Source organism: Notolepis coatsorum (genome assembly GCF_963971535.1).
Source record: "Notolepis coatsorum genome assembly, chromosome: 4".
Classification (NCBI taxonomy): domain Eukaryota; kingdom Metazoa; phylum Chordata; class Actinopteri; order Aulopiformes; family Paralepididae; genus Notolepis; species Notolepis coatsorum.
The window spans coordinates 90,491,264-90,563,352 of NC_140168.1; the positions used below are offsets into that span (position 1 = coordinate 90,491,264).

The window sequence follows — 72,089 nt, forward strand, 5'->3', positions numbered from 1 at the left end:
GAATCTAGTTCGTTGGTTGACTTTTTTTATTACATTGGATGCCATTTTGTCACAGGAAAGATTTGCCTCTAGGATGGAACCCAGGTAGGTAATTCCGTCTTTCCTTGTGACAATATTGTCACCCACTGCAACTGAGAAGCCGTCGGTTTTGCTGAGTTTGTTATTTGAACCGAAGAGAATGGACTCTGTTTTGCCCATGTGTAATGATAGTTTGTTATCAACGAGCCATATGCAGATTTTGCCTAGTTCCAAGCTGAGGGTTTTTTCAACCTGCAACTTGTTCTTGTCAGAGACCAGCAGGGCTGAGTCGTCCGCAAACAGGAACAAGTTGCAGTCACAGGCTGACGACATGTCATTTGCATAAATTAGGAAGAGTAGCGGTCCTAGTATGCTTCCTTGTGGAACACCACAGCTCACTGTGAGGGGGGGGGGGTAGAGTACTGTTTACCTCTACCATCTGTTCTCTCCCCTCCAGGTAGGATTGCATCCAGCTCACTGATAAACTATCAAAACCAATTGCTTTTAGCTTGTCAATCAGAATAGAGTGATTGACAGTGTCGAAGGCCTTTTGTAGGTCCAGCATGACCATGCCGCAGTATTTGCCCGCGTCCACCTCTTGTTTGATGTGGTCGTTCAAATAGAGGAGGCATGTGTCAGTGGAGTGGGACGTTCTGAAGCCAGATTGGAATTCGTAGATTAGATTATTTTCCGCCAGGTACTTTTCGACCTGTTCGTAGACTATTTGTGAGGATTGGTTCTTTCCCCACCACAGGCTTCCTAAAGTACTGTGATGATTGGTCCGCTCCCCACCCACACGCTCCGTTCCTTTAAGGTATTCTGTTGATTAATTGCATTCCCCGCCACACGCTCCGTTCCTGTAAGGTGCCGTGTTGATTGGTGCTCTCCCCACCACACGCTTCTGGAGCAATGATCAATTTCATCCCGCAGCTGTCACAGCTTGTCATCAGCGCCCTGTGGCTTTATATACCCTGATCCCCCTAATATCGATGTTGGATCGTTTTGTGACGTTGTAAATATACTCCTGCATTTGCCTGTCTTCCCCGTCGCTGTTCCCTGTCTGTTGCTCCCCAGGACTTTCGTGAAGTAATCCCTGTGGAGAACCTGATTCCCCGTTCGAAGCTGCGCCTCGTTATCTGCCCGCTTTACGCGTTGCGCTCTGGTGAGTTTTTGGAAACAGTTCTTTTTGGATCACCAGTTTTTTGTGTGTTTGTAAAACACCGAAGAGATCCCGTTTTTGTTATACTGTTCTCACCTATTTTTTTTGTTGGATTTACACTTTGGATTACCGTATTGTTTTTTCTCTGGACTCTGCTAACTGTGTATATTACACCGAAGATCAAGTCACTTGGATATTTATTTGGATCAGTCACCTCTCTGTTTCTGTTGTGCGCTGGGCTAACTCAGATTTCTCTCTCTCTCCGTTTCCACCTGGAGAGAAAGCTGGGAGGATCTGCAGAGCGGCTTCAGACGTCACAAGCTAATTCCTCACCACCACCTACTGGGAGAATCTGCAGAGCCGCAACAATCTTCACTTGCCAGATTCCCCGTTTGTTCTGTTGCTCAACCTAATTCTATCTTGTGACCCTGAGAATAAATACGCCCTTGCTTTGGCTAACTCTGAAACAGCTCTCTCTGTGCCGTTGCGTTTGAGGTCGGTTACAAACCCTAACATTACGATCCAACCATGACGACCTCAGCCAACACAGAGAGGGTTAGGGCAGCGTTGGCGGTCCAGATCGAGTTGGTCAACGACCACACCCAACAGTTGGGTGCGGTTGCGGCCGCTTTACAGGACCTCCGGGCCGAGGTCCAGCTTATTCTGGATGCCATTGACAGCAGGCTGTTGCCCTGCACCAGCTTCAGGCTCTCCGTAATTCATTAAACACTCTGCTTTTGACCCCACCTGTCCCAGGAGTCTCGGCCAGCTCACCACCCGCGGCAGACCTCGCACCTCGGGAGCCCCGTCTCTCCGAACCACGTCTGTTCAATGGTAACTTCGAGGATTGTGCCACATTCATCATGCAATGTGAGTTGGTCTTCCATCATCAACCCAGCCGTTTTTCGTCAGAGGGATCCCGAGTAGCCTTCATGACTAACCTGCTCACGGGCCAAGCAGCACAGTGGGTTACTGCCTCCTGGGCAATGGGGGCTGTTTTCTGTTTTTCCTACCCAGACTTTGTGGCAGAGCTCCGCAGGGTTTTTCACCACCCAGCCCGTGGCCAGGACCCAGGAGCTCGGTTGGGCACCTTCCGGCAGGACAGTGGCAGTGTCAGAGACTACGCGCTGGAGTTCAGACTGGCCGCAACGGAGAGCGGTTGGAACGATCAAGCGCTTCGTCTCACCTTCCTGAGGGGGCTCAACGACGCAGTAAGGGACCAGCTCGCGACCCAAGAGGAGCCCGATTCTCTCGAGGGCCTGATCAGCCTCGCTATCCGCATCGACGGACGCCTCCGGGAGAGAAGGCGTGAGCAAGCACAACGGGGACCCCCAGACGTACCCCCCGAGTCCCACGACCTCGAGGAGGTCTTCAGTACCCCAGACGTACCCCCCGAGTGCCACGACCTCGAGGAGGTTTTCAGTACCCCAGACGTACCCCCCGAGTACCACGACCTCGAGGAGGTTTTCAGTACCCCAGACGTACCCCCCCGAGTACCACGACCTCGAGGAGGTTTTCAGTAAGTCCAGGGCTCAGGTCTTTCCGCCTCACCGGCCTGTCGAGTGTGCCATCGACCTCCGCTCAGGGGCTCCCTTTCCCGGCGGCCGCCTCTACAGTGCTGACCGTCCTGCCCCCTCCGTGACTGGTGGGTTTGTTCCCTCCCGAGCCGTGACCGAGGAGGAACCCATGCAGCTGGGACGCAACCGCCTTAGCCCGGCCGAACGGGAGTCCAGGCTCAGGTCCGGCCATTGCCTCTACTGTGGCCGGGATGGACACCGTGTCTCCAATTGCCCTACCCGGCCAAGAAGACCAGGCTCGCCGGGACCCCGGGAGATCCTGGTGAGCCGTTTTTTTCCTGTTCCCCCACCCGTGCACCACCTAACCGTCTGGCGGACGTCACCCTAGCCTGGGCGGACCAGCGGGCGACGGTGGGTGCACTCATGGACTCTGGTGCTGATGGGAGTTTCATGGACGTTGGGTTTGCCACCCGGGCCAACATTCCACTTGAGGACCTCGAGAGGCCCTTGGAGGTCTTCGCGCTGGATCATCGCCGCCTGGCTGACGTCACTCAACGCACCTGTCCAGTCCTTCTCACCGTTGCTGGTAACCACGTTGAGAGACTCCAGTTTTTCGTCACCAGCTCTCCTCTTGTCCCTGTGGTTCTGGGCAGGCCCTGGCTCGCGCTGCACGAGCCCCACATCGCCTGGTCCTCCGGTACCATCAAGGGGTGGAGCTCCTCCTGTCGTGCCCAGTGTCTTCAGGTGCCGTCCAGCCCCCTCACCGGGTCCCAGTCCCCGTCTCCGGCCTCCCTCGCCGGTCCTCTGTCCCCGTGCCCGGCCTCCGCTGTCGGGCCCCAGTCCCCGTCTCCGGCCTCCCTCGCCGGTCCTCTGTCCCCGTGCCCGGCCTCCGCTGTCGGGCCCCTGTCCCCGTCTCCGGCCTCCCTCGCCGGTCCTCTGTCCCCGTCTCCGGTCCCCCTCTCCGGGCCTCTGTCTTTGTCCCCCTCTCCAGTGCCCCTGATCGCCGGCTTCCTTCGGTCCCGTCCGGGCAGGCCGGGGCCGAGTGGGTCGCCGGGTGGCTCCCGTGGAGGGGGGGGGTACTGTGAGGATTGGTTCTTTCCCCACCACAGGCTTCCTAAAGTACTGTGATGATTGGTCCGCTCCCCACCCACACGCTCCGTTCCTTTAAGGTATTCTGTTGATTAATTGCATTCCCCGCCACACGCTCCGTTCCTGTAAGGTGCCGTGTTGATTGGTGCTCTCCCCACCACACGCTTCTGGAGCAATGATCAATTTCATCCCGCAGCTGTCACAGCTCGTCATCAGCGCCCTGTGGCTTTATATACCCTGATCCCCCTAATATCGATGTTGGATCGTTTTGAATATACTCCTGCATTTGCCTGTCTTCCCCGTCGCTGTTCCCTGTCTGTTGCTCCCCAGGACTTTCGTGAAGTAATCCCTGTGGAGAACCTGATTCCCCGTTCGAAGCTGCGCCTCGTTATCTGCCCGCTTTACGCATTGCGCTCTGGTGAGTTTTTGGAAACAGTTCTTTTTGGATCACCAGTTTTTTGTGTGTTTGTAAAACACCGAAGAGATCCCGTTTTTGTTATACTGTTCTCACCTATTTTTTGTGTTGGATTTACACTTTGGATTACCGTATTGTTTTTTCTCTGGACTCTGCTAACTGTGTATATTACACCGAAGATCAAGTCACTTGGATATTTATTTGGATCAGTCACCTCTCTGTTTCTGTTGTGCGCTGGGCTAACTCAGATTTCTCTCTCTCTCCGTTTCCACCTGGAGAGAAAGCTGGGAGGATCTGCAGAGCGGCTTCAGACGTCACAAGCTAATTCCTCACCACCACCTACTGGGAGAATCTGCAGAGCCGCAACAATCTTCACTTGCCAGATTCCCCGTTTGTTCTGTTGCTCAACCTAATTCTATCTTGTGACCCTGAGAATAAATACGCCCTTGCTTTGGCTAACTCTGAAACAGCTCTCTCTGTGCCGTTGCGTTTGAGGTCGGTTACAAACCCTAACACTATTTTCTCCATGACTTTCGAGATGGAGGTAAGAATAGAAACAGGGCGGTAGTTGCCTGGGTCTAATTTGCTGCCCTTTTTGTGCAGAGGGGTCACTCTCGCAATTTTGAAGTCCTTGGGGACGTGTCCCTGTTTTATAGAGAGGTTTATTATGTGTGTGATGACTGGGGTGATGGCGGCTACTGAGTCTCTGAGGAATTTGGAGGGGATGTTGTCATGGCCAGTGGCCTTGTTAGGTTGGAGGGCGCTACATTTTTTGAGTACCTCATCGGTTGTTACCATTTCAAGTTTGAAGTCGTCTTTGTGGACCCCTAGGTTTTTGTAGTATGCTACTATGTGTTCTACCCCATAATGCCCTGAGTGGGAGGGTAGTTTGTTTACCAGTGTTGTGGCTATGTTTGTGAAGAAGATGTTTAAGTAATTGGCTACATCCAGCTTGTCTGTGATGAGCGTGTTGTCCGTCTTTATGTTTACACATACAGTCGACTAATGTTAAAAGAAATGTAAAAACCGCAAACGCTTAAAAGCAACTCATGGTAAAAGAGATAAAAACCAAATTAAGAGGATTTAAATCCGAGAGGGGAGTTCAGGAGTATTAGGAATTAAGAGGATTTAAATCCGAGAGGGGAGTTCAAGAGTTTTAGGAATGTTAAATTCCTGTGTTTTTCCATGTTAGTATAGAAAAAAGAGTCTACGAACAGTTCGAAAAGTACCTTGTGGGAAAAAAAGCTAATCTACAAATTCCAATCTGGCTTCAGAACATCCCATTCCACTGACACATGTCTTCTCTATTTGAACGACCACATCAAACAAGAGGTGGACGCGGGCAAAAACTGTGGCATGTGTTCTGAGCCCCCTCCTCTACTCACTGTACAGACATGACTGTGTGGCACAGTGGAACAACAACACTATTATCAAGTTTGCTGATGACACAGTCGTGGTGGGCCTGATCTCTGCAAACGACGAGAGGGCCTACCTGGAAGAGGTAGAGGACCTGGCATGATGGTGTCGGGAGAACAGCCTCTCCCTGAACATCAGCAAAACAAAAGAGATGATTGTGGACTTTAGGAGGTCGGGGGCCAGGGACTACAGCCCCCTCAGCATCGACGGGGCACCGGTCAGGAGAGTGAACCGTTTTAAGTACCTCGGAGTCCACATATCTGAGGACTTGACATGGACCACACACATTGACAGTGTAGTGAAGAAGGCACAGCAACGCCTCTACTTCCTTAGGCGCCTAAGAAAGTTCAAAGTGAGTCAGAAGATACTCAAGAACCTCTACTCGTGCACAATAGAGAGCATCCTGACCGGTAACATCACCTCCTGGTTTGGGAATAGCACAGCATCGATGCCATCAAGAGCTGGATGGCTGATAATTTCCTTCAGCTTAATGCAAGTAAGACAGAAGCCCTCATTATTGCTCCCGACCACATCATCCCCATTATAAAAAATTCTATTGGACCCTTAGGTCAGTGTGTCAAACCTCATGTGAGGAACTTAGGTGTAATTTTTGATGACTCTCTGTCTTTTAACAGCCATGTCAACCAGCTCACACGGTCATGTTTTTATCAGCTCAGAAACATTGCCAAATTAAGATTTGTTGTTTCTAGAGCTGAAATGGAAATGATCATCCATGCTTTTATTTCATCACGCCTGGACTATTGCAATTCAATTTTTACCTGTCTGGATAAATCTGTGCTAAACCGCTTGCAAATCATTCAAAATGCAGCGGCAAGGCTTTTAACTGGGACAAGTAGGCGTGCCCACATCACCCCCATTTTATCCACTCTACATTGGCTCCCCATTAATTATCGTGTCCATTTTAAAATTCTTGTTTTAACTTTTAAAGCCCTCCAAGGTAGATCCCCTGTGTACATTTTTAATTTACTGCGCCCCTACTCCCCCAGTCGTGCACTTAGGTCCTCCCACCAAAATCTCCTGGTTGTCCCACGGACCCGGTTAATAACAAAAGGTGACCGGTCCTTCCAATTTATGGCCCCTACCCTTTGGAACACCCTCCCCCTTTCTATGCGTTTACTTGACTCCCTATCCACTTTTAAGGAACAGTTGAAAACGTTTTTATTCAGACAGGCTTTTAAATAATTCCTGGTTGTATACGTTGTTTATTTATTTATAATTGTTGTTTTGTTTTTAGTTGCACTCATATTTAGTTATTTAATTGTACCTATGCTTACGATGTGTCAGAATTGTTTTATGTGTAGTGCGTTCATCTCTATGTTGCTATGTTTTACTTCTGTGAAGCACTTTGTGATTTTATCTGAGAAAGGTGCTATACAAATAAAGTTTACTTACTTACTTACTTACAGCACAAGACCGCAGCAGACTACAGAGAGTGGCCCGTTCAGCCGAGTGCACAATTGGAGGTGGGCTTCCCACTCTCCAGGACATTTATAACAAGCGTTGCAGGGCCAAGGCTAAGAGAACAATCAAAGACTCTAGTCACCCAAACAACTGCCTCTTTGAACTGCTGCGGTCAGGCAAGCGCTACCGGAGTCTCATAGCCAGTACAGAGAGACTCAGAAGGAGCTTCTATCCCCAGGCCATCAGGATGCTCAATGACAATGACACTATGTAACAACTAGGGCTGTCAAAATCAATGCTTTAACTTTGGAGATTAATTAAAATTATTTAAAGCATTAAAATAAATTAATCTAGATTAATATATGGAGTGAAAAATCTTCAATCTTAGCGCTGCGGATATAAGAAAGAGGTCTAGCTGAGTCAATGTTGATGGTTTTGTTGAACATTTGTATTTCACAGGAGAGAAACTGTATTCAAAGAAAGCTATTAAAATAGTCTTTGAATCTAAATATACTTTCTTTGTGTTGATTTTACATTAATTCCATGATTTTACTCAAGTAAATTATCTGTTACAAGCTTCGGTTTTAAGTAGAAAAATGCCATTTTTAATCTAGATTAATTAGTTAATTTTTTTTAATCTATTGACAGCACTAGTAACAACCCATCATCTACACCCACTGCACACACATCCACATGTACACACTCACTTTACTCACTTTAGACACTTTAACACACTTATATATGTATATTATTAAAGAGATTTGCACTACATTCATACCTCATTTGCACCCTAGCCTAAATTTTGTACCTCTGCATTGTACCTCACTGTTACTCATTTTACTCTGTATTGTATATAATATATTGACTTTACTTACTTTTTACTTACTTCTTAACTCATTCAGCGCCATAAACTGTCCTCATCTCTGCCGCTTCAGACCAGTTTAAAATGGTAATTTTCGCGGTGTTTCACAATGTTTGCAGAGCTGTGTGTGTTTCCGTATTATAGCTGTGGAGACAATGGTGTGGCTCATTTGACAGACACTACTTGTAGTCCAACATGGAAAAAAATAGTTTGTTTCTACACACTGTAGTTTGTAGTTTATTACACGCTAAACAGCGCATTTCCAAGATAATACAGTATTTTTCCATAGATCGCGAGATAAAACACATTATGTGCAATAAGCCCAAACCATTCTGGTTGAAACCCCAAATACTCCCAAATCAAAGGTATATACCATGTACACATGTACCTTCACAAAATCATTTAAACTCAAAACCGTGATCGTGTTTGTCAAGCATGTTTTACGTCCGGTAAAACACAAAACTTTCATAACAACTGTCATTGTTAGAAAAACATGTTTCAGGTTCGGTAAAATAGACATAGAATATACCTTACCTTAGCCAGAAGGTATTTAAAAAATAAACGATTACCAGTGTATATATGTCTATACACGTTTCCATTGGAAATACGCTTCGGCAACGGAATTTTCGAGGCGATCGATGTGAATCTCTGTTCAAGCAGGAGGAGGAGCCCTTACAAAAAAAAAAGGAAAACAAATGCTGGAGACGCTGGGCTCGTCAGTTCGAGCCCAGCGCTCCACATTTGCTTTCAGTTTAGCTGGTCGTCCACAGTAATACACATTGGCCGTATTACGGGGTGGGAAACTGATGGGTGGGGATCGGGCGTTGTGGACAGCGACTCCTACAGGTCGGTTGGTGCGCCTGCGCAGTAGAATCAGGAAGTGTCGGGGGCAGCGTGAGCCTCCCACGCGTTACTCCTCGCCACTGAGAGATCGAGCTGCGCAGGTGAAAAGATGCGACTGCTGTTACCTCAAGTACCGGAGGGGACTTGTGCTATGTATGACTTAGTCAACATTGCAGCCGGCTTGTGGGAGGCAAGAAACAGCGTCCGTGACAGGGGAGGGTTGAATTGGATGATACGAAATTGGGATGGGATAAAAAAAAAAAAAATGGGAGAAAAAGTGGATAAAAAAAAAAAAAAAAAAGGAAAACGTGTATCCACGCCAAGCCATTACCTGGTGATATTCGATCGGCATTGCAATTCCAACGTAGGCAAACGAGCCAGGGACGGCTAGAATGATCCGGATGATGATTTAGAACGGGGATCAGAGGAGAAAGATCAAAGGATATAAAAACGAGTTTACTCGTTATTGGCGCTCAATGCTCAATGCTCGTTATTACTGTTGAATCTAGAGGGTGTATGTATGGTTGTAACTAACTGTAACTGTCCTCTACTACTCCCATGACTGCATATATATCTGTGTCCACTGGAGGGCGCTATAGGCGGAGCTTCTACTGTCTACGCCAGGTTGGGAGTATATAAGTCTTGGTTCCCTCCTACTTTTTCTTCTTCCCACACATGCCTCTCCCGGAGAGGAGAACACATGAGCTGCTGTGGTATGAGTCAATGTGAATGAATAAAACGCTGCCAGCAGAGCAAGGCCAAAGATGGAAACCATGCCTCTTGTACATATTATTGTCGCACCATAGCCATTTCTGTTAACAATTACTTTTATTACTTACTTTCTTTTTACTGTATGTAGCACAATCCCAGGGGCTCATACAGAAACAAGCATTTCATCATAAAGTATTCTGTATTTTGTTGTGACAAATAATAAACAAACTTGAAACTTGAATGGTCATGCTGGACCTCCAAAAGGCTTTCGACACTGTCAATCACTCCATTCTGATTGACAAGCTAATAAATATAAAAGCAATTGATTTTGATAGTTCATCAGTGAGCTGGATGCAATCCTACCTGGAGGGGAGAGAACAAAGGTGGAGGTGAACGGTACACTGCCCCCCCCCCCCCCCCCTCTTGTGGCATATTTATGGACATCTCCTACTTTATTAAAACAACTTACTAGGTACTTGGGGACCATTTATTTGAGTACCTTAAAAACCAGAAGCATTTTAGTTAAGCTGGTGTACCCTTTTCTCAACCCTGAGCCATCCCAGACTCTTAAAGGTCCCCTAATTTTCACTTTTTGGGCAATTTTACACAAAGTGAGTCTATTGAACACATCTGTAATGTTTTTTCAATAAAATTCATTGTTTTGTATTTTTAATCAAGTACTTTGGTGCAACACTTTCTGCCCTTTCAAAGTCCAAGCTATTTTTGGCTGGGCTCCGCCCATACTCGCAATGCGCTTTGAGTGACAGTCACCCACCTGCACTATAGCCTACCTAAGAGATGGTTGATACGCTAGCACAGAGGAAAAACACAGAAACGCTACAGTAAAATAGTAACGTCAATACACTATTGACACATGTGCAGACAGTTGACAGTTGCTGAGTAATGATTTGACAACTTCTGTCCATAATAAATATAACCCTGATATATGTGTTGTATACACTATTATGTACTATATACTATTATATATACTATTATATACTGCAGGTGTAATGTGTACTATATGTATGTACTATGTATGTATGTAAATGAAAAAAAAGAAAAAACGTAAGTCTTCAGGGGTAGGGCCCGACAAGCCTAGTGCTTCTCCCTAGCCCTTTTCGGACAATGCTGCAATAGCAGCTGGTAAAACTTTGGAGATTTATGGAATGACCATTGTTATGTGTCCAAAACCCGAAATAAAAAATAACTGAACTGAACCCTGACAGTGAATCAATGGCCAATGGCTCAGCTTCAACTCCCATATGAAATGCACACACACACACACACACACACACACAGAGGAGTAGCGCAAACGCTAACGTTAACACTATGGTCGCCAAAAACGCCTTACCACGTCATTCCCCGCCATGCTCATTCTGCCGAAGACGCTGTACCACGTCTTTGATATCAATATTTCAAAAATCTGTGATCGCAATCATATTTCTCCCCCGGAGACTTGAGATCTACTGTTGATCCCCTCTCAACTCTCCAACGGTTCAAGAGCGTCATCTGGTGGCCGATCGGCGGATCGCCCAGACCGGAAACAGGAAATGGAAGCTGGTGCTCATTCCAATTCGGTCCGATCACTCGCTAATAGTACCAGGACTCGAGCGCGATACAATGGATAGCAATCCGTTACCAATAACTCGATAAACAACATGATTTGGACGTATATACTACCTGGAGATGGATCGCATATTTCTACATCCCATAATAGGAATATTTCTGCTCCACGCTCATCGCCCAACGGCCCGAGGAAGCTACGGTAAGATTCAGCGTTATTTTTTAACGTGTTCGATATAAACTGCTCTGATGATCATATCACCCACACTAGATGAATCATCTAACGTTGGCCACGGAATTATAAACGAACCCCCCCCCATCCGGTCAACATCAGATGATAAGTAGTAACTTCTAGAAGCACGTCCATTTGAAATGTTTTATCTCGCGCCGATTGCTATCAAACTGTATACAATCATCAATATAATGCATTTAGGGCTATAAATCACGTTCTGGAGAAAGCTGCAGAAAACATACATCAAAACATACTTATACTTTAGACCGTATTTTAGTATGAATATGTGAATGAAAAAGTATAACGTTGCTACACCCTGAACAATAGATACTTGATGTTGAATGGGCCATAGTAATGTCAATTTAGCAATACAATTTAAAAAGTTATAGCCCTGCAAAGAAGGGGAACTTCTCCATAGACAAATGGAGCTGGCGTGGGATGGTTTATTCTGAATATAAGCCTGGCGACCAAAGTGTTAATACACTATTGACACAAACGGACGAATGAACGAGGTCCTTCCTACTGCTAATTAACTAATTACGACGTATGTACTTACTGATTCGATACTTTCTTTCGGTCCCGAAGACTTGGTACAGGCTAGCTCCCTTATTTAGCAACAGCCAGGAAATCACTGCAGTATTATAAAGTCCTTCGTCTTTGCAAAAATCCAAAAACGAACAGGGCCCATTGCTTGTGGAGCACGATATCATTAGGAAATGAGTGCAAGGACGTATTCGCTGCTTGCCTGTTTTGCTCATAATTTCAATGTTATGCTAACTTCCTCGAATTGTTGATTGTGGGCAGTACAACCACAGAAGGAGCTGAAGTATGCAGATGAGACTTGTTACACGTTAACGTTACAGATCGGCGTAAATTCAGAATGGCTTGGTACAGTGGGGGAGGTTTCTGTCTCAGCTGTACTGAAGAAATGGGACTGGGTAGAGATTTCACATCTAGTCAGTGTTGGTACAACCCCACATTACTAGAAAACAATGCAAACCACTGGAAAATGCCATTTATAAGATAGGGGACCTTTAAAATGAGCTGGCGTTAGATGAGTCCTAAAGTGAAGGTTGTGCAGGAGTCTCACCAGTTTATTTTGGGAGGTCTGGAGCTTTGTCTTCATTTGTTTGGAGATGTTACTGTACCATTAAGTGCAAGCATAGTCAAAGTGACATTGAATGAGGGCTCCAACTAGGGTCCTCAGAGCGTTCCTATTTATAAAAGAACAAAATAAAAAATTGTTTTTTTTATTAACCTTAGTAATCACTTTTAATGCCATTTTTCATTAGAAAGTTTGTTATTTAAAATAAAGCCCAGATAGGTGACCTCCTCTTTATCACCTACTCTGATTTTAAAGCACAGGGATTTATTTAGGTTGGTGTTTGACCCAAAGAGTATGGCCTGTTTTTCCTAAATGCATAGACAATTTATTGTCACTGAGCCAAGAGCAGATCTTTTTCATTTCACTGCTCAGGAAATTTTTTACCTTTGACTTATCCCTGTCAGAGACCAGGACTGCCGAGTCGTCAGCAAACAGGAACAGGTTGCAATCGCGTGCAGATTTCATATCATTGATATATATTAAAACTAGCTGAGGCCCCAAAATGCTTCCCTGGGGGACCCCACATGTCACTGGTCACCCAACATACATTTTAAGATGCCCCGTTTAATGAATTTTTACTTTGATATCTTAATCACCAGAGGCCCCACAATACGATATCATCACAATGTGATGGTATTGCAATTTTGTGATTTATTACTGCAAATTACATGCATGTCCCCAATGGAACACTTTATATATACAAAAATATACATTCATCTGTTTTATCTAATAGGATAACATTTTCAGTCTATTCATTTCACTTATAATTAGTATTGCAGCAAAAAAATAAAAAAAACGATACGATATATTGCCTACAAAATATCACAATACTATGCCATTATACACCCCCCCCCCCCCCCCCACACACCTAGAACTCTGGTGTCCCAAGATGGCCAAAATTGGAAACAAGTTTTTTTTCTTCATGTATTTCTTTATTTTTAAATCAGAGATAACTACTCCAAGACCAGCTCCTGAAGATTATACCCGCTCCCTCTCTTTACCCAAAACACTCATTCCCAGCATAGAAAACAAAAACAAATCCATACTCATAACAAAAGGGAAAGGGAAAAAAATAAGGTTTTGGGTCAAACCAGAATTTAAATAATAATTTGTGAGGATGAAATAAAAATACTACCCAAGCATCTCACTAAAATATTAGTATGTTTAGTGCATATTTCTCATGCTCCAATAGCTCACACTCACTCACTCCCCGACACAGTCACACAGAAAACAGCATTTATAATTTATTTCGTTCAAACTATCAGGTAATGGTTTTTGTGATTGTATACAGACAGAAATCGGGTGGTTAGGTCCATTTAACCCTTTCACTACCACAATACAGAAGGTTAACCCTTTCACTGTCACACAAGAAAGTGTTAACCCTTTCACTACCACACTTACGGTTAACCGTCTGTAGTGCGGTAGTGAAAGGTTAACCTTCTGTAGTGTGGTAGCGAAAGGTTAACCTGCTGTAGTGTGGTAGTGAAAGGGTTAAGTGGCAACAGACAAAGTAGATGATATGGAACAAGATGCACCGACAGACATATCGGGATATTTGGTGGATAACAGGCTGCATCGGTACACTGTAAAAAATAAGTTTTTTCACTGGAAATTCACTGTATTATTTTAGATTACTTTTGTTTTTATACTTTAAGTGTAAATGCCATAAAAATACAGTAAATTACATTTGATCAAAATATTAACCGTTCAATAAAGGTTGTAATCTGTAAATGTATTTGATTTTACTGTAATTTGACAGTAAGTATTTGGCAACCACTGATGTCAGACATTTACAGTTTTCTTGCAGCTTTTTTTCTGTATCATCGGTACAAACATCCCATACAGCCCTGTTGGACACGGTAGATATGATGTAATAGCAGGGTGACTTGATTTTCCGCTTTTTCTTGACACACAGAATGTGTTCATGTCTAATTGACCATATTCACACGGCAGCCATTTTGCTCTCATGTCACGCACAGGTTGCGATCTCTTTGCCACAGTGGAAAGAAATCCCAACCTGAGCATGACTTAAGAGCTAAATGGCCACTGTGTGAACTGTGAATATGGTCAATGGAGAGAAAACTATTGATAGTCATTTTCTATTTTCTATCCATTTCCAAATCAAATGGTCTTGAATCTTTACAGTTCAGCAAAAGTAATGGATGGGGAACTCTGTATTAAACGTTGAGGGCTCTGGAGTAAAAAGTGGTATATCGTTATATCCCTAGTTTGTAACGGCCAGTTTTCCCAACACCCTCTTCTTCCATACTATGGTAAAGTGATCACTCCTAGGGGGTATGAAAAACAAACATATCCTCATTTTCATCAACATGGAAATCCAACTGTACTGAACTGTAAAATTGCTAAATCGATAAACAAAATGTGTTTACCAATTGCATTTGTAAACAATACTGGAAACTAAATCCCTATGTAAGGTTTTCTATTGAATACTGTATATTGAATTACTGCAGAGTGCCGACTGAAATCAGTACCTTCAAATTGGTATATGTATTCCATTCCAGGTAAACAATGATCACATATATGGGGGTTACCATTTTGAGAACTGAACATTCCAAATATGTCACACTGGATAATGTAGTTATTGAAAAGTTCAAAAATTCCAAGATAGAATTATCTTGCATATTAGTGTTCGAAAAGATTTAGAACTGAAAAAGGTAAAAAAAAAAAAAGTAATTGCTAAATAAATTGTATGAAAACATGGTCAAAATGTAGTCCGTAAATAATCAGAATAAATTTTTGGATTGCCTTGTTACACCGCTGGTAATTCCATAAATCCTGCCTAAAACCATATGGTTAAATTAGGTGCGAGTGAGGTAGACCGATGTTTGACCCAAAGCCCTTAAATATTTCAAATGAAGGGGGTTAAGCAAATTTATATTGTGCTTCAAAAACAAACACTTAATATTTATTAGAAAAAAAAAGAAAAAAAAATTCTAGTCTCTTAAAAACAACCATACAACATGTACACGCATGTATCACTGATACACCAATCAAAATACTTTACAAATTTAATTTAAGGCCTTAGTCATTGGTACAGTATATTGTTGTATGTTACCATGACAGTAAAGAGATCAAAATAACAGTTTTAACTTCTGATCTTTGAACATAATCGTTTAAATGTCGAAACAATGAACAATGAACTCTTTTCGAATTCTTACCGTCATTTCAATGTTCTGATCACATTACAACGCAGGGCACCCATAGGCGGCGGGTATAGGCCTACCCAAATCGTTATGCTGGGAATCTTGAAATGTATATATAATATATGTGCGCAGGCTGCTGGCTATTGTGTGTGTCTTGTGCTGCAGCCCGATGGCCAAGGTGTCAATCGGCTAGGTGGCGGTGTTTAACATTCCAGGTACAGGCAGTAACCAATCACGCATAGGCTTAGGTTAAATAATGTAGCCAATCACATCATTCACATGATCATCCTGATCCCGCAGGCCGAGTAAAGCAAACATCTGCGTTCCGAATCTCTGCCCGCCGATCCTTTGTAGCGAACACCAGCACGCTATTTTGAGTAAAATTTCAAAAAGCAAAATGGATATGTTATTTTTCCAAGGCATATAAACAAAGTAATTTAGAAGCTGCACCGGGCTGCCCCTGGGCATAACTACGGATCACCGGAGGCTATATGTTGCTTTATCTTGGCATACAAGGGCTTGCTCGAAGTGTAAGAAGACATGATGAGAGTCAGAGTTCATCAAATTTTGCTGCATTAAGGTAAGACAATGGTTAATCTATTATTGGATGCCTTCATTTGAACACTAAATTTGCACTATATATTAAATGAGTGGGGCTCGCATCGCATAGCCTAGTGGGTGTATTGACAAAATAGGAAAAGTTTTGCGCGCTCCGCGCGATATTGCCTACCCAAATCTTAATCTCACCCGCCGCCTATGAGGGCACCCACTCTTTCAAGACATCGCTGATGAAATTACTTAAGGATATACTCAACCTGTATTAAGGCTCTCGGGTTGCTCTCATCGTTCAGATTTTGATAATAATTGTGATATCATCTCCCAATGTAGTTACTGAATGATATTGACATACATTGACAGAGGGGTTGTATACACTAGGAGGGCCTAGGGGAAGGCGTCTCCTTTTTCTATTCTTGAAAAAAAGCTAAATGGCCAGAACTGAGTTGCAAAAGTACTCAACCTTCCAAACTATTTTTGCTAATTGTTTTACTACGAAGTAATTTCAAAATGCATCCATTTGTTTCTTTTATCCGTGCAATATTTTCTAAAAGTGAAAAGAAAACATATGCATTTGAAATAAATTACCCCACTGGGCTAACATGTTTTCAACATTTCACATTATACATCACATCTTTAAATTGTATTTGGGCGTTGTGAACTCTTGTTTTCTTTTCAACATTGGTAAAATTCCATCTTTCTTGCTAGCAAAAGCGAGACCATCTTGTCCCTTCGCATCGCAACAGGAGTGTGGAGTGGAGTCTACCTCAGAATCGAGCATTGCATGATGTGCACGCCATTCAAGTCAAGCGCATAATATCATCAAGGTTTCAATGAAGAAACTAAATCTTCACCTCCTCCTCACTATTATGCAAAAACACACGTCCACAGTTGCATCAGACGAGGAAAACTCGGTGAAGAAATGCACATATCGAAATGTATATGCACATAGTGATGGCGGATGATCATTTCCATCGATTGGATTAATGGTAGGGATGGGCATACATTTTTTTTAAGTCATGAAATTATATAAAAAAAATAAGAAGAATTGAATAGTTTGATACTATTGTTTCATCTTAAAAAAATAAAGAGTCCCTCCTTTTTACCAGCACTTACACCGTGTAGTGTATTTGGGAGGGGACCCCTATTAACTGTGAAACTACTGAACGGCATTGATCGGTACCGATCATTAGCTAGCCCTTAGCTACTGCTAAGCATAACAGCTGGGAGGGAGAGGCTCCGTCTCTGCCGTACATTCAAGAACAGAAAACAAGGATGAAGAAAGAGAGACCGGAGGAGATGTTACACTTTGTTTCACTAAGCTCACACGTTTCAAGCATTGGTGACATAACTTTCTGAATGAATGCTTTCGTTCCTGGAAAATAACACTAGCTGTTAGCAATGACAGCAGCCAGCTAGCTCGCTCGCTTGATTATCTCACATTTGCTATGAAGTAAAAAAAACAAAATCATATGTTAACATGAATAGTTCCCAGTGACTATCGAATAGCAATTCTGCGAGTTTTCCCCAATTAATAGTGTATTCTACGCTGAACATGCATCTTGAAATAACTTTGTAGCCAAAAAAGTCATGAGGCCAAACTTTGCATCTGCATTGTTTTCATTTCCCCATGTGTTCTCCATGAGTAGGATTACCAGCGATAAAACCCCCAGGTACCCTAGACTAGGGATGCACTGATCCGATATCGGCCCGGATATGACTAAAATAGCTGGATCGGCATTTCTTTTTAATATTTATAATATAATAATAAATAAAATAACAACAATTCAGTACATTTATATCAATGTGTTAATTTGTTACATTTTGTTTCACTAAGTTAGGAAAGTAATGTTTTAAGTCAAGCCTGATGTTGCCTTGCACAAAAGAATGATCCCAGTCTCTTCCACACAGTAAGGCATACAGTTTATTAATTGAACAATGGGTATCGGATCGGTACTCGGTATCGGCCGATACCCAAAGCCCAGGTATCGGTATCGGGACTGAAGAAGTCGGATCGGTGCATCCCTAGCCTCGACCCTTCCAGGGTTTCGCCAAATTTGTGAGGTGTTCCGGTCGTTCAGGACCCAGTGGTGAGTCTGACCCACCAAACCATTCAACACTCAAAAAAACACATTTCTGTTTTGGTTCGATTTCAGCCTGTGACCCAACCAGGCCAAATGCTATGACCCACCAGTGGGTGCCAACCCATAGTTTGAAAACCCCTGTTCGAGGCCTCATAGAAAACCCTGCATGGAGTTGTAGTTGTTAAGGCGCAAAGAATTTATCATTTTCAGGACAGCCTTACGGATAAGATTGTATACCCCCCCCTCCCCCCATCAGAAACACTAATATAGTTATAGTCTTTAACCCCTTGCTCATATTGTACTATCAGAATATTACTGTCCAGTGTGTGAGCTACATTTAGTATTTACAGACTTTTTCTTTTTTTTCCTTCAGTTTCTGCCTTTTTTTTCCTTTTTTTTTTGGTTCCCAAAAGTAGGAGAATTCAAACAAGACTCCCAGAAAGAAGGAGGTCCCAAATCCAGAGTCTGGCAAGTGAGTTAAGAAAAAAATGGGAGAAAAAACAAACAAACAAACGAACAGAAAAAAAAATACAAAACCACAAAAGTCCCGGCAGGCGAACGGACACCGCGTCGTCACTGCTTCTTGTCCTTCTTCCTCTTGTCCGTTTTACTCCCCGCCGCTGCGGAGGCAGCGGGCCTCCTGACGGGCTGCACCACCACCCGCCCGTTGGCCCCGCACTGCAGGGTGTACCTCTCGGGGCTCAGGGGGCGTCCCGAGTCGTCCCTCAGCCTGGACAGGACGTCCCGGGTCAGCTGTCCTATCTGCTGGCCGACGGCGCCCAGTGTCTTGCCCGCCAGCTGCTTCTCCCCGAGCAGCCTGTCCCTCTGGCCCTGCAGCCGCGCCACCTCCTCCTGGAGCCCCGTGATGGCGTCCAGCTTGCGCTTGCGGCAGTTCTGCGCCGCCAGCTTGTTCTTGCCACGCCGCCGGATGTCCCGCAGGAGGGTCACCTGCTCGGGCGAGAAGCGGTGGCCCTCCAGCGCCTCCAGGAACTCCTCCACGGGCATGTCGACGATCTCCGGCGCCGAGAAGGGGATGCACATGGCGCGGGCGCGCAGCTCGTCGCGGCTCACCTCGCGCTCGTCCTCCGCGTCCTCGTCGTCGTCCTCCTCGCTGAGGGGCTCCTCCTTGATGGCCTTGTTGTGGGGGAAGGACGCCACGGCGGCCTGGCGGAAGAGGGCGGGGGAGGGGTAGCTGTGGTCGTGCCACACGCTCTCGCTCAAGTCCACGGGGGACCACCGCGCGGTGTAGTCGGGGAAGCAGCCCTTAGGGGGCAGGGAGTCCACCTCGCTGCTGTAGCCGGTCGCCCCGCATTCTTCCTCACACAGCGAACTGGATGACGAGGATGACGAGGATACCTCAGATGTACCTGGGGGGGGGGTGAAGAGTTCAAATACATTTACTAACATGCTTTCACGTATGGAATAGAGAACAAATGGAGAAAATGAAGATAGATACCTAGCCTGGTACTGAACCAATATCCAATACCTTGTTTTAGCCTGGTCCTGACCTAGTTTTAGCCTGGTCCTGACCTAGTTTTAGCCTGGTCCTGACCTAGTTTTAGCCTGGTCCTGACCTAGTTTTACCCTGGTACCCTACATTTTAAAGTACACAAATCAATGCATAATATGAGGAAGGTTCCACATAAGACAATGTTGCCCATCTGTGGGGATCATCCGTGTGTTTTCCTAATTCAAGTATTTTATTTGAATAAAGATTAAAGTACTGGTCCTCTGGTATGAAGGCCGTATGTGGATATTTTTTATCCTACCCAGAGTTTAAATTATTATTGATTAAAGGCCCACTTGCAGGTTAAACCCTACTCTTCAATTATGGGTAGTTTACATCATTGGTATCTAATTTCATTATTTATTTGTTTCCATTTGACGCCGGAAATTCCACTCAGAAAGGGTTAAAAATGTCCACGCACGAATAACATGTATGGAGCCAATCAAAAAGCTTATCAGACGCTATCAGGGCCGTGACGTCACTGAAGGTAACTTTCCCCTACTTCTCATCCACTACAATGGAGTTTGACGAGTGCAGAAAGCCATTTCCTTGATCCAAATGGACGCCTTACAAGACGCAAATGGGTTTAATCGTCGGAGAGACTTTGATGGACCAGCTACAACTGCATTTTTGGTTGAAACAAGGTAGTTATAAGGTTTTTAATGTCGTAAAAAAATAACTACATGTACCACTAGGCAGCCTGTTGTTCAGTACAGCAGCGCTATTGGTCTGTGGGCTGTCGCCTGATACCCGTCCGGGTCATACTACCAAGCTGGCTATATGGCTCTGGTTAACGTTACCCTGCTAACGTTAGCATTATGTCTACTGTCGTGAACCATTTTAAATGGGGGCATGGAAAAGAGTTTCGGAAACGAGTAAAATGTGCAGGTCCTCTTCTCAGACCTGTGGGGCAAAGCACTGCACACATCATGCCGGCTAGCAAGCTACACGTCACGGCATGTTGATACGATAGTAGCCCCTTTCATGACTGATGCACTCGGTCACGAAAGGGGCTACCACGATAGCTAACTAACGTTAATGTTACAAGCTCAAACACCTTGTAACTACTACTGCTGTCGTGTCCATAAGTTCCCTGGCAGAATACTTTGTTTGTGAGGACAAAGGTATACAAAGAGGAGAGAACCATTTTAAATCGGGGCATGTTAGGAGTTTCGGGAATGCTGGCTAGCAAGCTAGCTAGCTACTAACGTTATATACACAATATGTACAACGACACAATGATTTACATTATTACAAATATGGTAACGTGGTTGTGGCTTTTACAAATAGTGGTTAGCTTTAGAGATAAATGGCTATGATCACGGAGCAATAGTGTTAGGTGAAACAGATACTAGCTCCTCGGCTAGACTAGTAGTAACAAGAAGGCTCTCTGCTTCCTGCCACTACCTGCGTGTGACTCAGCGCCCCCTGCTGCCCTGTACCTTGTGTGACGTCATCATTAAGATGACACACGCACGTTATGAACCATGGATTAAAATATCCATGTGCGTGGTGGTTGTGGTTGGGCGGACAAAATGTTTGATAAAACGCTAAAACTGGGTCAATTTCGAAAAAAAATCCCCCCTCTTCATGAAAGTCACCGTTGGCCTAGTCACATTGTTTATTAAACAAAAATACAACATGCAAGTGGGCCTTTAACACATTGGATGCCACAGACGCTTTTTGTCGTTAGTTCATGCCGACCTTTGAGTGCCCCCGACGCTATATAGCGTCTGTTTGCAGTTTTTTTTCTTCTATTGGCGATTTGAATTCATATTTCATTAATCGAGCCTCGGGTTAGTGCTGCAGAGTCTCTCTGAGGTCAATTAGGAAAATACCGCCCCCTATCGTCTCTCCCTGTGTAACTGCACCCCATTACTTTAGACTGATGCAGGGGGAGTGGTCAGTTTGCTCATTTTACTTTTCCGCCAAGGCATCTGAAGAGACCAAGTGATCGCCGGCCATCACAACAGCGTGGATTATGTATTTACAGTACCAACGCTGTAATCAATAAGCGTGATCGATATTTGGAATGGCGATCAGGAATTGGAATAATCTTTTTGGATAACATCTGATCTCAGTTAAGGAATTTATTTTACCAGTCTTAGGATAATCAGACCCGTTTTCACAGAGATATAAGCTTTTGCCCTATGCGTGTGTGTGCGCTGTGATTCCTGATGTGGAAATGAGAGAATCGATTTTTCAGCCCGCCTCTATAGCGTGCATAAGTACACATATACTATCGATAATCTAGCGTTTATTTGAAAACGATTCATAAATAGGCCAAAAAATGACAACGTTTTTGTGTATGCTAGAATATTCCAGTAAATGCCGTTTATTACGGAATCTATATATTTTCCTTGAAAACGAGGGCTTTTCAAAATGCTATAAAACGAAAATGAACCGATAAAAAAACAATGCATTTCGACAATGTTGACTGCAAACAAGTCATTGATAAACGACAGGCAGATTAGACACATAGCCATAATTTAGGAGAGAGATTATGTGTTCACAACGCTATCATTGAAGTGGGTGCTGGCATTCAACGGGGTTTCCTATGTTAAATGGCTGGCACTCAAACTGTTAAGAGAAAATCAATAATACAAATTGTATAACTAGGCCTGAATAGAGCCCAGATAAAACTACAGTCAACAAGGCAGATGGTGAAAAATAAGATACTTTTTTTGTTTACTAATATGTAATTTTCGCACATCTGTTCCGACAACTTCAACAACAAAACATCAACTCCAAATAAAAAGTAAACAGCCCTCCACCATGATTTCTTTTAACCATATCAATTATATTCACATACATTTGAAAATAGTTTGTTTTGTACATGGAAAATATTGTATTCAGAATGTTTTTTTGCCCCATCATGAATCAAATCAGATTTACTCCAATGTGTTACTAACGTAAACAAACCTACAGCACTACAAAAATAGTTAATTAATGATCCGTTATGTATTATTGTATCAAGAGCTGTATCGATTTTGATAGTGGGGCTAGCAGACCCGATCTGTGGAGCACAATGGAATATAGAGAAACTATAGGAATTCTCCATTGGTTCTCCTAGCCCACGTGACCATTTCTAGCATTTCCATTGGCTATAGTGACAGATATAGATACAGCGGATTAGATGCAGTCTGCATTCGGAAGAGAATATTACCAATTTAGATATTTCAAGATTCTATGCCTTACTTCCGCGCACTGCCAGATAGCCTGTGGGCAACGGAGAGATACACTTTCAATTTTGACATAGAGGAGAATCTCGATTCAGATACATTTTAAAACCATGAAGACATGCATGGTAGGCAGGGACTACAGATGAAAACTAGCTTATTAGCTAATTCTGGCACATTTACATTGATGTGGAAAATGAAGATGTTGATTAATGTGCACTGTCCCTGGGTAAAAAATAAATACATAAACTTAACTTAAGACCCTTTCACTGCCACACTACAGAAGGTTAACGGAACGTAGACCAATCTCAGTCACTCTTATTGTCTGGGACCAAATTCGGTCACACCCCATTCCCAGTAAAAAGTGGGAATCTCTAGAACAGGGGTCTCAAACTCACGGCCCGCTGGATGATATTTTGCGGCCCCCTACTTGACATCAAAGTTTAGTGTTAGTGCGGCCCGCGCGCAACTGTTTGCTGCGTCGTTGTGCAAGTTGGATGTTTTATTTATTTTATCACTTGTAGGCTACCATAGCGCAGGCTCATGACAGCAACGTTACGTTAGTGACTTGGTTGAAACGTGATTCCGGAGTGATACCAAGTGGAAAGAAAATATATCCAGTGCGTATGGCAGGCATCGTAAAAATTCTCCGCTCATCTCCTCTGCAAGCAGTGCTCCACTGTCTGTGTCTGTCTACTCTGGTCCAATCACATTCAGCATCCCGTCAGCGTTTCTCCCCCCCCCCCCCCCCCCCCACCCACAGTCTGCGAATCAGAGCAGAGTAGGGCGGGTCTTCACGGAATGCGTGTCGTCTTTCAGCGGGTCCCAGTCAGAGCGAGTTGACAGCGCATCTACTGGTAGTCTAATCTGCGTGTACTGTAGTCTGTAGCTAGTAACCTCGTTCCCAGTTTTATCCCCATGAGATAAATGTAGCTAGTAGCCTAGTTTCGCCAGCAGGCAGTTAGTAGAAAAATTTGGCATGTTCAAAGAAAGTAAAAGAAAAGTAGACAGTGAAAATCGCTGCAATTCAAAGGTGCATGGACTGAATGAAATCGTATCAAGCTGCAAGCAGAATTATTGTTAAAGCTATATGTCACAACGAGAAAAAGCAACAAAGTCCTCACTCAGTGGCATGGGTGTTGGCTAAACACAAGAAGCCATTCTCTGATGCATAAATAATAAAATAATGTATGACTGAAGTGATGGATACCATGTTTGAAGGCAAACAAAAGCAAATCCTCCTCAGATAGCACAGCAACCAGAATAACTGAAATACTGGCTGATGATTTGATTTTAGCTTTGTGATAGAATAAAAAAAATGCACAGTGCATTTCCATAGCTGTGGATGAGTCCACTGACACCACTGAGAATGCTCAGTTGCTGGTGTTTGTGAGGTTTTAGTGAGTTTGTGAGAAGATTGGATCAGTTGTACTTTTTTTTTTAATACTTTAAAGTTTAAACCCTTTTTTTGTGGAATATTTGATGCGGCCCAGCCTCACCCAGACTCTTCCTCCAGCGGCCCCCAGGTAAATTGAGTTTGAGACCCCTGCTCTAGAATGTGTTTTGGGCGACGGTGTTTACGGAAGTGCAGGGGTAGCCTCTCAAGTTGACGATACACAACACTTTCTGTTGTCAGTAGATGGCAGCATTGGTTTAAAATTAAAAAGGTGAAAATGTTGAAAACTACAACATGAATACAATTCCCAAGACCTTTAGCACAGGTCACAGGTCACTGGGACGCGTCTATTCTTTGACGCGATCTGAAAAACGTTAAACTATTAATGGGACCAGAGTACAGTGATCGAGAATGGTCACCCAATTATCTTAACAAAAGTGCATCATTAGCATTATGCTTGTTGTCTAAACGGGAACATAATGGTACAATTTAAGATTTGAATGTTATCCGCATATAAAGGACAAATAAAACATCGTTAATTTGTAAGAAACCTCAATGAAAACGGCGCAGGGTAAGTTATATTCGCTATCGTTATGAAAATGTGATAGAATCCTATAAAAATGTGGACGCATTTGGTCACCGTGACGTTAACCCTTTACTATCACACTACAGACGGTTAACCGTCTGTAGTGTGATAGTAAAGGGTTAACCTTCTGTAGTGTGGCAGTGAAAGGGTTTACCCTTTGTCGTGTGGCAGTGAAAGGGTTAACCTTCCGTAGTGTCACAGTGAAAGGGTTAACCATTTGGTAGTGCGGCAGAGAAAGGGTTAATAGTCTTTATCACAAACGGTTCCAAAGGTATCTAATGTTTTGCAAAACATGTCTAGTGTTGCATGGGCTATAAGGGGTTAAAAGAGGAAATGTGAAGCTGTTCATCTGGGAAAACATGTCGCAACGCAAACAGACCTGGGGAGGCGGGGCCTCGGGAGCTGCTCTCCAGCGAGAGGCCGGAGTCCGAGTCCAGGTCCTGCAGGAAGCGCGGGTCTATGCTCTCCAGGCCCTCCAGCATTTGGGAGTCGATGGTATCCAGGCCCTCCAGACCCAGGAGGTTGATCTGGTCAAACACCGCCTCGTCCAGACAACTGCCCAGTGAATCGTGGGACGACGCGTTCGTCACGTTACACACCGACGCGAAGGGGAGCGCAGCCAAGCCCGTGGTCATTCCGGGGTCCAAGTCTGAGGAGTTTGTGGACTCCAGGCGGAAGAGGGGCGCTCGTTGCCGGGCGACTGGCCTGGCTCCGCCCCTTTGAGACATCATGCCGAAGGCTCCGCCCCTCTGAGGGAGCATGCCGTAGACTCCAGCTGCAGCCGCCATGGCGTCCTGCAGACTGACATCCTGACTGATGGCACTGGTGATGTCAGAGTCCAGGTCAGAGAGACGCCCAGGAGCCAGCGGGTCTAAGTCCTGCATCGGACAGAAGAACAGAGACACGGGGTGAACAGGGGTGGTAGGAACAGGGACACGGGGTGATGTGAACAGAGACACGGGGTGATGTGAACAGGGGTGGTAGGACCAGGGACACGGGGTGATGGGACCAGGGACACGGGGTGATGTGAACAGAGACACGGGGTGATGTGAACAGGGGTGGTAGGACCAGGGACACGGGGTGATGGGACCAGGGACACGGGGTGATGTGAACAGAGACACGGGGTGATGTGAACAGAGACACGGGGTGATGTGAACAGGGGTGGTAGGACCAGGGACACGGGGTGATGGGACCAGGGACACGGGGTGATGTGAACAGAGACACGGGGTGATGTGAACAGGGGTGGTAGGAACAGGGACACAGGTGATGGGACCAGGGACACGGGGTGATGTGAACAGAGACACGGGGTGATGTGAACAGAGACACGGGGTGATGTGAACAGGGGTGGTAGGACCAGGGACACGGGTGATGGGACCAGGGACACGGGTGATGGAACCAGGGACACGGGGTGATGTGAACAGGGGTGGTAGGACCAGGGACACGGGGTGATGTGAACAGGGACACGGGGTGATGTGAACAGGGACACGGGGTGATGTGAACAGGGACACGGGTGATGTGAACAGGGACACGGGGTGATGTGAACAGGGACACAGGGTGATGTGAACAGGGACACGGGGTGATGTGAACAGGGACACAGGGTGATGTGAACAGGGACACGGGGTGATGTGAACAGGGACACAGGGTGATGTGAACAGGGACACGGGGTGATGTGAACAGGGACACAGGGTGATGTGAACAGGGACACGGGGTGATGTGAACAGGGACACGGGTGATGGAACCAGGGACACGGGTGATGGAACCAGGGACACGGGGTGATGTGAACAGGGACACGGGGTGATGTGAACAGGGACACGGGGTGATGTGAACAGGGACACAGGTGATGGAACCAGGGACACGGGGTGATGTGAACAGGGACACGGGGTGATGTGAACAGGGACACGGGGTGATGTGAACAGGGACACGGGGTGATGTGAACAGGGACACAGGGTGATGTGAACAGGGACACAGGGCAGCGTTTCCGTTAGCCGGTAATTACCGGTATTTGACTGGCAAAATCTGTTGAAGTCCGACAAATTTAATCTCTCCGGTCATAGTGTCCGGTGAAAATAGTTCCCTCTGGGCACAGTTTGATTATTTGAATTGTATTTGGATGGGCTGGAGTTGGGTGGCCTATGCGATGAACGAAACAATCATTGCGTTTGTTGTCGTTGCTTCGCTCAGCGAGAGCTTGCTGCTGGATTTGCGGAAGGCATGCAGCTGCAGACCCACAGAACCCACCAGCTTTGCTGGCACAGTGCGGTCCCCAGACCTGGAAAGCTGCTCTGCGGGTCTGCAGCTGGATGCTTCTTGCAAACTAACTGCGGCGCTCGCGCTGATATTGTTGGACCGGCTGCTTGGTGGAGCAACGATGAAACGAATGTAATGAATCGTTCGTCGCATGGGCTATTTAATTTTGGCCTGTTTTGGTACGGTTCGGGTGGTCAAGTTGTGCTTGGAGGGAGTTGTTTTCACCGGACATTATGACCAGCACCAAGTCGTTGGGACTAGGTGGAGATATACATCACGCAAACCCACGATAATGTTGCCATCTCTCTGCCAAATTTCTCAGTTCTTCGCTTGATATAATTAATACAAATGTCCAATATAACGGAATTCGTTAGCTCATAAATGTGATTATAACAGACTGCTGTTTATTAATGTCGGGCCGACTGCCCACAGACACAGGTCTATTTGATTTAAAGTCGGCAGCAGCACGGAGTCTCTGGACTTATTTTATTTGGAATATAATGACTGTATACGCAAAAGTAGCCTAGCTTTAAGTTAAAATATTATAAATCTACATGCCTTGAGGATGTCATTCTTTATATAGCCTGTTGTTTTTAAGCTCAATAAACTCTGACCGGAATTTCTCTCATTTGACCGGTAGATAAAAATCTACCGGACCCTGAGACCGGCAACAATTTTTTCTAACGGAAACCCTGACACAGGGTGATGTGAACAGGGACACAGGGTGATGTGAACAGGGACACGGGGTGATGTGAACAGGGACACGGGGTGATGTGAACAGGGACACGGGTGATGGAACCAGGGACACGGGGTGATGTGAACAGGGACACGGGGTGATGTGAACAGGGACACGGGGTGATGTGAACAGGGACACGGGGTGATGTGAACAGGGACACAGGGTGATGTGAACAGGGACACAGGGTGATGTGAACAGGGACACGGGGTGATGTGAACAGGGACACGGGGTGATGTGAACAGGGACACGGGGTGATGTGAACAGGGACACGGGGTGATGTGAACAGGGACACGGGGTGATGTGAACAGGGACACGGGGTGATGTGAACAGGGACACGGGGTGATGTGAACAGGGGTGATAGGAACAGGGACACGGGGTGATGTGAACAGGGACACAGGGTGATGTGAACAGGGGTGGTAGGAACAGGGGAGACAGGAACAGGAAACGGAAACAGAGGAGACAGGAACAGGGGAGACAGGAACAGGAAACGGAAACAGAGGAGACAGGAACAGAGGAGACAGGAACAGAGGAGACAGGAACAGAGGAGACAGGAACAGAGGAGACAGGAACAGAGGAGACAGGAACAGAGGAGACAGGAACAGAGGAGACAGGAACAGGGTAGATGGGATCAGAGGAGACAGGAACAAGGAGTAGGGGTGATAGGATCAGGGAACAAGGGTGATAGTGGCACGGTGGTGTAGTGGTCAACACTGTTGCATCGACTTCTGGTTATGTCGGCGTAGGAGAAAGACGTGTTAGAGAAGGCTCTCGTGCCTCACGCTAATAATTTACATTTCTAACATCTAAAAAACGTTTCAACCACAGAAAATCGAAACACCCTACAGAGGAAAATAATTAACAACGACAGGACCAGAATCTTAAACAAGCGACCTTACAACCGACACGGACAACTCCAATCAATAGAGCTAACGTTACTAGCAAGACAATGGCCGCCCGAGACGACTCAGTCAATACGGAGCACAGAGAAGACGCCCTATCCATGACTATTCTAGTCGAAGTTTTAGCAAAACAAAGGTCCAGCCTCAGAGAAGACTTTTCAACTTTGTTACAGAACTCTCTCACCCCTACAAACATCGGTGGATGCAGTTAACGATAGGGCTGGGCGATATGGCCTCTAAATGATATCGCAATATTTTTTGGGCATATCACGATATATCACATATTTACATCTAAGACAATTTATACAAAAACTCTTGGGTGCCTAAGACTTGCACAGTACTGTGTTTTCTATCCACTTTAACCAAACACACATATCTATCTATCTATATATATATATACACACTACTGTGAGAAAATAATAATCACACACAAAGGGATAATGGCTTATAGCAGACTTAATGATTTTAGAATATTTCAGATAATGAAATTAAATGTTTATGTCATCAACTATCCAGTTAGTAATTATACTGTAACGTTTGGCTACTTTAAATCATTGAATGTAGAGAGAGCGAGAGAGAGAGAGAGCCAGCCCCCCCCCCCCCCGGATTTTGTTTATGGTTTGCGTTTTGAGCGTATAAGCTGCCGTAGGCAATGATGTCACACTCGAATGTCAACACAGGAAGTTGAACACGGAGATAGAAACTGGATGCCCGCAGCCCGATATAAAGAAACGAATAAATATTAAGTTATCTTTAAACCTCTGTTGTCAAGCGTCGTCAATATAACCCACCACCTTTCCTCACGAATGGAACTAGTGTCGTGGTGGAGTCCGCTTTGAGCGTGTCCAGGGTTAGCAGCTTACGCTAGTTAGCTTAGCCTAGTTATGTGGGATAACTTAGTTAGCAGCTAACGTTAGCCCATTGCTTGCGTCAATTAAATCGCATGTCATTAAAAGGTCCGCGCTGGTCTGTCTAATGAAATTACAATTGCATGTCATTTAAGGTCCGCGCTGGTCATGTGTCTATAATGAAATGAGAGGACAGCTCTGCGCTAAAGCTAGCCTCATCTCAGCCGCGACAACATATACTCAATGTTCACGATATAGTAATTTACTACATCTCATGTAGAACAAGCCGCGATACATTGAGTATACTCTATATATCGCTCAGCCCTACTTCACGAAACGGTTAACTCCTTTCAAGCACGGTTTGCGGGAGATAACTTTGATGGTCTCGTCAAAGCGGAGAAAACCATACGAAAATTGGAGACAACACTACCCTCCTAGACCGGGTCGACGAGCTGGAAAATCGCTCAAGGCGAGTCAACCTCCGTATAGTAAACGTACCCGAAGACAGCGAAAAGGGACAAGACCCTATTAAATTTGTCGCAAATCTACTGATGGAAGTCATGGGTCCCGACGTATTAGACAAGCCACCAGAGCTGGAGAGAGCACACCGATCTCTACTCCCCAAACCAAAAACAGGTACCTCGCCACGATCCATCATAGTATGCTTCCACCGGTTCCAGGAGAAGGAACGAGCATTACGCTGGGCCAGAGAAAACAAACCCCGCTATCGGAATAAAACTCTGAGATTCTACCCGGATTACAGCACAGCCCTCTCTAAGAAACGCGCAGCGTTTAATGAGGTCGAAACGATCGTGTATCGTAAAGGCATACGCTTCGGGCTCCTTCACCCAAGCTGAAAACCCTGTTAAATTAATGACTGGGACACCAGGCTATAAAGACGTTCCACATCGACCGTGAAAGAAAACAAGCAGAGTCTACCGGTCATAGTTTGTATGGGTACGTGATCGCTTCCCCAGTTTTAGAATTTAAGGTGGATCTTCCTGTGGTAATGTCACTTCTTGAATGACAGTGGTTATATATAATTATTGACATATTGCAAAGTTGACCTGCCACATTTTGTATAGATGTGATCACTTCTTGTTGTTTCTCAGAATCTAAGGTGGAACTTTTCATATCAACGTCACTTTTTACATGATAAGGTTTTATATAATTACTGACATACTGCAAAGTAGACCTGCCATAGTTTGTCTGATTAACCCGTTCAATGACCGGGACACCAGACTATAATAGACGTTCCACATCGACAGTGAAAGAATTTACGGGTATGTATACACTTTTTCTGGTTCTTCACTGTCTTGAATGAAAATGGCTTTATATAAGTATTGACATGTTACAAAGTCGACCTACCATAGTTTGCAATATTTTTTTTCCCTTTCCGTTTGCTCTCCGTTTCTTGTTTTGTTTCTTAGAATCTAAAAGGTGGATTTTATTAAAAAAAATTACTCATACCACTGCAAAATCGACCTAGTTAATTTGGATATGGGATTGCTTTTTCTGTTTCCTAGAACTTAAGGTGGAACTTTTCATATCACTGTCACTTTGCGAATGATAACGGTTTTATATAAATAAGGACATGTTGACCTACTATATATATATATACACATATATCTTTTAAATATCCATCTATAATTTTTTCTCCCTTCAAATTGATGTTGCTTTTGAACATGAAACAAGGGTTGGGTAGAATTCTATACATGCCTATCTCCAGTTCTCCAAGTTATTGGTTGTTCATGTAAATAACAATGTTCATTTGCTCCTCAGCAATAGTTTAGGTTAAAACACAAATAAGATGTGTATAACATAATGAGAGGCAGGAGCCTCTCTACATAGGTTAAGAGTGAAGCTGCACAATTGGAAGACACTCTTGTCAACAGGGGATTTATCAGCCTGTCTCAATTGGGGAGACAGGCATAGGGGTAAATGTTTTTATGTTCTATTTGTATTCTATGTATGTTTCCGTCTGTACTACATGTATATTTTTTAATATAGAGATATATCGGTGCCCGAGAATAATCGAGACATGAAGTGGTGGGGAGATGGAGACTATTTTACAACACAACCACACAGATCAAATGATGGAGCCAGTTAAATTCATAACATTCAATATCAAAGGCCTAAACAACCCAATCAAAAGGAAAAAGGTCTATTCATACCTAAAGAAACTCAAAGCAGACATTGTATACCTTAGGGATGGGTACCTTTCACATTTGAACCGATACCGGTACCTGTGAATCGATACCGGTACCAAACGGTAACTTTTTTCGGTACTTTAGTCTCAAGAAATTTAATTTACCTACCTCAGTCGTAAAAAAAAAAATCAAAACTTCAAATAACTACAATTTAGACAGTTTTCGGCTCGTCATTGCTCCGACTGCTTTGTTGTTGAATCAAGTCAAATCCTAGGTAAGCATATATTGTGCGTGTGAACGTTGACATGAAAAGAAAAAAGTAAAAAAAAGAAAAAAAAAGTAAAAAAAAAAAATTAATAATTTTTTATTTTTTTTTGGTTTCTCACTTGATTCGATACTCTGTAGTACCGACGTGTTTCGGTTCGGTACCTCAAAAGTACCGAATTCGGTACCCATCCCTAGTATACCTACAGGAAACACATCTCTCTGATGAGGAGCATAAGAAACTCAAGAGAGTGGGTTGGACAGGTGTTTCCTTCCTCCTTTAATACCAAATCAAGAGGAACCGCAATCCTTATATTAATAAAAACATCCCTTTCGTTGCCACCAAAACCACCTCTGACCCTAGGGGCAGATTTGTACTTGTTGAGGGACAAATGTACTCGGAACGTTGGTCACTATTGAACATTTATGCACCAAACTTCGACGACCCGGCCTTCATCCAAAATATTTTCCTTCTTATAGCTCAGGCAACTGGCATAATTTTAGTGGGAGGGGACTTCAACTTCTGCCTGGATACAGTACTAGATAGATCCTCAACCAACCCGGCTTCCCCTACCAAGGCAGCAAAAACAACAATTTCTTTTATGAAGGACTATAACTTGACAGACGCCTGGAGGGGAATTCACCCAGGGGTTAGAGATTACTCATTCTATTCTCACCCCCACGCGTATAGACAACTTCTTGCTATCCACTCATCAATGTCATATAGTATTGAACGCTCAATACCTTACTCGACTACTGAGCGATCATTCCCCCCTGATTATATCCATATTTATGCCAGATAAGATAAAAACAATATATAGATGACGATTTAATCCAATGCTTCTCAAACAACCAGAATTTTGCTCCTTTATTAGAAAACAAATTGCATTCTTTACACTAACAAATAAACAATCTGCCCCTAATAGCTTCATCTTTTGGGATACACTCAAGGCATACCTAAGGGGCCACATTATCTCCTATACAAAGGGACTGAAAAAGAAATACTGTGCTGAACTTGATTCTATTGAGGCTGAAATTCAAACACTTGAGAAAGACTATCAGAGAACATCAAATAAAGATACATATAGGACCCTGGTAAACAAAAAAATACAATATAATAACTTAAATACCGGTACATACAAAACGGAGAAATCCATTATGCGTTCTAGACAAAAATACTATGAGTTGGGGGAGAAACCTAGCACTGGCATGGCAACTAAAAACGGAAGAAAGCAAGAGGGCAGTTAACGGAATTGAAATAGCCCCAGGCAAAATCTCCAATAAACCCACAGAAATTAGCGATGCTTTTAGAAACTATTCGTGACTTATACACTGCTCAGCCTAGCGGGGACAGCACAGCAATATACTCCTTTCTTTCCAAACTTTATCTCCCAAGCTTGTCTGCCGAGGACAGCGAGTTTATGAGCAAACCATTTTCAATTTGCGAAGTAACAGCGGCCATTAAACATCTACCATCAAATAAATCTCCTGGGGAGGATGGTTTCCTCCCCCCAGAGTTCTATAAGGAATTTCAAGACCTCTTAATCCCTCCCTTAATGGAAGTCCTTCAATTAGCTAGAGAAAAAAAAAAATAATCCTGAGACGTTCTCTCTGGCCATTATATCGGTTATTCACAAGATGGAGAAGGAGGACCCTTTAAAGTGCGCCTCCTACAGGCCAATCTCGCTCCTAAATACAGACTATAAACTTGTAACTAAGATGACATCCAAAAGATTAGAAACATTCCTTCCCCGCCTTGTTAATCCCGATCAGACTGGCTTTATAATTAACAGACATTCCTCTAACAATCTTAGACGCTTTTTGAATATTATCCATTTCGCACATAAAAACAAGATTCCCAGCATTGCTCTCTCCCTGGACGCCGAAAAGGCCTTTGACCGGTTGGAATGGCCCCATCTCTTCAAAGTCCTTGAAAAATTTGGTTTTGACGCTCAATTTGTCGACTTGATCAAATCACTCTATGGCTCCCCCAAAGCTAGGATTGCGGTCAATGGGACTACCTCAGATAATTTCTCCATACATAGAGGTAACCGACAGGGCTGCGCTCTTAGCCCCGCCCTATTTACGCTCGCCCTAGAACCCCTAGCAGAAGCAATCAGAATAGACACTAAAATAACTGGCTTCGAAATTGGACCGAACACCCATAAAATCTCGCTCTTTGCCGACGATATCCTTCTCTTTTTAACAAACGCGGAAAGCTCCCCCTCACATTTAGTCGAACTGTTGGACTTATATAGCTCCTTTTCCGGATATAAAATTAACCTTGACAAAAGTGAAATACTGCCCTTATCAGATTCTATTAAAGACACCATTCAACATCCCTTTAAAATAGTCACCAAATGGTAAAAAATACTTGGGTATACTAATAGATAAGGAACTGGGAAATATATATAAGCTCAATCTGTTAGTTACAAATCCTAGGGGAGGACTTAGAAAAATGGATGAACCTCCCTCTCACCTTACTAGGCCGAATTAATGCTATAAAAATGAATGTCCAGCCAAAGTTTCTTTAAATGTTTCAGTCCCTCCCAATCCAAGTCCCTTCTAAATTTTTCTCCTCCGTGGACGGATTGATCAGACGGTTTATATGGCGAGGTAAATCCCCAAGGATCGCCTTAATTAAACTTACTTTAGACTATATAAAGGGAGGAATGAAACGTCCTAATTTTAGATTGTATTACTTGGCGGCACAAGCCAGATTTTTGGCTCAAATGTTTGAGGGGGACCTCTCAGCCTCATGGTTGAACATTGAATGTCTAGACATTAACAAGACCACCCCGTCTGATACCTTGTACAAATGGGACGTGAAATCAATTAAGACCATCACCCAGAACCCCTTCATGATCCATTCAGTCCAAACTTGGTTAAAAGTACAAAAAGAATTCAGACACAATAGCCCTCTATCACCTAAAACCCCCCTATGGGGAAATAGGCTTATACCTATCTTATACCAGAATAGAGACTTTGAGTCCTGGTCTTTACAAGGTATCACTCGACTGGAACATTGTTATAAAGATGAGGTTTTTATGTCCTTCCAGCAAATGAAGAAAAATATCAACTTCCTGGAAGAAGCTGTATCCCTCTAGAAAAGGTGACTTATTCACTAAGGAACAGGGTTGATCATTTCAATAAAATTTGGCAGTCTTTTCTAGACTATCTTGGAGCTCTCTCACCCGACTTGACTGAATTACCTACTCATTGATCTCTCTAGTAGCTCCATTCTGGTAAAGATGTGTTGAGGCCATCCTGTATCTCTCAATGTCTCTGAAAATAGTTATTTTTTGTTCAGTTTTTAAATTTTATTTTGTTGTTGTTCGTTTCTGTTTTCCTGATGTGTTTGTTTACATATGTAGGGACCTCTATCACTTTATCCTACACATTTACAACCATTTACCATAGGCATATATAGGCACCCACCAGGCCATGTGAGCGGATCGGAGCGTGAGCGGCGCGGGGCGCGGAGCGGGCGGTTTTGATGTGAGCGAGGAGTGGGTTTTAAAATGGGTCGGCGCGACGTCCGGAGCGAGAGTTCTCCTCCGCTCCAATCCACTCCAGGTCGCTCACAGTGGTTTAACACTGTTGATGTAATATACATGCAGTACAATGCCAAAGCAACAGATGGCGATGTACAAACATGAAGGCCATTTTCAACCAATGAGAAGGGTGAACCTGTGATATCCGGTTCAGGCTTTGTCACTGTAGAGACGCCCACACTCACTCCTGTTCGAAAAAGTATCGACGCCATTGTTGTTGACATTAGCTTACATGCTAACGTTAATGGCAGCGACCATAGCATTGTGGCTCGGCTAGCCTATCATCGCTTAATATAGCTAGTGAATGGATAAACAACGTTATTTAACATTGCAGAATGGGTACAATTACAATGCGGCTCAATACAAACAATTGTTAAGGGGCCCAGGGGGTGTAGACTGTTGTAGTTTGAGCTAATTTACACCATGCTCCAAAAAAAAAAAAAAAATCTGCCGAGCGATCTGGCACGGGGCTCGATTCAAGGTGAGCGGGGAGCGAGCGGAGAGCGACTTGGGGGCGGGGTCAACATGATCGATTAGCGGAGCGGACCAAGCTTTAAAGAGCGAAGAGCGGATTTCTCGGCCGCGCCGATCCGCTCACGTGGCCTGGCACCCACATATAGTTGTTGTTATTGTTGCAGTTATTACTGTCCTGTAATCGTCTCAGTATTGTCATTTGTGTATGTTTTGAATAATGGAAAAGCAAAATAAAATATTCAAAAAAACACTGTTGCATCACAGCTATAAGGTCCAGGGTTCAATTCCCGCTTGGGGACCAGGTTGCCAGGTACCCAGGTGGGGTATCTCCCAGGCCTTTCTGTGTGGAGTTTGCATGTTCTCCTCGTGCTCGCAAGGGTTTTCCCCTCCCAATAACATAAACCCTATGGAAAAACATGCAGAACAGATCGCCAACATGTCCCTGGCGAAGACGGACAGGAGCACTTGGATTGGTCCCTGGGCGCGGCTCATGTCTGCTCCCGGCTGCCCTTGGGTCAAGTGCAGAGACACATTTCATCTGCGACCCAATGCATGTGTGCGTGTGTGTTCCTGTGTGTTGCCCATCTCGCATGCATGCGTGTTAATCTGCATGACAAATAAAGACTTCTTCTTGATAGGAACAGGGAACATGGGTGATAGGAACAGGGAACAAGGGTGATAGGAACAGGAAACAAGGGTGATAGGAACAGGGGAGATAGGAACAGGGGTTATAGGAACAGGGAACAAGGGTGATAGGAACAGGGGAGATAGGAACAGGGGTTATAGGAACAGGGACCAAGGGTGATAGGAACAGGGAACAGAGGAGATAGGAACAGGGGTTATAGGAACAGGGAACAAGGGTGATAGGAACAGGGGAGATAGGAACAGGGGTTATAGGAACAGGGAACAAGGGTGATAGGAACAGGGAACAGAGATAGGAACAGGGGTTATAGGAACAGGGAACAGGGGTTATAGGAACAGGGGAGATAGGAACAGAGAGATAGGAACAGAGAACAGGAGTTTCTTGGATTCGTAAACAGAAATTATTTTTGTGTCTGCATCAATCCCAGGGAAATATTAAAAAATTATAATAATAATAAGAAAGTTAGGGGAGCCAACAGAAAGCCTTCCACCAACTGTTTTAGCTGTCAAAAATATCGCCCTAGAATAAATAGCCATTTCCAATCCGTACTACGGACACAGATATGTTCACGTAAGGCTCTACTAAATGAGATGCACGTCGTTTCGGAAGATCGCCTTCTTTTAATAAAAAGTTTTAAAAAAATGGAATCCGACGTCATCACAAGGGGAGCCACTTACATCGAAGTCGGCGACGGGTAGAGAGAGGAAGTGGCTCCAGTGTTGGTCGATATCGATGGCAGGAGGCGGTAGGCCCGGGGGATCTGGCAGTGGAGCGCGGTCATCATGCAGGCTCTGAAACGCACAGCGAGTCCATAAGAACATGACGTTAGGGCTGGGCGATATGGCCTAAAAATTCAATCTGATAATATATATTTTTTTTTTTATTCGATTTACGATTTTAATAGATTTTTTTCTCTTGAAAACTAGAAATCATTCAAATAACCTATGTTTTTATTTGAAACAAAAATATCAAACCAAGATGAAATTCCCTATTGGGATTGAAGTGCAAACCTAACTTTCACCAATCTTCACTTACATTTCTTTTTATAATAATAATAATAATAATAATAATAATAATAATAATAATAATAATAATAATAATAATAATAATAATAATAAATATATATATATATATATATGGTTACTCTTGATCAAACAAAGATGAATGTCCCTATTGGCATTAATAGTGCAATAACTTGCTTTTTCACCAAACTTCACTTGAAACAAATAAAAGGTGCCTCTTGATCATCAAACAAGAATGAATTTCCCTATTTATTAATTATCAATAAAGTGCAAATCTAACTTTCACCAAACATCACTTTTTGTAAAAATAAGAATTTTTTTTATTGATCGATTACATTTTTCAAACTCGTCCTAAATCATTCATTCGAATTAATCGATAAAATCGATTAATCGCCCAGCCCTACATGACGTTTATCTTTTTTGTTCTTATGTTTATGTTGCTATAGACCAGTGGTTCCCAAAGTCGGGGTCGCGACCCAAAGGTGGGCCGCGAGCAGCCACGGGAGGGCCGCAAGATGATAAAAAAAAATAAAAAGAATTATGCCACTGAACTTAGAAGCAGGACAGGACAGTGTTTCTAGTTGTATTCTAAAATTCTATTCTATTGTATTCTAAAATGAGACTATATGGTTTTATATTAACTTAATAAATAAACAAAAACAAAAAATATACTTATTTCAACGAACATTTCAAAATAAATAACAGATTATGCACATAAAACGCTGAAAACAACCGAAGCAACAATAGTATTTTAATGAGGCTATTATTATCATTATTATTTTTCAACAAGTTAGCCCTCTCATAAATAGCACATATAAATGAATAACTAACTCGAACTACCGGTAACTTAATAGGATTGAAGTGATATTTGGCTTAAAAAATCGGCCACAAAAAAAAAAAAAAAAAAAAAAAAGCCTGACGATGTGCATTGGGCCGCGGCTCTCTGACGCCTTATTTTCTGGGTCCCGGCCTGAAAAGTTTGGGAAGCCCTGCTATAGACGACTGCACTTCCGCGTTACATTGAGCTCATGGGAGAGAGAGAGCGGGGGGAGAACATTAATGAATGTGAACTCCGCATGCGCAGATTGATAAACTTAGATCTCTGGACATTCCAGAGAGACTCCGTGGGCAATCTGCACATGCGGAGTTCGGGAGTAGGTGCGGAAAAGTGACTATAGCGAGGCAGAGAAAGTGCCGATCGACTTGGGATTGGTCTCTCCGTGTTCAGGAGACTCAGGCGTATATAAATGTCTATTGGATCATGTCTCCAGCACCCCCACAGCCGTAGCTACAACCACTTAATGTCAAGGCTCTCATCCACATTCATTCATTTTCTCCCCCTGATTTCTCTCCCATGATTTCAGTGTGTCGGTGGTCTATATATTGTACATAAAAAGTGTACTGTAGAAACTCTAGAGGTGAAAAGATTACATGGTATATTTTCACGACTGAATACACAAACTGCCCTCAAAGAGGAAAACTGGGACCCTGCGTGGAACACCCTTTAATGTTTCACCGTTGTTGCCGGCAATGACGGGGCAAACATATTTACTATTCAACAAAAGTATCTTCTAGGCTCATGTTTGGTTTATTCACAGAGCCTCAAAATTATTTTGTTTTGATTTACGATGACATAAGATAATAACTGTGAAGAAAAAAAAATCACACGTATAATGAATGCGTTTGTAAACTAAATGCAGGTGTCTCTGCAAACAAACTTCTCTCCCCAAACAGCACTGTGCTCCTTTAAGTTTGTTATGAATCGTTAATGGCAATGTAAATATCCCCTCTTTATTAAAGTCCATCCACCAGCTTGGTTGTGTGGCAGTAAATTAAGTTTGTACTTCAGAGCAACTTGCATAATCATAATTGCATAATCAACCAAGGACTCGTCTACCTCAGGGTTTTCCCCAATGTTTTGGTAGATCTGAAGTGATCTGAAGGTAATTTTCCTTTTGGTTCCACATCTGTTGATATTAAGCTTCCTGCACATGACGGTACATTATCTTTGTGCTGGTGTGGGACAACGTTTTCCTATGGAGATGATCTTGGCGCCCAACCATGTGCCAGCGCTACCCTTGGCGTCACAAGCCACTCACGATTGCCAGTCGTTGCAGCTCCCAAAGTTAAATGTATTACACCCACGCGTGAGTGACACAAGAGGGGGTGTTGTGATCACTCCGGTCCTGTGTGTCTTTCTGCACACCAGCCATAGTTTCTACAGTTCTGAACCAGCCATAGTTTCTACAGTTCTGAACCAGCCATAGTTCCTACAGTTCTAATCCAGCCATAGTTCCTACAGTTCTGAACCAGCCATAGTTCCTACAGTTCTGAACCAGCCATAGTCCCTACTGTTCTGAACCAGCCATAGTTCCTACAGTTCTGAACCAGCCATAGTTCCTACTGTTCTGAACCAGCCATAGTTCCTACAGTTCTGAACCAGCCATAGTTCCTACAGTTCTAATCCAGCCATAGTTCCTACGGTTCTGAACCAGCCATAGTTCCTACAGTTCTAATCCAGCCATAGTTCCTACAGTTCTGAACCAGCCATAGTGCCTACAGTTCTGAACCAGCCATAGTTCCTACAGTTCTGAACCAGCCATAGTTCCTACTGTTCTGAACCAGCCATAGTTCCTACAGTTCTGAACCAGCCATAGTGCCTACAGTTCTGAACTAGCCATAGTTCCTACTGTTCTGAACCAGCCATAGTTCCTACAGTTCTGAACCAGCCATAGTTCCTACAGTTCTGATCCAGCCATAGTTCCTACTGTTCTGAACCAGCCATAGTTCCTACAGTTCTGAACCAGCCATAGTTCCTACAGTTCTGAACCAGCCATAGTTCCTACAGTTCTAATCCAGCCATAGTTCCTACAGTTCTAATCCAGCCATAGTTCCTACAGTTCTGATCCAGCCATAGTTCCTACAGTTCTGAACCAGCCATAGTTCCTACAGTTCTAATCCAGCCATAGTTCCTACAGTTTTGAACCAGCCATAGTTCCTACAGTTCTGAACCAGCCATAGTTCCTACAGTTCTGAACCAGCCATAGTTCCTACAGTTCTGATCCAGCCATAGTTCCTACAGTTCTGAACCAGCCATAGTTCCTACAGTTCTAATCCAGACAGTTCCTACAGTTCTGATCTCCTCTAGTTTAATTTTTTTTAAGGGGAACTATCTTATAAATGGCCTTTTGAGTGTTTAGCATTGTTTCCTAGCTATGTGAACTTATATTAATATGATCTACGTCTCTAATTCTCATATTGGCGCATTCTTCCAATTCTCCTCTCACAATATTCACCCTCACTGAACTGAGTCATCTGAAAATGTGCTGATTTGTGATGTCAGAGAGACTCAGCTGCATGATAATGTGGCTGTGTGGCATCAGGTACATGATGAGCTGCACACAATGGTTGGAGCCCAGGCTCAAAACGGCTTAAGATCTTGAGGTAGAAAAATGCTGTTTTTGAGGACTTGATTAGAAATACAAAACAATGAATAAAAAAAAATATAAAATTACAGAGGTGTTCCATAGACTCACAGGAATTGTGTAAAAGTGCACAAATAGTGAAAGAAATAGTAAAACACAAATAGTGAAAGAAATAGTAAAATAGTTCACCTTTAAATCCTCTTTTTCTCTGCCTGATTTTCTATGCTTTTCTCCCCATCCCAATTTAGTCGTTATGCCAATTCCGCACTCCCCTACCTGGTCGTTGTGCGCATGTTCCCCCTACTGGTCGGTACAAGGGAACCATGAAGTCTACCACATGCTTCCTCAGACACATGCGGAGACAGACAGCGGCTCTCTTTTCACCTGGCAACGAGGACTCTCATTGGTGAAGCGTAACGCGTGGGAGGTCACGCTGCCTTCACCACTTCCTGCCTTTCGCCGAGCAGGCGCCGAGACCTGACCTGTAGGTGTCGCTGTCCACAACGCCAGATTCCCACCCACGACTTCCCTCCCGCTAACTCAGCCAAACGAGTTAGTATGACGATCGGCCCAAGCCGCAGGCAATACTGACTCCGGGAGTCGAGACAGCAGCCTCTTGCATTGGTGACGAGCGCAATCTCCGCTACGCCACCGACCGCCTTTCTAGTTTCAACTTTGACAGTTGTTGGCACCGACCTTTTCTAGCAATGGGATTACAGTGATGTATTATGGGATGTAAGAAGAAGCACCTCATCTGTGTCTTGTAGCTAGAAACTGCTGTTCCTCACTGTGCCGTTCCTCACGGTGAACAAAGACAAGAATACTGATCACGTCGTGCAGGCAGCTCTAGGGTTCCAGTTTTGGTTCTAGTGAAAAAGCTGAAGCACTAAAAAGCAGGGTTCCAGTTTCAGTTCTAGTGAAAAGCTGAAGCACTAAAACGCAGGGTTCCAGTTTTGGTTCTAGTGAAAAAGCTGAAGCACTAAAACGCAGGGTTCCAGTTTTGGTTCTAGTGAAAAAGCTGAAGCACTAAAACGGAGGGTTCCAGTTTTGGTTCTAGTGAAAGTTGAAGCACTAAAACGCAGGGTTCCAGTTTTGGTTCTAGTGAAAGTTGAAGCACTAAAACGGAGGGTTCCAGTTTTGGTTCTAGTGAAAGTTGAAGCACTAAAACGCAGGGTTCCAGTTTTGGTTCTAGTGAAAGCTGAAGCACTAAAACGCAAGGTTCCAGTTTTGGTTCTAGTGAAAGCACTAAAACGCAAGGTTCCAGTTTTGGTTCTAGTGAAAGCTGAAGCACTAAAACAGATTTATGTTACATCTAAATCTTAACCCTATTTTCATATATTTCAAGGGAAGAATTGGGCTAAATGATAGTGTCACTTTAATAGTAGCGGTAGCAAATTTCTAGCTGCGATGGCCTACCAATGTTTAATATACTGTGGACTGTTTCAATGGTGTTTTCAGTTGCTAGGTAACACCACCATTATTACAGTTGGAAGTTGGAACATCCAGTTCCCAACATTTATTAAAAAAAAAAAAAAAAAAAAAAAACAGCTGACGATCGGTTGATCGCTTTAAAACACAGAATTTCAATATTATTGACAACCAATTAAATTACGTTTTCAAACTTCACTATGTGGTGCTAGGTTGTTCCTTCCAACAGATTCAAACATACTATCCCAACTCAAAGTCCACCATTTTCTTGAAGAAACAGCCCAGGGCAATGTGGGGTACTGCAGCAGTCAAACAGCGAGCACCCATTTCATCCATACTCTCACATTGATATCATACCCCATATTTCCAGGGACCAGAGAACAATGTAGGGATGTATACCAAATATGAAGGTATAGTCATGGATCCATGCAAAGGTATGAATTTTTACAATACCATCATCCACAATATACTGTATATTTTTAAGTTAATCAAAATAATTGGTTCCTTGTAGCAGTATTAAAAAGTAAAAGATTAAAAAGTAAGATTTCCTTACTGTAGATTATACTGCCTTCTTCATTAGTCGTTTTATAGTAATTTAAGAAAGTCCTACTAGTACACATATGAAGGTTTTACAGTCATTTAAGTTAAGAAAGTCCTCCTACTAGTCTACACAAATGAACATTTTACAGTCATTTAAGACTAGATTAACCTCTTGTTCCAGTGTGGAGCTGAGAGCCAGTTGCGTCAATGAAGCAGCTTCCACTTCTTCATCATCAACATCATCATCATCTTCCTAGCGAGCCAGAGAAAGGCAGATGGAGAGAGAAAGAAAGAAAGGGATACAGAACAAGATAAGAAAGACAATAAAAGGAATGGAATGAAAGGGAAGGTAAAGACAGATAGTGGTTAAGGCCACATATGCAGTTCTAAATTTATTTTTTTTTAAACTACAGACGGTCACAAATTCTGGGTCAGCAAACCGCATCCGACAATTCCTTCTAATTGGATACATCCCTAAACGACAATGATCCTTATTCTTAGTGATGCACGATATATCGGCCGCCGATATAATATCGGCCGATGGTCTTTAATTTTTTTTTTACACATCGGTATCGGTCCGATATCAAGATAGGGCAGATATTAAAAATATATATATATATTTTTTTTTACATGTTTGTCTTAAATAGTTTAAAAATATCAGTCATTTCTGAAAATAAGTTACAAAAGTTAAAAAAAATAAATGCATTTTGGAAAATAGCTTTTTATTTGATTATCATAAAAAAAATTCTATACAGAGATATCGACATCTGTAAATATCGGTATCGGCCAGAACAGCAATATTAATATCGGTTATCGGTATCTGCCACAATTTTCACATCTGTGCATCATTACTTATTCTGTTGTAGCACACAGGGGCACATGTTTGCTACTACAGTGAGCAGGAGTTGTAATCGTTGAAGGAGCGGGAGACAGTTTCAACAGTTGATGATGGTCATCCAGATAACTGCCCAGCCAGGGGAGGAAATTAGGCCACTTTACTCGCCAATTGCGAGTATTTTTTACGTTTGGCGAGTAATTCATGAAGAGCACTCGCCAGTCTGGCGAGTACTAGTAATTACAAAACAAAACAAAAAAATCATTCTGCAATCTGCTGATTCGCTCACTGGCACAAACCGAACTCCGACTCCCCCCTTGATTCCTCCCATTTGCGCCACATAATAATCAGACCATAACCAATGAACATCATCGTTGTACAGATGCGCTCTAAGCTCCTCCAATGAACACTCATTTTCTAGAAGATGCCGCCCATCTAGGGGAAGTGGACAGACCACTGCGTGCGGCCCTACAGACTCCTGTCACCGGCTTGACAACGTAGACAAACTTACAAAAACACATGAGTGGATGAAAATAATTGCATGTAGAGTCGTCGCTTTCGGATATCGGTGCGGTCTGACATGGGGGCGAACAACAGCACGCGACGCGTCTCCTTCGAGTCGGATGAGAATGACAAGTCAACCAGCATTAGCCGGCTAGCTACCTAGCATGTAACAAGCTACCATAACGCGCGTTCAACATAGTGGACGACTATACTGAGCGGCTTTGCTTAAATGCAGCCGAGTGACATTTTATTATTACCGGGTTTCCCAGCATATCACCACTCGCCCATATGCCCTTCACAACGGTGATGTTGTCATATTTGGCATTCAGAATACACCTGCTGAACCCCTAGCGTTGTCGATTCGGTTCCAATGTATTGTCATCTTACAGCACAAGTACAGTACAACCAGAATACATTTGGCATACAACCAGAGTGCAAATGTAACAAGTCAAGTTCAAGTTGTTTTATTTAGCTATTACATTACAGTGAAATGCTTGGTTCTTTCACTGCCCAACCCAGTATTGATTGAAAACTTTATTAACAGATTGCAGAATGGGTACAATACAGTACAGCTCAATACACACAATTGTTAAGGGGATGCAGACCAGAGAAGGACTTTAGTCTTGTTTACATCAGGGTCCCCCATTTCAGTCCTGTTTGCTTAATGCCTTGTCCACTTCCTCCACACTCCAATATGTTATGATGAATTGAAAATGGGGGACCCTGATGTAAACAAGACGAAAGTCTTTCTCTGGTCTGCATCCCCTTAACAATTGTATGTATTGAACTGTACTGTATTGTACCCATTCTGCAATCTGTTAATAAACTTTTCAATCAATCAATCCCTTCAACCCTGCTCCTGTCAAACCTGCTCTTTCCATTCCCTCCATCATGTCCCCCCTTTCTGATGAATATTTCCTGCACTTAAGAGTCAGACACACATTCCTAGTAGTTGAGCTGTGATGAATGAAAACTTTATTTAACAGATTGCAGAATGGGTACAGTACAGTACGGCTCAATACATGCAATTGTTAAGGGGATGCAGACCAGAGAAAGACTTTCGTCTTGTTTACATCAGGGTCCCCCATTTTCAATTCATCATTCAGTATAACCTAGACCAGCCCAACCCAGCATCTTTCACTGCCCAGTTCAGCCCAACCCAGTCCAGAATAGTTCCCTCTTTCATGTTAATATGTGATTTAATGATGTAATATTTTGAAGAGTAGAGACAGTGTGATTAATTTACTATGATTGAAAATCAATTTAGACGAAGACGTACAAAGAAGTAATTATCACAATTAGCGATTTTTTTTGTCTGGTAAAAAATCTATTTGGCTGGTAAAAAAAATCAGATACCCGCCAGTTGGCTGGTAAGCCAAAAAGTTAGTTTCCTCCCCTGTGCCCAGCTATCAGCCACGTACTGCTGTCGACAGTGGGGCATGGTCATCCATGACTGATAGATGAACTTAAAGAGAACACGCCAACATTTTGGGAAATTAGCTTACAGTCTTCTCCAGAGAGACACAAGAAGATAGATACCAGTTTCCTCTCTCTGTGTGTTCAGTAGAAAGCCATCTGGCTGCATGTTAGCCTAGCTTAGCACAATAAATGGAAGCGGACATGACCGGTTAGCTTAGGCATTGTCCAACTAACACCTCTCCCGAAGGCTAACCGGTCATGTCCGCTTCCATTCATTGTGCTAAGCTAGGCTAACATGCAGCCAGATTTTCGACTGAACACACAAGAGAGGAAACTGGTATCGATCTTCTTGTCTCTCTCTGGAGAAGACGGTAAGCTAATTTCCCAAAATGTTGGCGTGTTCCTTTAAGGTGTTTTTTTGTGTGTGTGCGCGGCTGTGCGCATAAAAAGACCACAAAGGGACTTGGCATTTGGAATGTGTGAGCAGCAGGTGTGTGTGTCTCTCTCTCTTTATTCCCCAACAGTTGCAACAGCCCAACCGCAGAGATGACGAACCAACCACCCTACACACACGTGCAAAACAAACCTAGGCCTCCAACGGACTACCATTAGAGAATTCCTACACTCCCCATTACATGAGGAATCTACCAACATGTGACACAATTCCCACCCCTAATGGGGGGGGGGGGGGGGCGACGAGTGCAGTATTTTAATTTTGACGTTAGCGCTACGGGCTAAGAGATGACATAATGTTGTCAGTGAGGCTTCTGTGGGAGCCGTTTGGGCTTGTAGACGTTGAAGACGCCTTGCTCAGCAGTCTGGCATTGTTTCTGTGAATCCAAGGTTAAAAAGTGGTTGTCAACCTTTTTCCACGTCAAAGATATCTGTTGTGGTGGATATGATTTAGTTCAGAATTCCCTATGTCTATACTCTAGGTAAGGATTCCTTATGTCTATACTCTAGGTAAGGATTCCCTATGTCTATACTCTAGGTAAGGATTCCCTATGTCTATACTCTAGGTAAGGATTCCATAGTCTATACTCTAGGTAAGGATTCCATAGTCTATACTCTATGTCTATACTCTAGGTAAGGATTCCCTATGTCTATACTCTAGGTAAGGATTCCATAGTCTATACTCTATGTCTATACTCTAGGTAAGGATTCCCTATGTCTATACTCTAGGTAAGGATTCCCTAGTCTATACTCTAGGTAAGGATTCCATATGTCTATACTCTAGGTAAGGATTCCATATGTCTATACTCTAGGTAAGGATTCCCTATGTCTGTACTCTAGGTAAGGATTCCCTATGTCTATACTCTAGGTAAGGATTCCATATGTCTATACTCTAGGTAAGGATTCCCTATGTCTATACTCTAGGTAAGGATTCCCTATGTCTATACTCTAGGTAAGGATTCCCTATGTCTATACTCTAGGTAAGGATTCCCTATGTCTATACTCTAGGTAAGGATTCCCTATGTCTATACTCTAGGTAAGGATTCCCTATGTCTATACTCTAGGTAAGGATTCCCTATGTCTATACTCTAGGTAAGGATTCCCTATGTCTATACTCTAGGTAAGGATTCCCTATGTTTATACTCTAGGTAAGGATTCCCTATGTCTATACTCTAGGTAAGGATTCCATAGTCTATACCAGGGGTCAGCAACCTTTACTATCAAAAGAGCCACTTTTCCCCCGTCCCACAAAATAAAATGCTCAGGGAGCCGCACAACCTATTTACCCTTAAAATGAAGATAACAGTGTATAACATTTTATATATCCCCAAGCATACCCCACATTTAGCATAAAACGCCTGACAATTGCATACCCAAAGTAATTTGCGATTTATTATACTTTATACTTATAGCACACAGTTTGTTGCATTAATGTATAAAGCAACAAAAAGAAAATGTTTGACTTTTTAATTGCTGTTTTTACCTGTTATAACAAAGGAAAACCTAAAACTCTTATGAAGTGGAGAAAAAATACTGGCTGTGTAGACCTATTTTTTTTAATAAAAAACAGAAGAGGAGACTAAACACTGGTGTCTGTAGACCGACTTTGAAATAAAACCCTGAACTATTCAGGTATATTTGAGTCCTTCCCTTATTTGTGGAACATTTATAAAATAAAAGTAGTCCACTTTGAAAAAAGACCACCATGTGTACTGTAGACCTACTTTGAAATAAAACACAGAAAAGGAGAAAAAACACTTGCATCTGTAAACCTACTTTGAAATAAAACCCTGAACTATGCAGCTCTATTAGAGTCCTTCCCTTATTTGTGGAAAATCTATAAAATAAAAAGTAAATTTTTCGTTGTTCGCAAATTTCGCACCACATATCAGGCATACAGGTAAGCCTTTTGTTGACTAAATATCTTAGTTGATGAAATATTTGTTCATTTCAGTGGCACAGTATGACATCGATATTAAAAAAAAAAAAAAAAAAAAAAACATTATTATTTTTTGGGCCAGGGAGCCGCAGCTGATTGGCTAAAGAGCCGCATGCGGCCACGAGGCCGCAGGTTGCCGACCACTGGTCTATACTCTAGGTAAGGATTCCATAGTCTATACTCTATGTCTATACTCTAGGTAAGGATTCCCTATGTCTATACTCTAGGTAAGGATTCCCTATGTCTATACTCTAGGTAAGGATTCCCTATGTCTATACTCTAGGTAAGGATTCCCTATGTCTATACTCTAGGTAAGGATTCCCTATGTCTATACTCTTATCTAGGTAAGGAGGAGACCACGAGAGAAGCTGTGATCAGAATAGTCCCCCTACATTCCGTCATTGAGTTATAACTTCTAGGAGAAAATATATGGTATATTTATGGAATATACAGGAAAAGAATATGAACTAAACTACTCCCCATGTATATAGCTTCTCTTTCTTTGTAACGTGTCCTTGAGTCTGAGAAAGGCGCTTCTCTCTAAATCCAATTTTTTTATTATTATTATTTATAACTCCTGCAGACACAAAGAAGGTATAGAATCAAAAGACACGTCAACGTGATCCCCCGTGGCTGAGACTTGCCCTCGAGGGAGGGGTGTTGGGTTAGGTGTACAGGGGTGGGGCCGGGACGGGACGGTGCTGTATTGAAGAACGGACCACCGTTTTTTTTTGTGTGTAAGCAAACAGGGTGTGGATCTTATAAGCCTCACTTCGCCACCTCTCTCTCCAGCAGTCCTCCAGACCCACAGCTGCCGGGTCCTTCACACTGCAGAGGGCAGATCCGGTTACCAGTGCAGATCCGTGGACGGGCCCTCAGGGACCACATCCACACAGGGCAGCTGTCTCACGCCAGAACCAGAAAAACTGGAACACTGGCGGCACCAGAGATAATAGGAGGGAGCCGGGAGGTATTGTGTTAAATGTGTGTGTAGGTTATAGGTCGGTGGTTCTCGATGTGGGGTTCAAGGGGGGGGGGGGGGGGGGGGGGGGTGTAGTTGTGATATTTTATTATTATTTTCTTCACTAGAAGTTGGAGCAATGAGGGGGTATGTAAGAGAATGCGGATTTATTTTCATAGGTTTAAAGGAACACCAACATTTTGGGAAATTATTTTAGTCTTCTCCAGAGAGAGACGAGAAGATGGATACCAGTTTCCTCTCTGTGCGTTCAGTACAAAGCTATCTGGCTGCATGTTAGCCAGTAGCTTAGCACAATGAATGGAAGTAGACATGGCCGGTTAGCCTTCGGGAGGTGTTAGTTGGCGTGTTCTTTTAACTCACTCTTCTGTCATCTCACCCCACCTAGGGACTGTTTCATTCTGAACCAAATCATATTTAACAACAAATACCAATGGGAACAGAATCATATCAAATGGGGTGCATGGACCATTACCTAACACAATATGGAGATGATTGACTACTACGGCTATAAATATTTATACATCAATGCAAAGGGCACTGTAATTATGACGTAGTTCTACAATGGTCCCCTTCTTGACAGGGTCACTGAGGAGGACTCTGGACACCAACCCCAGAGCAGATGGTGGGTTAACGAGAACAAATGGTCATAATAATCCATACAGTTGACAGAGGGGTGAGGAGGGGAGGGGGACATTGGGACATGATATCAATATCAAAGCTAGCGGACATGTCATGACATGTCGGTGGAGGTTAATAGGTGATTTTGATAGTTAGGTGGATACTTTTTTTGTTTTGTTATTGTAGATCCTCATACCTGACCTGTCAAACTGGATAAGGTCCCTGACATCTTGCATAACTGGACCAGTGCAATGGTTGTTATAGTTATTACCACCACAGATGAAAGTAAAAGTTAGTCCCCAAAGAAGTAAAACCCAAAGGTCCAATATTTTGATAATGACAATCAGGGGTATTGAAATCAAGTGACTACAGGTCTTGCTATGGCATGCTGTTTCGACTCCCTTGAGTTGTCTCGTGAACTGTGATGGGCTGGGAAGTGGGAACTCATAATAATAAATCAAATTTATATAGCGCCTTTCATAGAACCCAAGGTCGCTTCACAATCAGGACAAAAAAATAGGGCTAGGGAAATAGGGGGGGGGGAAGGGGATGCTCATCATTGCATAACGTGTGTATGGATTAGGTCGCTAACAGTAGCTACCACCTTTAGCCATGCTGTACTGTACTTGGACCCATCCCATGTAACAACTGTTCCAACTTTTAGCTTATGAATTAGCTTTGGGTTTAGTTAAGCTCACGTCAGTCCCTTGGGTGCGAATGTTTTGCGTTATTATTATACACCACTGTCTGCAGGACTTGCCTCTTTGAGCAACTTGCAGGCTCCAGTGCTACCAGGCCCTGCTGGCCCGACGAGATGCTGCTGCTGCTGCGCTGGGTCAGGGTGGCACTCCTCTTGCCCGCCGCCAGGCAGCCGTGGTGGCTCATCACCACCACCGTCCTCCTCGTTACTGCCATCATCGTCCCCCCCGCTGGTGCCCTCCAACCCCGAGCTGCTGCTGCTACTGTCGGAACTGGACTCCACCAGGTCCGAGCTGCTGTCACTGTCCGGCACCCGGTGCACCAGCCACGCGTTGAGCTGCGTGGTGGGGAACGAGCGCGGCGAGGAGCCCAGGGTCCGCACCTCGTCCAGCAGCCGGCGACTCAGGAAGAAGTAGTCCACCTCGGGACACTTGGGGTGCACGGTGTACCCGTCGAGCGTGTCCCGCAGGCTGTGGAAGGGCGCCGGGGTGTAGGCCGCGCTGGGTCCCAGGCTGATTTCCAGCAGCTGCACCTCGGGCGAGAAGAAGTAGCCGCCGCCCTGCTGCTGCTGCTGCAGGTAGCTGTCGACATCCACGCGCACCCCGACCAGACTCAGGAGGAGCGTGAACTGGATCAGGCCTTCTGTGAAATATTTTTTCACGTTTTGCATTTTCTTTAAAAAAAAAACACTCTTGTGCGAGGTGATGGCGTGAAGGAGGTTGAAATCGCGATGTTGTTGTTCCCCCCTCCCTGGACACGGAGACAAAGAGGGAAAAACAAAAAGCACCACCACCACGCGTTCTCCTGTCAAACAAAGGAGTCCGCCCCGTAATAACCGGCGACTAGACACCGCCAGCTACAACAAACACTCACCACCCGGTTATGAGTTAGTCAGCGCACTGCCCCCGACACAAACATACCGTAAACACCTGCTCTTCAATCATTCACGGGTGAACGATTCTTTTAGAGAAAGCTCTAGTCTATATACGAAGGGGCTATCTATCCGCTACTAGTTTCCCATCTCCCGGTGGATGGCCGTCAACCTAAACGTCCTCACGGGCAGAAGCAGCGCTGTAAGGTGGAGACTTCGCTCACTGGAGGATCCGCACAACTGAACTACTAGGCCCCAAAGCTTCCATCGAAACAGAGTGCGATTGGACGAGAGCTCAATCAATCAATCAAGCTCAAGCCCCGTTATACTTTAGGTCCAATGAGAGGGACGCGTTGGATTTAACATCCCGCCTGCTCCCTCCCACCCCACCACGCCATGCACACAACAACCCACAACATTTGTAAATGGGATTTAAAAAAAAAAACAAAAAAATAATATCATGTTTGAAATGCATACTCTATATTTATTTAACCCCTCCCCCCCCCGTGTTTGACTGTGTGGGCTATCAATCGACTGTTTATCCAGAGACTTGCGGTGTGATTGCGTCACTGTGATTGTTGTAGTTCCGGGATGGTTGTTGTCCCACTCATAGATATCCGACCCCCATGCGTGTATATTTTCCCTAACTGAGTTGCACTTCCGCGTTCGGTTTGCGCGATCTGATTGACCACTTTTTTCAGCGCCAATCGCGTTACTCCTAACAAACTGGTTAAGCTTGGCGACTCTTTCGAAGTCGCTCTCTTTCGAAGTTGGTTAGTTGGTTAAGGTTAGGGTTAAGGTTAGGGTTAGTTGGTTAGGGTTAAGGTTAGGGTTAGTTGGTTAAGGTTATGAAAAAAACGTCAGTGGCCAATCAGATTACGCAAACCGAATGCGGACGTGAAACTCCGTTGGGGAAAATATACACGCGACCCGCAGCGATGTCCAGCCTATTGGTAAATTAATGAATTACATTTTTAACTTGAGCCCAATAAGCAATACACTCGACACTGTACACGCCATATAACATAATTGTGCTCTATTATTTAATGGGCTATAGCCTCTTTATTAGTCTTAGTTAGACTATTAGTTCGTACTTAACCTAATTGTATAACTGAAGTATAAGTCGATTTCTATTTTGATATTAGATATGGATATTTATTATTTTAACCATTTACCCCCAGAATAATCATGAATGAATGATGTGAGTTGTAGCCAGTGGACAACAATTTGTGCTCTACAGGAAATAATAATTTGGTGATATGAAATAGATGAATAGTTAGATATTATTATTATTTTCTGTGGAACTCAGATTCCTGTCCATTGGCTACTTATAGGTATTGATGCTGTGTAATTCATTATATCCTATGTTAAATTATATTTAAGATGGAGCCATCTATTATTTAGGGGGGGATGGGACTCAATAGGCGTATGTCCATTTTATTGTTTTGAACCAGTGTAGCCTACTGTAAATGTGTCAGAAATATCACACAGCCTACTATTTAGTAAAGCCATTTGAGTATACTTGCTGTCTGTGAATAGCCAGAAAAAATATCCAAATGCAGAACACACCACACCTGACATCAGATGTTTAGGAACCATTAACGTTAGGTTATAACTATAACCAAGTTCTGTTAGTAATGGTGACGCTCGACGTCACTCACGCACTGTACCTCGCGCACTGAATAAAATTCCACAATGTACCTTTATCCCAATATTCGTCTGACCACACCCCTCATCAGCTTACCTTCATAAGCAGGTGTGTGGTCACTGGCCACCTACTCGCCTCCTTCCCAAGCTTTCACCACAAGGTGAGATCAAGGGCTGCAGCGGCGTCGGACGCCGAGCGTCACCATTACTAACAGAACTTGGTTATAGTTATAACCTAACGTTCTGTATCGTAACGGCTCTCGCTCGGCGTCACTCACGCACAAGGGAGGCCGAGCGAGAGCCATCGGCCGACAAATACACCCCGCTGAGGCCCCCCACAACCATCAGATCAGGGAGGGCCGAGCCCCCCCGACCCCCCTAATGGAGGGCACCCCCCCTATTGGGGGATCACGGGAGGGCGACGGACCCGACCGTGCGAAGAGGCACTCAAGCAACTCAACGCACAGGGTGAGCAGACCGTGGCCTGACCCCACGACTACCCACACGCACAACCCGCATGCCACCCGGGAACGAACGGAAGAAACAACCTCGTTACTGCCCCCAGAAATCACGGGGTCAAGAGCAAACCCAACCCCTTGGCAAGGCCGTAGCAGCGGAGCGCGAAGGAAGACCCAGACCCACCAAAGGGACTGGACCCCCTGGAAAACGGGGGCCCGGAGAAGTCCATGATGCCAGCATCAAGACCCCACCAGGTGGTCACCCAGTGACCCCGCCCCCCACATCGCCAGCGTATTCGGACAAAGGCCCCTCACAAGAGCGGGCCCTGTCCCCCCAATAGCACACCGCCTGGCACACTGACCCTGCAGGACAGGCAGCCAGCATGGCCGTAAGAACCAAAGGCTTACCACGGAAGCAGGCAGCGCACCGGGGAAAAACCAGGCAACAGGCTCTTTCAAGTTTCAAGTTTCAAGTTTCAAGTTTCTTTAATAGTTGTCATACAGAAGTACAGAATACTTTTATACAAAATGCTTCTTACTGTTACGCTCCAGAGACTGTGCAAGACAAGATAAGTATGAAATAAAATAACATAGTATAGCATGTAAATTAGAAGTAAAAAATGAGGTCACAGTGTTCAGTATAGACATATGTACAATGTTCGATGCAGAATAGACGTAACTGAGTTACCATATAATATACAATACTATGCAGTGTACTAATATACAATACTATATAGTGCAAGGCAGAAATGGGATGAGGTGCAATTTAGGTACAATTTACAGTAGGTGTACGAGTTGTAGTGCAAATTCTTTATCAATAAATATAAAGTGTGTTTGTGTGATCTAAAGTGTGGAGAGTGGGTGCTGCAGTGTGTTGTTTGTTTAAGTGAGTGTGTGCGTGTGGGTGTGTGTGCTGTGTGCTTTTGATGGTTGTTGCATAGTGTTTATTGTTCGTTTAGCAGCCTGATGGCCTGGGGATAGAAGCTTCTTCTGAGTCTTTCTGTGCTCGCCTTAAGACTCCGGTATCGCTTGCCTGACCGCAGCAGTTCAAAGAGGCAGTTGTTCGGGTGGCTGGAGTCCTTGATGATTCTCTTAGCCTTCCCCCTGCACCGCTTGTTGTAAATGTTCTGGAGGGTGGGAAGCCCCCCTCCAATTGTGCGTTCGGCTGAACGTGTCACTCTTTGTAGTCTGCTACAGTCTTGTGCAGTGCTATTCCCAAACCAGGAGGTGATGTTGCCAGTCAGGATGCTCTCTATTGTACATGAGTAGAAGTTCCTAAGGATCTTCTGACTGACTTGGAACTTCCTTAGGCGCCTGAGGAAGTAGAGGCGTTGTCATGCCTTCTTCACAACACTGTCAATGTGTGTGGTCCATGTCAAGTCCTCGGATATGTGGGCTCCGAGGTACTTGAAACTGTTCACTCTCTCAACCGGTGCCCCGTCGATGCTGAGGGGGCTGTAGTCCTTGACCCCCGACCTCCTGAAGTCCACAATCATCTCTTTTGTTTTGCTGACGTTCAGGGAGAGGCAGTTCTCCTGACACCACTGTGACAGATTCTCTACCTCTTCCAGGTAGGCCCTCTCGTCGTTGGCAGAGATCAGGTCCACCACTACTGTGTCATCAGCAAATTTGATGATTGTGTTGTTGTTCCGCTGTGCCACGCAGTCATGTGTGTACAGGGAGTAGAGGAGGGGGCTCAGAACACAGCCCTGGGGGGCCCCTATGTTGAGCGTGATGGATGAGGAGGTGCAGTTGCCTGCTCTTACCACCTGGGGTCTGCCCGTCAGGAAGTCCAAGACCCACTGGCAGAGGTCATAGTTCAAGCCCAGGTCCCTGAGCTTGGCTATGAGTTTGGAGGGGACTATGGTATTGAATGCTGAGCTGTAGTCGATGAACAGCATTCTCACATAGTTCCCCTGCCTCTTGTCCAGGTGTGATGCTGCTGTGTGCAGCACATGGGCTATGGCGTCCTCCGTGGACCTGTTGGGGCGATATGCAAATTGCAGGGGGTCCAGGTTGATGGGGAGGGAGGAACAGATGTAGCCCTTCACTAGCTTCTCAAAGCACTTCATGGCTATGGAGGTGAGGGCTACAGGGCGGTAGTCGTTGAGGCAAGCGGGCGTAGATTTTTTGGGTACAGGGATGATGGTGGACTTCTTCAGACAGGTGGGGATGACAGCCTGTTCCAAGGACAGGTTGAAGATGTCAGTGAATACCGGGGCCAGTTGGTCGGCACAGACTTTTAGGACGCGGCCGGGGATGCCGTCCGGTCCTGCTGCCTTCCTGATAACTGTAACCCGAGCCTAGAGTACTGCGGACGAGACAGGCGCCAGAGGGGTCAGCTGAAACAGCCGCCCCGGCGGAAGGGGCGTATGCTGGCGTTGTTGACCACCATGACAAAGCCTCCCTCAATGAGGCAGCGAAGGCTGACACGATCGGCAGACGTCATGAACGTGCAGGGGCACACTCAACCGGGCAACCCGGGAGTTGACACTGCACCAACACACCAGAGAACCAACCACCCAGACGTTACCCTATGCAGTGGTTGGTCCCATAACCCCTCAAGAAAAAACTCCAAAACGTACCTGCGGGCACTACCGCAGTACAAGTGTTTTAGTTTCCAACAGGGTTATCCCAGGCCTACGGGTCGACGAAACATTACTTCGGACCGGGACCGGCGATACGGGGAGCACAGGGTCCCCCGAGGACGTCAAAGACCACCCCAACAGGCCCCTCTTCGCCATGCGTAAGAGAAGAGCAAAAATAATGGAGAACCAGCCCCAAGCACCCCGTACTTGGTATTCCCAGGAGGTCTCCCAACCAAGTACTAACCAAGACCAACCTGCGTAGCGGCCGAGATCTGACGAGATCGAGCGTGTACAGGTTGGCACGGCCGTAAGCCATTACGACAGTGCAGAGTACTATGTACCCACAAGAGTCTCCATAGCGCCTAACCCTGTGACACCCGGACCGACCTGGCATTTCTCCCCCCGGAAAAAGCCCAAGTCCCTCAGGGTACCAGAACAGCAGATCTGCATCCCCGGCGGACAACGGGTTTAACTGATCCGGACCAGCGTGACCAGAACCAGTCCCTAACCACGCCGACATGCCAACTCCAGGAGAAGGGCAGATATGCGTGTTGATCTTAAACATGAAAAGAAGGCGCCACCCAGACGTTCGGTGCGAACCGCGCCTGGTGGCCCACCCCCAGGGCGTGAGACCCTTCTACGTATGTTCAGATCCATTCCGTCATCATCCCCCGATATGAACGAGAATCCGTCGACAACCAACATAGGTTGTCGGAAGAGGAAAAACCCCCATCCCAGTTGCTTTATAAAAACGCTGTTTTAACCCCAAGCAACCAAGGCGCGCCAGTCAGTTGCTTGATGTTCAACAGAACACCCCGAGCTAGCACTATGTGTGCGTCGGGCATATCCACATCAATAACAGGCTATTTAGACCTTTCATTGAATCCCCAAGGCACCATGGGGAACGACAAGAGGGGTGTGATGCTTCCTAACCCCAACTCTTTTTAATAACAAAGAAAGAAGCATCAACAACATAAAACCCAAGCTGCACAGCCGGGAGTAAAAACTGTTTACATTTTTACATCCAGTCACCCCTTACTTAGAGGGTTTAGACCGAAATTCCCCAGAAAGCCTTCCCACATGAGTCGTAGTATGAAAAAGACATGTCAACTGTGAGTCACGTGACCAACTGACTCAAGTTTACACATAAAATCGAGCGTAGCAGACCCGTAAGCCCTACGCTCTAACCCGACACTTTAACACCACAGACCTTACGTTAAGATCTAACTCACGGAAGCCGTCGTCATAGCAACGTATATGCTATGACGGGGGAAACCCCGCACACGACTCCTGTTTGTAATAGGAGCCGTGTCAGGACAACCCTTCCCCCCCCCGCTCCCTCCCCCGCCAAGTCGTTGACCGGCTCGGCCCTGACTGGCTCAACAGGAAATGAGAAAAAATCCCCTTGACCAATCAAGTGGGAAGGAGGGGTTTATTCGGCACCCCCTCACAAAAAACCCTTTTTCCCTACACACAATAACAACTGTAGCATTTTGAGACCTTTGGTAGAATGCTAATGTATAGCGTAAGCTAATACAATGCCCGCTACCCACAGACTGTGAACAGGATTTATAACAAAACCAAGTCGTGTGTGTGTGAATCCTACACCCGCTTTCTATGTTGTACATAGAAAAAACACTGACAGAGAGTATAACGGCTAGGCCGTGGAACGTGTGTATATGAGTATTACTGCAACTAACACAACAGTGTTGTGGATCAACATTACTTTGCTTAAGCAACAGATCATACAACCAGCTTCTACCTGCATGTGGAGCGTCAGGCTAAGATAGAACCTTTCTATGACTGAGTGTATGCTTGCAGACCTTGCTTAATCTCATAACACGAACGTGCCTCATCCCTCAATGTAACAATGCAGATTCACATTTCGCAACCTCATCATATGTATTGTTGAAGAAACACACAGTTTGTTTGGCCAAATAATATAGTCCCCCTTTAAGGGGACTTTTTATTTATTTAGGCACAAAATTATCATGAGGGCCGGGGAGGGTATAGAGGGGACCACAGGGGGAAAAAATCACTCAGCGGCGTCTGCTGCCTCGAGCCGCTCAGGTTTTGCCACCCCGAGAAGCCCCGGAGGGACGGTAGTTAATCGGCTGCTGGTCTCGTCGTTCCCTACCGTCTCCTCCGGTTGTGGATGGGCCGGCGGCAGCAGAACCACCGTCTCTCCTCCTGGCCTTCTTGGACGGGCCAGCAGTGGGGGCGGAGGCAGTGGTAGGCACGGCGGAGGGAGCTCGACGTCGTGGAAGCCTTCTGACTCCACCGGCAAGGACAGGAGGCGGAAAATGGGGTTGGAGAACGGATATCTCCTCTGCCATCTCTCTGCACGTTGAGGTCATCAGCTGCAGGGCCTTCCCGAATAGTCCAGCATCGGAGAGGTTGGCCGTCAGAAGAGGGGCTCTCTTCTTCTCTGGCACTCGAGCCTGCTCCAGCCAAAGGTGGCGCTGGTTCAGGGTAGCCAGGGCGCGCACTTTCCCAGAGGCTATGGCCTGCACCTGGGTAAGATGCAGTACAGCTCCTGCCGCCTGGGTGATCTGATCGCGTTGCACCTCGGTCAGATCCGTGCCGCCCATCATTATCCCTGATACAAATTTAACCAGCTGCGCGATGTTAGAAGCAGCAGCCAGCGACTGTGTACCAGCGATAAATGACTGGTCACCCAAATATGCCAATCGCCTAGCCGATTTTCCTTGGAGGACCGGCTTGCATAACGGCTCCCACACCACATCCGGACAGAGGAGAGCGGCCATCGGCCTATCAAGTCATGGCACGCCCTCTCTCATACCTTTGACCAATCCCGCCACCTGCGTAACTGGTACGTAGGCGGGGGTAAGTCCCATGATGTGAGACACCACCTGGCCCCGACGAACATAGGCCCCCATTGAGGGGGAAAATGGGTAGACAACGTCCACCCCTCTCACCGGGCGACGCTGCCAGAGATGACCTATGAGATCATCGGGGGCAGGAGCAGGCAATGGCTGCGGCAGCGGCACACCGTTTGCAGCGGCAGCTACCGCCATGAGCTCGGGGAACAAAGCCTGCAGTTCCCCCTGCTGACCTTCCTCCACCGAACCCGCATCCCTCACATGCAGCAGGCTTCGACCGGTTGAGGAGCCACAGTCTGATGTGGCTGATAGCAGGGCATCCTGCCGATGAGGCCGAGGTGGTTCCCCGACATCCTCGAACAAGGCGCCCCAAGGAGACATTTCTCCCCCCTCCAGTGTTACCTGGACAGGAGGGATACTCGTCTCCACAGGGCCTTCAAACAAGAATCCGTCCGACTCTTCCATGTAATCCTCAGTTTCCATCGGGCATGCAGAGACCGACGCATCCTCGCTGGTCTCCAGCAATTCCCCAAACCCAGGCCGTTCGCGCCTGCAGGACACCATCTTGTGACGTGAACGGGCAGACACGAAAAGTTTGCGTCGCAAATCCTCCGGAACCAAAGGAACCGGCCGCTCACGAACGGACGATTCCCCAGAACCAGAGTCGGGATCAGGCCACCGCCGGGGCGGCGGCACCGATGCACCGGCTCCTCGGAGAGGCAAACTACCCATCGGCTGTCTCCTGGGCTGGGCTGGCAACCACGAAAGTGGCAGCAGCCCCTTACCAGCGCGCACGACAGAGGCTGGAATGGAGAACCGCTGGTGAAGAGTGGGTCTACTCTCCGAGGTAGACATTATGACTTAGATTTTCCTTTTTGAATAGTTATGAGAGAAGAAAAAAATAAGCACAATGTAAACACGTCTCAAGTTTCTTCAACTAGCAACACGTCAAGTGGGGATCTCCGAAGGCACTTCCTTGTGGTGAAAGCGAAGAAGGAGGCGAGTAGGTGGCCACACACCTGCTTATGAAGGTAAGCTGATGAGGGGTGTGGTCAGACGAATATTGGGATAAAGGTACATTGTGGGGGGAGCTCCCGTAGCTCACCGCGTATCTCGGCGCTATTTCGGCGTCGGGGACAACCGTGCTCGTCACGGATCTGGGGTACACGAGTTCGACTCCCGGACTCGCTGTATTTTCTCAGAGTGTCTTCCCCTGATCTATATCCCATTCAACCTGTTTCTGTCGGTCATGCTTGACCAGAAAAAGCGATAAACGCAAAAAAATGAAGTTTAAAAAAAAAAGGTACATTGTGGAATTTTATTCAGTTTACAAGCGAGGTACAGTGCGTGAGTGACGCCGAGCGAGAGCCGTTACGATACAGAACACATTCCCTGCCACGCAATTTGAGCATCTTATACCATTCTCTGCCAGCACTGTAAGTCTATGGAGATGTTCACCTTCTTTGCAGGGCTATAACTTTTTAAATTGTATTGCTAAATTGACATTACTATGGCCCATTCAACATCGATTATCTATCGTTCAGGATCTAGGAACCTTTAACTTTTTCATTCATACATTCATACGAAAATACCGTCTAGAATATAAATATGTTTTTATCGTTTTCTGCAGTAATTCCTAGAACGTGAGATATAGGCATAAACGCATATATAGATGATCAAATGCCGTTTGTTGCCGATCCACGCTATATTACAAATTTCAACTGTACATGATCCTAAACGTTATGACTGATCATGCACGGATGAACGGAGGGGGGGGGGGGTCGTTTATAATTCCCTGATCGTCGTTAAATGCTTTATGTAGTATGGGTGATATATTGATCAGAGCAGTTTGCACGGATAATAATAAACAAACAGGCTGAAAGTAACGTCAGTGTCCTCTTACCGTTCGACGATGAGACTGGAGGAAAAATATCCCACTTATTTGACGGCGATCGCCTAAATCCATTTCCGGTTTGTATAATCATAATACACAGCCAAATCGTATCGATTATTGCGTTATGGCAGCGATCGCTACACACGGACGTGTGTATACAGTCCTGCAACAATATGCGAGTGGCCGGACGCATTTCGGAGACGCACCGAGATCGACTTGTCCATTTCCGGTTTGGCAACTCGCCGATCATCCACCAGGGGGCAGTATTGAAGCGTTGCAGAGTTGTGCCGGCTCACACTGCATCAGACCAGGCTCTGTGAGGGAAATATGAATAACATGGCGAAAAAATTTAATATGATCTCAATAACGTCGTACGCCGTGGATTGGCAGAATTAGCATGAACTTGAAACACGTTGTACGACGTTTTGGGCGCAGGATGTGTTAAGGCCTTAAATACAGTTTGTGTGTGTGTGTTTTTTTTTTCACACTTAAAGTCCCATGAGTTCAGTCTGAACTTAGTTGAACTATGGTAAGTCTGACTTTTGTTTTGATGCACCAGCTTCCTGGAATGATCTTCAACTCACACTGAAAATCAATACTCCACTATCCTATGGACACTTTAAAAACATGATCACAAACCTCCCTACCTCAGTATGTAACTGTTTTTAATTAAATTATTATTTGTTTTTTCTCTTTCCACCTGTGTTTTGTCCTATTTATGCAAATGTTTATTTTCCTTTTATATGTACTTGAATTGTTTGAACTTGTAATCTCGATGACATTGCAAATGTGGGTAAAACCTCATTGTTCATTTAGAGAATAAATAAAGTGTTCAATTATGCTCTTTTCCAACAATGCCCTGTTTCACACGGTTACACATATTCACACTTGGGAGCTGCTACTGTTATTTAACCAGGTATTTAGATGAGATTAGATTCTATTAAAATGTATTATCATACAGCACAAGTACAATATAAATTTGGCATCCAACCAGCAAATGTAACAGTAAAGTGCAATAGCAATATACAATGTACAGGTGATTAAACTAACTGGATATAAAATATCTAATGAGTACTAAGTAATAGTGCTAATCAGATGTATGTACAGTGTTATAGTATCATTATGTACAGTGATACAGGTATAAATACACTATGGTAGTAGTAAGTCATACTGGCCAGCGGTGTAAGACCACAACACCACAAGACCACAACATCTAGATAGCAACCTCCACCCTCCTCTCAGCCCTTGCAACCTCCTTCGACAAGCTCTGTCCCCTCGTTGAGAAACCTGCCCGCCGTTCCCCACCCAGTCCATGGCTGACGGATGCAGTGAGAGAACAAAGACAGGTCCTGAGAGCGGCTGAGAGGAAGTATAGTAAGTCACGTCTCACTGCTGACATCGACACGTATCACAACCTCTTGTTAACATTCTCCAAAACCATTACTAATGCCAAAGCTTCTTTCTTTCACCATAGGATCGAGGCCTCTGCCAAGAATCTTCGCAAACTGCATGCTACCATGTCCTCCCTCCTCACTCCCCCCCCCCACCCCCTCCTCCCTCATCTTTTTCTGCCGAAGACTTTGCAATCTTCTTTGAGGAAAAAGTGGAGAACATCCGCAGCTCCTACTCCCTACCCCCACCCATTCCAAACACTGAATCGAGAACCTCATCCTTCACTCTGTCATCTTTCTCTCCCATTACAGAAGCCGAGACCCTGACACTGGTAATGTCGAACTGTCCGACTACATGCCAGCTGGACCAGCTACCCTCCCCACTCCTCCAGACCATAGCACCGGACATCCTCCCATTCCTAACTGCAACCATCAACTCCTCACTCAACTCGGGGGTGGTCCCCACCTCCCTAAAACAAGCCAGAGTCACGCCCCTCATAAAAAAAAAACCCTGAACCCCACCGTCATAGGCAACTATCGTCCTTCTGTCTCTCTTCTCTCCTTTCTTTCTAAAACACTTGAACGTGCTGTATCCAACCAACTTACTGCTTATCTCTTACAGAATGACCTCCTAGACCCTAATCAGTCTGGCTTCCGGACTGGCCACTCCACAGAAACGGCCCTCATTGCGGTCACAGAGGCACTTCACTTAGCAAAAGCGAAAGGCCTCTCCTCTGTCCTGATTCTCCTAGATCTATCTGCAGCCTTCGACACAGTCAACCATCAGATCCTCCTCGCGGCCCTCGCAGGAATAGGAGTGGCTGGATCTGCGCTGACATCATACCTCAATGACCGCTCCTACCAAGTGTCATGGAGAGGGACTCTGTCGGCCACCCGCCCCCTGCGGACAGGTGTCCCCCAGGGCTCGGTCTTAGGACCCCTTCTCTTCTCCCTCTACACTAAATCACTGGGTAACATTATCACGTCTCATGGCCATATCATTGTTATGCCGATGATACTCAACTCTTTCTCTCCTTCCCTCCCTCAGATATCCACGTCTCTGAGCGGATCTCGGCCTGTCTGTCCGACATCTCCGCCTGGATGACGACCAACCACCTCAAACTGAACCTAAGCAAAACAGAATTGCTCCACCTGCCGGACAAATCCTCCCCCCTGACCGACCTCTCCATCACAGTCGAGAATGCAGCTGTGACCGCGTCCCCGACCGCCAAGAACCTTGGTGTTGTCCTCGACGACCAGTTGAACTTCTCTGCTCACATCGCAGCGACAACCAGAACCTGCAGATTCCTCCTGAGCAACGTCAGAAGGATCCGCCCCTTCCTGACAAAAGAAGCCACCCAACTCTTCGTCCAATCAACAGTCATCTCCCGCCTCGACTACTGCAACCAAGCCTCTTCAACTAATTCAAAACGCAGCGGCCCGCCTGATCTCAAACCTACCGAAGTCGGCCCATGTCACCCCACTTCTTAGGGACCTGCACTGGCTCCCCATTGCTGCACGTATCCGCTTCAAGGCCCTCGACCTAGCATACCGTGCGGCAAAGGGAACCGCTCCCGCCTACCTCCGGTCAATGGTCTTTAACTACACACCCTCAAGACCCCTACGCTCTGCATCTTCTGGCCGCCTCAGACCTACTCCTATCCAATCTTTCGCCGTCGACTAAAGACGCACTTCTTCAACCATTATCTGAAATAATAATAATAAAAAATAAAAATAAAAATAAAATCTAACCCTAACTAACCTTACTGTCATGCACTTGTCCTAATAAACTAACCTACACTGTAACACGCAACACTTTGATGAATATTGTTACTCAGCTGATAGAGTTGTACCCTTCCTGATGACCTGTCGTACAGAACTTGTAAGTCGCTTTGGATAAAAGCGTCAGCTAAATGACTAAATGTAAATGTAATGTAAGAGTAGGTAAGGGATATGTAGTCCAGATATAGATATATATCTACAGATATGTAAAATGTGTTATATATAGATATATACAGACAGATGTGGATGTATATATACACAGTAAGTATAAATATAAATATATTTAATATATATATACAGTATATCCAGCATTATTGTACATGTTATCACATAGTGTTATATGGGTTATATGCAGCTGTATAAGGTAAAGGATATGGATAAGGATATGTTTTATTGGTGGCTACGTGGCGCAGTGGGCAAGGCGCTCGCAACGAATGCTGGAGACTAGGCTCGAACAGGATGCCTCCTGTTCGAGCCCCGCTCTCCACATTGCTTTCAGTTTAGCTGGTCGTCCACAGTAATACACATTGGCCGTATTACGGGGAGGGAAACTGAAGGGTGGGGATCGGGCGTTGTGGACAGCGACTCCTACAGGTCGGTTGGTGCGCCTGCGCAGTAGAATCAAGAAGCGACGGGGGCGGGGCCCCTCCAAAGCCCAGACCCGCGACGCTGAAAGATAGAGCCGCGCAGGTGAAAAGATGCGACGACTGTTACCTCGAGTATCGGAGGGGACTCGTGCTATGTATGACTTAGTCCACATTGCAGCCGGCTTGTGGGAGGCAAGAAACAACGTTCGAAGACAGGGGAGGGTTGAATTGGACAATATGAAAATTCGGATGGGAGAAAAATAGAAAATGGGAGAAAAAGTGGATAAAAAAAAGGATATGTTTTATTCTCCACCCATCGATCATCCATAGCAACAGTATCACCGACATCCAAGTTGGGGGATCCCCCTTTGAACAGCCCTTCTAAGGTTTCTCTCCTCCACATTGCCTGTGGTGCTTTTTTCTTATTGGTTTTTAGTGAGTTTTTCCTTACCTTCGCTGGGGTATGTCTGGGAGTGTTGCATTTATTTTGGATTTCATGGTGGTTTTTGTTCTTGATTTATTGTGATGTTTCTTCTTGACTTGTTTAAAGAAGACTTGTCCAGCCCATGGGGGCATTACCTTGTGATTTCTGGCTTTACAAATACATTTGATTTGATATCCCATTGAGATCAAGGAGCTCTTTCACAAGGATGACCTGGCCAAGAAGACAACAGCAATAAGAAGTACACATGATACATATCACATCATATAAAGTGCACATGATAAATATTATATGAAGTGCACATGATAAATATCACATCATATAAAGTGCACATGATAAATATCACATCATATAAAGTGCACACGATAAATATCACACCATAAAAGGTGCAGATGTTTGGGAAACACAGACAACAAATCATATACTGTATGAATGAATGAATGAATGAATGAATGAATGAATGAATGAATGAATGAATGAATGAATGAATGAATGAATGAATGAAAACTTTATTTAACAGATTGCAGAATGGGTACAATACAGTACGGCTCAATACATACAATTGTTAAGGGGATGCAGACCAGAGAAAGATGTTCGTCTTGTTTACATCAGGGTCCCCCATTTTCAATTCATAGTGACATTTATGACATACACAACATATATGACATCATGACATTTATGGCATAGGGACATACATGACATACAGGTATATAGTACTGTTACATTTGTGACATATACGATATGCAAATATACAGTACTGTTACCCATAGATCCTGACAGAGTATATACATATGATGGGGAGGGGACTGTACATTAGGAGGGGGTGGGTGGGAGAGAAATATACATACGGTGGGGAGAGAATATATACATATGGTGGGGAGGAGACTACATTGGAGGGGGTGGGTGGGTGGGAGAGAAATATACATACGGTGGGGAGAGAATATATACATACGGTGGGGAGTAGGCTGACTATTAGGAGGGGGTGGGGGGGTTTGGACATTTACGGTGGCCAGTTTAGAATTGCAGACTCCCGTAGGTGCTCTTTAAGAGCGGTTTTGAATGTGGGTAGGGATTCACATTCCTTTACAGCTTTGGGTAGGGCGTTCCACATTGATGTGGCATAATTGCGAAACGTGTTTAGTCCCTTGTTTGAGCCAAATCTGGGTTTAACATGATTTGTTGAGCTTCCTCTGGTGTTGTGGTCGTGGTATTCACTGACCTTTGGGAAGTATTTTGACATGTACATGGGTACCTTAGTCGTATAGTGTATCTTGTAGACCAGGCCCATTGCAAGTTGCTGTACTCTGTTGTCTACTCTAAGCCATCCTAGGTAGTCAAAGTGGGCAGGGGTGAGGTGGGTTCTAGGGGTAAGGTCAAGTAGAAGTCTGACGGACCAGTTTGTTTTGAGATGTTTGTAATTTTGTTTTTAGCGCCTTTGAGGTGCTTTGGTACCATGAGGTGCAAGCATAGTCGTAGTACCCTTGAATGAGTGCTCCTGCCAGAGTCTTCAGGGTATTCTTGTTTACCAGAGAGGAGATCCGGTACAAGAATCTAGTTAGTTGGTTGACTTTTTTTATTACCTTGGATGCCATTTTGTCACAGGAAAGATTTGCCTCTAGGATGGAACCTATAGGTATGTAATTTCATCTTTCCTTGTGACAATATTGTACATAGATAATGTCCATTAGATTCATGTTCTAGATCCTTCAGGATCAAACCAAAGTCCTCGTAGGAAACTAGATCAGGCGCTTTTTAAACATTTGTGGCCACTGAGCAGTTTCAGTTTCAGTTTAGACTTTATTTGAACAGGGACAGCACACAACCTGTTCCACCCGACGGGGTACGGACCCCAAAATGGCATCTAGTCATAAATCAATCTTTTTCAGTGTTGCATATTTTTTGCGATTTTTTTATCAAACGTTTTCAAGTATTGACATCACTAATATGTCACAAAAGCATGTAGAATGTATATTATCATCAATACGTTAGTTTAGCAATAGGTTAAAAGTGCCATTAGATAGTTTTAACTTCTCAATTTGCTGAAGTCTATTGCAAGACGGCAACCATTTTGAAGAATTTGAATCATGGGAATTGTAGTTTTTTTTGTTGCCATTTTGTCGAGGGCATGGATAGCTGTGGATCAGCGGTGGAATTATTCCAAACTACACTTCCTGGCAGATACTGTGGGGGTTCAAAGTTCAGCGTTCTGAATGAATTATTTCAATAACTGTTATTATTCGGGATAATAAGCCACAAAAGGTAACGTTTTTGACAAATATTGAAACGCAGTTAGTTTCTCCTCCCTATTGTTAGCATGTAGCAACCATTAGATCTGAAATTAGTTTCAAAATGGTTGCACTGTGGTGAAAATAAAAAGGTACAGTAAATTACAGTAGATATCATTATCTGTTCTTATGCACGGCTGGTGATACTAAATCCAAATAGAACTTGGGCATTTGAAAGATAATATATGTATATATATTAGGGATGTCCGATATTATCGGCCGATATAACCTTTATTTACCCAGGCAAGCAAGTAAGAACAAATTTAGATTTTATTTATTGTCAAAAGTATGCATAATGTTGTGTTATATATCGTATTTGCTTTCGCGTCCCGCTCTGAGCCTTACGAGATACCTCCCATTTCCTGGGATACCTAATGTATCTCCCACGAACAACTTACATGCACCCCACCTGTATGGGGCCCCGCCCCTTATGGTGGCACAGCCCATATAACCATGACTCTGGTCATGAAACACCCTTCCTCTATTTTCGTCCCAGCGTAATGGATGCGTGCACCATACGAGACTAGCGGAATGAAAAGATTAAGGAAGATTCGTAATGTTGAGGGCTTACCGGAGAGTTGTTTTTCCCTGGATTCTCCGGAGCTTGTTTCGGCGACACTTGAGACCTGTGCTGGTGGTTCCTCGGCTGACGGCGACGGACCGAGGGGCAGCGTACAAGGTTTGACTAACGGGTCGGCTTGTACAAAGGTGAGGTCTGTGTCAGTAGGCATCAATGTCGGTGTTGGTCGTGCTGTGGAGTATGTTTCGGCACCAGGGCCGGGGCGGCTTGGCGATCGTTCCACTGTAGTGGGCGATGTCCTGGCGATCCTGGAACATGCTGTTAACGCTAATGCTACTGCTGTTTTTTCTGCTGACGCTGATGTTGACGCTGGAATGTCTAATAATCCCCGCCGCGGGATTCCGCTTTTCCCTCCTCTTGCCAGCTTCATTGATGAAGGTCAGTCGGTGGTGGATGTGGGGGGGTTCGCTGAGCTCTATTTACCTTTTTTGCAGGTGAAGGGGCTGACGACGGGGTGCAGCCCGGGGGTACCTTGGCTAAGTAGCCAGGTAGCTTCTTTTTTGTGCCCAGGCGGGGATGAACGACGTTCCGCCCGGCCGTTGCTTGATAGCATGTCGGCTCGGAGGGTGGCAGTATGGACGAATGAGTGGTATACTGCTGCAGGATGGCATTTAGCGGCGGCCAGTGTTTTGGCTCAGCTGGCTACTTTCCTATCCAAGATGGCGTCGGGTTGTAGGTCTTTGGGTCCAACCGACACTATGAACGTGATTCATGTTTGTGGTGTTATAGAGATCTTGACTCAGTCGCAAGCTATAACTGCGGGGAGGATTCGGATGCTATCGACTTTGGTTGTTAGGCATGTTTGGTTGGAGCAGTCTCCTCTTGGGGAAGAGGATAGGTTTTCTCTCCTCACGACTCCTTTTTCCACAGATAGTCTTTTTGGGCGTTCTGTGGAGGCGCAGGCGGTTATTGATCCGGGTCCTACACCGCCTCACGCTGTGCAGCCAGGGGTGGGAGCACGGTCTCGTCAACGACTGTGGCGAGATCCTCGACAGGCGGCCATGTTTCCCCCGCCAGTGGTGCCCTGGTTGGAGAATCGACAGGGTATCGCAAGGCCGACAGTCTTGGCGGCCGAGGGCTCGGCCATTTTGGGTGATTTCGGGTTTGGTAAACCAACCCGTCGTCATTTTGCCGCGAGCAGCCCGCTCCCCGTTCAATCCTCTCTCTGGTACCCCCAGAAGCGGGGCTCTGAGCGTTCTCCTTTGGCTGCGGGCCGCGAACCTTCATTGAAGCGTATGCAGCCTCATTCTTCGCTTCTCATGGAGACAGGGGCTGACACCCAGTTGATGGCTGAGCCTGGGTCTGTCCGTGAGAATGTTCCGTCGTCGCGTGGTTCCTACACCGCAGGTTGTGGGTGGGTGGAACCTGGTGTTACAGCTGCCACTAGCTCCAGTGGTCAGCAGGGGGACTCGGTGCCTCTTCTGTTGAATGCTCAGCAGGGGTTACCCCGGCTTCGCCCTCGCCAGGCGGGGTATCGCGCTGTTGCCTTCCACTCCCGTCAAACCGGCAGTGGTCTGCAAAGGAGAGGCGAGCGTGATTTGAGTGGTAGCAATATCACTGCAGGGCTTCGGCGTGTAGGAGCCCATGGGGTCCTCAGGCCTTGCGTGTCTGGCTGCGGAACAACTCCTCAGCGTGTGCTGGAGGGGTGTTCAGGGGGTGAGTGTGTGTCCACAAGTTTGATGACCGCTCCTCCCGTATCAAACCGGCCCTTTCTGTCGGGGTCCCCCCTTGGGTGCTTTGCACGACGGGGGGGACCGGGCCAATTATCTGCTGTTCCTTGCGGCCCAGCGTCAGTTGACGGCGGGGGCGCTGTGGGATTATATTCACATATGGCGACGGGAATGCCCTTTGAATCGGTGGATGAGGAGAACGTTAGAGGCGGGGCTGGTTTTGCAGTTTGCGCGGCCCCATCCTCCGTTCTCAGGTTTGGTGCCGACCCTATTGTTAGGGTCGGGCGCAGTGACAGCCCTGGCCGACGAGATCCAATCTCTGTTGGCGAAGCAGGCCGTCGTTGTGGTCCCGAGAGAGGACGCAATGTCAGGCGTCTACTCCCGTTATTTTCTGGTGCCCAAGAAAACTGGGGGGGTCAGACCTATACTGAATCTGTCCATGTTCAATCGGTTGATTGTAGTGAGACCGTTCAGGATGTTGACCGTCCGACTCCTTCTGCTTGCTGTCAGGAGGGGGGACTGGTTCACCTCCATAGACCTGAAGGATGCGTATTTTCACATACCCATTTTCCCTCCTCACAGGAAGTTCCTACAGTTCCTGTTTCAGGGCGTAGCGTACGAGTACCACAGAATGCCGTTCGGTTATTCTCTGGCTCCCCGCACATTCACCAAGTGCGTGGCGGCTGCTCTGGGGCCTTTACGTCGTCGGGGGATACAAGTCCTGTTCTATCTCAATGACATTCTGCTCCTCAGCCGTTCAGAGGAGGTTGCCAGGTCTCATACTCGGATGGTGGTGGAATTCCTCACCAGCCTGGGTTTTGCTGTGAATTGGAAGAAGAGTACCCCTCTTCCCAGTCAACAGGTGGAGTACTTGGGCTTGACATTGAGGTCGAAGCCCATGCTTGCGACCCTCTCGGAGCAGCGTCGGGGGGATCTCCGTCACGCGCTCTGGGGTTTCCGTCTGGGAGGGACGGTTACGGCGCTGCAGGTGATGCGTCTGCTGGGCCTTATGTCGGCGGCCCACACGGTGGTCCCTCTTGGCCTCCTCTTTATGAGGCGGATACAGAGGTGGTTTCTCTCTTTGAGAATAGATCCGGTGTGGGGCAAAGGGAGACGGTTGACGGTTCCTTTGTCGATATGGGGGGATCTCGCCCACTGGGGGAGGCTGGGTATCCTCTCCGCTGGGGTCCCCATGGGCAGCAGTGGCTCCCACGTCACGGTTTTCACCGACGCCTCTCTCACAGGTTGGGGAGGGGCGTTTCGGACCCATACAGTGGGGGCCAGCTGGACGTGTCATGCCGACCCAGCTGTCCTGCATATCAATGTGTTGGAGTTGAAGGCGGTCCTCCTGGTCCTCGAACGGCTCGGCCACCTGGTGGTAGGCAAACACGTTTTGGTCAGGACGAACAATGTGACGGCGGCGGCGTATATCAACAGGCAGGGTGGGACTCGTTCCGCCCGCCTGCTCCGGGTGGCGCGCGAACTGTTGCTATGGGCATCCCGCAGGCTGCGCAGTCTGCGGGCGCTCCACGTTCCTGGTACGGAAAATGTGGCGGCGGATATAATGTCTCGGGGCGGTCCTCGTCGCGACGAGTGGGAACTCCGCCCCGACATAGTCAGACAGATCTGGGATCGGTTCGGGGAGGCCTCGGTAGATCTGTTTGCGTGCCGACGTTCTCACAAGTGCCCCTTGTGGTTCTCGCTCAGTCGAGCGGATCATCCCCCCTTGGGGGTGGATGCCTTCTCGACCTTTCCGTGGCCGCCCGGTCTTCTGTACGCCTTCCCTCCTGTACAGCTGTTGAGTCAGCTGTTGGAGCGGATACGGAGGGAGCGCAGGACGGTGATCCTGGTCGCGCCGGACCGGGGCACGTCAGTGTGGTTCCCGGTCTTAATCCAGCTTCTGGTCGCTCCTCCTTGGGTCATTCCGTGGTCAGCGACGGCCCTCTCGCAGCACAACGGAGTGCTTTTCCAGCCTCTGGTGTTGGGTCAACGCCTGGTGGTGTGGCTGGTGGGAGGGTGAGTCTGGAGAGGATGGATCCCGCGGTGGTTGATACCATCCGGTGTGCGCATGCTCCCTCCACTGTCGCGGTTTACGCGGGCAGGTGGCGTGCGTTCCAAGAGTGGTGTAAGGGGGGGGGCTGGGACCCAGTCTCCTGCCCCCTGGATGCTGTTCTGGGTTATCTCCAGTCTCTTCTTGGTAGGCTGTCGGCTTCGACAGTGAGGGTATATGCGGCAGCTATATCCTCTTATCATGAGGGTTTTGAGGGGACTGTTTTGTTCAGCCACCCTCTTGTGAAGCGTTTCCTGCTTGGCGCTCGACGCGTTAAGCCGGTGCAACGCTCCTTGGCTCCGACTTGGGATCTTCAATTGGTCCTCGGTCGGTTGTCCTTGGCCCCGTTTGAGCCGCTCGAGCAGGCGCCGTTGGGACAGCTGTCTTTCAAGACCGCGTTCCTACTGGCTGTCACTTCCGCTAAACGCGTGGGTGAGCTCTGTGCTCTCTCGGTACGTCCAGAGTGCCTGTCTTTTCGGACCGATTGCGGTGCCACTCT

At 45.5% G+C, this 72,089-nt stretch overlaps 1 protein-coding gene across 1 annotated transcript; it reads right to left on the reverse strand.

Moving 5' to 3' along the window:
• Positions 1 to 13,262: 13,262 nt before the first annotated feature.
• On the reverse strand, positions 13,263 to 51,605 carry nfe2l3 (nfe2 like bZIP transcription factor 3). The gene is made up of 5 exons (XM_084312027.1): positions 50,564 to 51,605; positions 43,223 to 43,306; positions 37,316 to 37,429; positions 25,203 to 25,701; positions 13,263 to 19,522 (listed from the first exon to the last, which is right to left on the reverse strand). The coding sequence occupies exons 1-5, from the start codon at positions 51,170 to 51,172 to the stop codon at positions 18,729 to 18,731; spliced, it is 2,100 nt and encodes a 699-aa protein (XP_084168153.1). The 5' UTR covers positions 51,173 to 51,605; the 3' UTR covers positions 13,263 to 18,728.
• Between the last annotated feature and the right edge of the window lie 20,484 nt (positions 51,606 to 72,089).

What these genes read in the sequence shown, in the direction of transcription:
- nfe2l3 (XM_084312027.1), bottom strand. Translation starts at nt 51,172, where the DNA reads ATGCAAAACGTGAAAAAATATTTCACAGAAGGCCTGATCCAGTTCACG. An exon ending in CCTGCAAGTTGCTCAAAGAG is followed by an intron (nt 43,307 to 50,563) that starts GCAAGTCCTGCA and finishes CTGGCTCGCTAG; the next exon opens with GAAGATGATGATGATGTTGA. An exon ending in TACCCGTCGCCGACTTCGAT is followed by an intron (nt 25,702 to 37,315) that starts GTAAGTGGCTCC and finishes TGTCCGATGCAG; the next exon opens with GACTTAGACCCGCTGGCTCC.